The 72,089-nt window shown below is 44.1% G+C and overlaps 1 pseudogene; it reads left to right on the top strand.

The window, feature by feature from the left end:
- The first annotated feature begins 25,200 nt into the window (after positions 1-25,200).
- LOC124790402 lies at positions 25,201-25,318 on the top strand (annotated as a pseudogene).
- The last annotated feature ends 46,771 nt before the right edge of the window (positions 25,319-72,089 follow it).

The raw sequence follows: 72,089 nt of genomic DNA on the forward strand, positions 1-72,089 counted from the left end.
CTATCCATACAAAGAGAAATGCATGGACTAATTGCAACAATTACTACCATACTTTTATACATAGAAACAGAATTATCAGGAGGGCTTTGGTAAATTAAGCTTAAACGATGTAAAGGAAAATGAAAGAAATCAATAAAAACGTTTAATTTACTATATTCAGAAAATGCTGACAGACTTAAAACAGACTTTTCATTATTCCACAATGCCTATACTCAACAAATACGTTTCTGGCCACAACAAAGATAAGAATATCACTCCGACTGTATGCATACATAATGTGACAAAATCCCTCCAGTGCGCAAGGAACCAACACCTACGTGCAGCGAAAAAGCAAATTACCAAAAAATCCCCAACTGATACCCTAAGTCTCCTCGGGCGATATTAACGCGATCACGACAGGCTGCGACCTCACGTCGCGGCTTCTCTCCACCGCATCCTGCGTACGATGACTTACGACCCCCCGAGAACCGCTCGCTCGCTACTACTCGCGATAATGATATCCTCACTCGGAGTTTGTGTATGATGGACGTCCAACTTTTACGTTTCACAAAAGTTGTTACGTGAATTCTTGTCACCACAGGTACACTTGAAAGAGTGACGTATACAGTCGATATTTGATTATTTATGAACGTTTACTTATCTAATGGTGCCAGGCGCATTTTCTCTCTCTCTCTCTCTCTCTCTCTCTCTCTATACATATACATATATATATATATATATATATATATATATATATATATATATATATATATATATTTGGAGGCAGCCTAAACACGCACTGCTCATCGCGCCTTCCATGCGACACACAGCGCCGATGGAAAACGTTCGTTTCTTTCTCGTTACAAACGAAATGGTTTTCAAAGTAGAATTTTACTTGCCCAATCGACACAGCTGTCTCAAATTAGTGTAGCGCAATATTCTTTTCGCCGATCTGTATTAACAAGAACAGTGAAACACGGAGAATTACCAGTACCCCAGCAGCGACGGCACCGCGCTGGCCTGCGCTGACTGCTTCCGCCCTGCAGAAGCGCCACTCAGTTGCTGCTAGAGTACTGGCCATTCTTCATGTTCTACTGCTCGCATTAACACATATCGATAAAACGAATAACGCGCTGGACTAATTTGATACCACTCTTTTAAACTGGCACGTAAAATTCGCCGCAGAGCAGGATTTGTTTGGGCTTACTCCAGCTATACGATGCAAAAACGAAATCGTAAATATTTGCCAAACACCAGAGACAATTCAACCGAGGACCCATAGGAGAGATACTTGGTATATCCATTGGCTGCAGGAACAGAATACATAACAGTTATTCCTCTTTTAACAATTGCTGTTCTGCTATACTGCTGCGTATATGATTCCTTCAACACTGAGCACAAGTATATGATCTTTTCTCTGTGTAATAAGCTGTAGTCATCAGATGTGGGCGAGCAAGCTGCGAACGTGTAGACTGTTATCGCTGCCGGGCAATGCAGCGGGTTTGCCAACCTATCACAGCTGTTGTGTATTTAAACGCGCAACTGTGGTTCAGAGAACAGTCTTGTCCTACTTATGTGACACGAATCGCTCCATAGGACAAACAGCCTTGATACTTTTACTAATTCTTCTCATTCAGGATTCCCAACAACCAGATATAATTTCCTATTAATTTTCATATAAAAAGTTGCTGAATGCCGTACTTTGTCATAAGGTAAAAAACTATACTGGAGAAACCAACGTTTCATCCACAATTACAGGATCCTCTTCTGGATCGCCAATAGACCCAGAAGGAGGTCACTGTAACCGTGACTAAGACGTCGGTTTCTCCACGACAGCTTTTTAAGTAATGGCGCGGTACGATGCTGAGAAAAACTTTATGTCGATTGACTCTCGCCGCGGCAGCCTAAGAAATTATTCTCTTCATTTTGTCTGTATACGTTTCCAGTGCGTTCAGTCACGTTTCCACAAATTGTTGGCTTCTGTTGGCACATTCTCTCTTTTCACAGACCCCAGACAAATAAAAGAGGCTATGGAAGATCTGTTAATCTAGAGGCTTAATTTCTGGTACCATCTCTTTTTCCCAGCGTATGATGTCAGTGCGTTGTAATAAATCCATACTACTTTATTTCCTCCGCAGCCATCATGCTGGAAAACTGGTCAAGCAATAACAGTAACTTTTATGGAATTATTATGGAACATTAATAGTGCTCAATTCAGTTACTAAATTAAAATAAATAATTCAGACTCCAGAAACTTTGCCTATATTTGTGCATCTGAAATGTTCAGAGAAACAAGAGAGATCAACAAATTTGTTCCTCAGTTTCACACATCACTTTATGAAGAACACCGTTGTTCAACATTATAGGACCTACCCGATTTTTGCAGACTCCAAAACGAGTCTTGTTTTTAATCTCATCATGACTGCTGAAGTCTTATGCACGTCTGAATAGTTTTCTACACGGTAAAAAATTTCGATTTATTTCTTCTTAGTTACAAAATGAAAGAAAACCGGAACAGTTGTTCAACCAATGATATTTTATTGCTTACGAGCGTTTTCGGAATAATATAGTTCCACCTCCTGGCATACAATGTAGCTAATGATCGCGCCTTACTAACATAGAACGTAAAAGAACTAAGGTTATCTTTCATCCTATGTAGTATGTGGAATCGAAAATTCCGTGTCCCACTTTGTAAAGTTGGGAACATAATAAAGATAGAAAACCAAAAAATGCGTTAGAAAAAACGGCCAGTTGAGCAAGATGTTGAATTCTGTCGGGATTTTAGGTACGTGTCTTTCACGCAGTGTGTGGTACTTTCCCTCTTTTTAATATTTCTTAGGTGTTTCGTGATTCTGCTTCCCCTACAAATCCAGTTACCCTTCCAGTCTCCTCGGACTGGTAGTTTGTTGGCTCATGTTTGAGTCTATGGTAAATCACTTCTTAGTGACCTTGTCTTACGGCCCAATTCCAGTTACAATTAGTATAATGGTAACGCAAATGCTATTTCATTATGGTTATGTTTTCCGATCCCAAAATGTGTGCGATGGAATTGTAACGTCAAGAGTTGTAAAAGTTGTGCTCGAGAGTCAAGACGACCATAACCACGCAGAAATATCTGGTGACCAAATTCAGACGCAGGAAACAGTTTGTGATCTGAAGAGGAAAGCTACACGCGTTGTGAGTGAAACACCATCAAAACTAACGTACAAACAACTGAAAGGAGAACACACGGAATAACTAACCATTATAGATATATGATGACCTTGCAGCTCTCTAAGAACGAAATTACAGTGAATTCCAGACCTTTAGCTGCTTTAGCTGTGCCTTGATCGGGACACGAACCCGGGATCTCCAGCTTACATGGCAGACGCTCTATCAGACTGATCCGTCGAGGACATAGAGGATAGTGCGACTACAGGGACTTATCTCTGGCACGCTCCCCGTGAGACTCACATTTCTAACTTATTGTCCATACACTACATTTGGAGTGCCGCTGTCCACTATACTCATTACTCGCGGCAGTCAATCTACGGAATCATGTAAGAGTTTGAGGAATGTGAGTGCATCCGCACTACAGATTATCATTGGTTAGGGAGCGTGCCAGAGACAAGTCCCTGCAGTCGCAATGGTACAGACATGCGTATTCAAATACAGAGATGTGTAAATTGGCAGAATACAGCCCTGCGGTCGGCAACGCCTCTATAAGACATCAAGTGTCTGGCGCAGTTGTTAGATTGATTACTGCTGCTACAAAGGCAGGAAATGGCTAGAAATACGTTGCATGGTCGGACGAGTCTCGTTTCAAATTGTATCTAGCGGATGAAAGTGTGTGGGTATGGAGACAACCTTATGAGTCCAAGGACCCTGCATGTCAGCAGGGTACTGTTCAAGCTGGTAGAGGCTCTGTAATGGTGTGGGGCGTGTGCAGTTGGAGTGATGTCTAGATACGACACTGACACGTGACACGTACGTAAGCATCCTGTCTGTTCACCTGTATCCATTCATATCATTGTCTTTTCCGATGGACGTGAGCAATTCCAACAGGACAATGCGATACCTCACACGTCCAGAATTGCTACAGAGTGGCTCCAGGAACACACTTCTGAGTTTAAACACCTCCGATGGCAACAAAACTGCCCAGACATGATCATTTTTGAGCAAATCTGGGATGCCTTACAACGTACTGCTCAGAAGAGGTCTCCAACCCCCTCATACTGCTACGTATTTATGGACAGCCCTGCAGGATTCGTGGTTTCAGTTCCCCCCAGTACCACTTCAGAAGTTAGTAGAGTCCATGCAACGACGCCGGCCAGGGTGGCCGAGCGGTTCTAGCCGCTACAGTCTGGAACCGTGCGACAGCTACGGTCGGAGGTTCGACTCCTGCCTCGGGCATGGATGTGTGTGATGTCCTTAGGTTAGTTAGGTTTAAGTAATTCTAAGGTTCTAGGGGACTGATGACCTCAGAAGTTAAGTCCTATAGTGCTCAGAGCCATTTGCAACGACGTTTTGCGGAACTTATGAGGCTCGCGGGGGCCCTACACGATATTATTTAGGTGTACCAGTTTCTTTGTCTCTTCGGTGTGGAACTCAGTAATTTGAGAACGAAACGAGAAATCGTTCTGCTCTCAATTTTTAATAAAGTTTCGATATCTCATTTTCATTTCATTCACTGCAATGTATGGGCTACAATCAACCATGCGCAAACGTTATAGAATGCGTTTCTATTCCTGCAAACTCTTTAAAATTGTGTGCAGTGTTTTACTTAGTACGAAGCAGCGCAGATAGTATAACGGATAACGCAGAGAAACTGAGTTCTTTATCTACTGCAGATGTCAGACTGTAAGATGCTCAACAATTACTTTTTTTCACCTAATAGTTTTAGATAGATCGGATGACGAGTATTTCGCACCGGCCGGAATACCGTCCCTCAGCAAGAGGAACAGCATTTGGAGAGCTGTACAGCCATAAAACAAAAGCCGCGTTCAGCATGGAATGCAGAGAACACGTTTGTAAGAAGCGAAAAGCTTAATGACATTTAAAATAAACGGTTTCCCACGGTCTGCAGCCCGTGGCTGTCGATCTTAGTTCAAGTACCAAGTCCCCTATAGAGATTTGTTGCCACCTGGAGCGGCTGAGCTGCACTGGGCGGGTCAGAGTAGGGGACTCGGGGCGTGAGGCGTCGCTGCGGCACCTGTTCCCCGCCCGGCCTGGCGCGGCAGGACAGGGTGTGGTGTGGTGTGGCGTGGGCGGGATTAGCGTGCTGCTTCCATTAGCTGTTAGCCACAGGAAGCGCGGCCAGTCTTGAGAGCTGGCCGAGTGCCGCTGCCGCCGCCGCCGCCGCCGCTACCGCCGCAGTCCGCCGGGACGGGACGGCGCAGGGTGAGGGCCGGCTGCTTCGAGGTGCGACGGGGCTGCCAGGCTCTCACTGGCCAGCTTCAAAGGACACCGCTCCCGCGGGCCATTCACCTCCTACGTAACGTCTCGATTACTGGTGACTGGAAAAATGGAGCGCTGGTTTGTGGCACTCTCAACGCCTTCCTGGATAGGACACGTCAAGCCAATCTCCAACAGTATTCAGCCATATAACGTCATGGAAGCGGTCGGGAGAAGGGTACTGGATGGAACCAAAGGAAGAATTGGCACCAGGTTACGATGAGGATTGGGTGGTCTGGAGATCACTAAACAGGCTACGCACCAACACTGCACGGTCAAGAGATAACCTTCTGAAATGGGGATATTCTACTACATCTAATCTCTGCGACTGTGGAGAGGTGCAGACGACCCAGCACATGTATAACTGCCCTGAATGTCCTTCACGCTGCACTTTAGAGGATCTGATGTTGGCAACCCCAAATGCTGTCGACGTAGCCCGCTTATGGGCCAAATGCCTATAACATTTTGTTTCTGTGCACACATATTCGTATATATAATTATATATATATTCATATGCCTGTAGTTAATTTTTTTTCTGTGTGCTATTCATTTTTTTTATATTCCTGTATACATGGTGCTTCTGACACGAATAAAAAAATCACTCTTCTTTAAGGTACGGATCTGGCGATCAAACAAAACAAGTCGCTACCTTTGTGAGGCGATACATTTAGCATATTCTTTTCGATTTATATTTGTATCAGGTCATTATTTACTATGCACAATTGGGTTATTAATCATTTCATTGCTGATACAACTAGCACCACGTGCTAACAATTTCTGTAATACTGCATGTCTGGGAGTCAGACCTGACATTGACAAAAAGGGTTACATAGGCTGTGCGAGGAGCTGGGAAGAGACTTGTATTTTGCAGGGGTGGACAATTACTGCGCTGAAAGAGAGTAGTGCGAGGAGTCGATGGTTTACAGTGCTGGTGGAACAAATACGCAGAGTCACAAATAATGGTCGCGAGATGACCTCCGAGGAATCCTTTGACAGGAAGCGATGGAGCTCACTTGCCACCGAAAAGCAGAGGCGCGTATTTGACTGGCAGAGTACTAAGGATGTAGAAGGGGAAATGGAACTTCCCAGGATATTTTCTGAAAGGAGTATGAGTTTTAGGTGATAGGCTGGCAGGTTCGTAACCCGTGTAATGGGAGGTAACGTTTTTTTGTAAGGGCCGCTGGGATTCGTCGCCTGCGCTTAAACGTAGACCCACGTGTCCAGGAGAGAGCAGTTCATGGCGTGGGGAGGCACTTCCGTGCGGGGATCGTTGGAAGGCACTTCCCTGCACAGATCGACCTAGAGACGTGGCTGGCGAGGGCCACAGTGGAAAATCTGGCGGTTTAGATTTTGAGAAGTGTTGCTTGTGACGCAAGCACCGTATGAATTTGTTTCTCTGTGAACAGAGCTCTTGTTCTGTTAACACAACTACACTACTGGACATTAAAATTGCTACACCACGAAGATGACGTGTTACAGACGCGAAATTTAACCGACAGTAAGAAGATGCTGTGATATATAAATGATTAGCTTTTCAGAGCATTCACACAAGGTTGGCGCCGGTGGCGACATCTACAACGTGCTGACATTTTTTTCGGATGAATCCAGGTTCTATTTACAGCATCCGTGTTTGGCGACACCGCGGTGAACGTACATTGGAAGCGTGTATTCGTCATCGCCATACTGGCGAATCTCCCGGCATGATGGTATGGGGTGCCATTGGTTGCACGTCTCGGTCACCTCGCATTGACAGCACATTGAAAAGTGGTCGTTACATTTCAGATGTGTTTCGACCCGTCACTCTACCCTTCATTCGATCCCTGCGAAGCCCTACATTTCAGCAGGATAATGCACGACCGCATGTTGCACGTCCTGTACGGACCTTTCTGGATACAGAAAATGTTCGACTGCTGCCCTGGCAAGCACATTCTCCAGATCTCTCAGCAATTCAAAACGTCTTGCCAATGGTGGCCGAGCAACTGGCTACTGGCTACTCTTGATGAACTGTGGTATCGTGCTGAAGATGCATGGGCAGCTGTACCTGTACACGCCATCCAAGCTCTGTTTGACTCAATGCCCAGGCGTATCAAGGCCGTTATTACGGATAGAGGTGGTTGTTCTGGGTACTAATTTCTCAGAATCTATGCACCCAAATTGCGTAAAAATGTAATCACATGTCAGTTCTAGTATAATATATTTGTCCAATGAATACCCGTTTATCATCTGCATTTCTTCTTGGTGTAGCAATTTTAATGGCCATTAGTGTATTTTGCATCGTATATATATACTCAAATATTTTTGTGCAGTGTGGAGCAGACAACACGCTGTCGATCAAAACATCTATGTAACGAAAAATATTAACCAACGTAAGATGGGCATGGTAGCCCGAAACCGGTTGTGGCAGTAAAATAATACACTTAAAAAGTATTTGTGGCTGGTTTCATCATTCACCAACAATCATCAACAGCCGCGGAGTTCAGTTTATCTAACATGGATAAAATAACATTGCTTATTTGTGACGATTATGCGAGGTCTAAATAATTACATGTCTACATCTTCATGGTTACTCTGCAATTCACACTTAAGTGCCTGGCAGAGGGTTCATCGAAAGATTTATAAATTTTAATGAGAAGCTATGAAAGGAAGTTAGTTTAATATAGGCAAAATGAAGTAGGAGTTAGATTCGACGTTAACTTCTTCGCCTGTATTCAGTCGTGGCTACTGAGATGATGAGTACTCAGGATATCCAAAAGAAGTAAGATCAGGACAAAGGCACACACTGCCCTTGTTATTGTAATAGTCGAAGACTGATGGTGCACGAGATCGCTGACGCTGTGACTACATTAACGTATTAACTACGTTTTACTCGAAGTGCTTGGTAGAAAAAAGCTTTTCGCTTTATCGGAATTGCTTTCTGACAGTCATTCAGAAACTCATTCGAATAAACTTATCAACAGTTGCCATACATTTTAAATGCAATTTCAGAAAGTTTCTGCTGCATTTCATAACAGTAGCTGAATCATAGATACAAAATATCACGTGCTGTCAAAGGGCCAGTCGATATTCCAGATGACGAAAGGACAAAGTTCACCAAAGATACTGCTACCATTCCCTTCGCTTCTCACTGTGCCGTGCACAAAGACTACGTCCTCAATGACAGCACCACCATCCTGTATTATTGCTCCATACTAATGATGAAATTGAAGGACACATAAATGCTAAATTTTCACTTCCTGCAAAGACGTAAGCCCTCCACTTTGACTGCAACACGTCCCCATGAACGCCTTAGCTCCCTGATACAAAATTGCATGATCTCCCATTTCAAGAACTTGTACGCTTACATTATCCGCCAAATTTGTCGGAAGTCACTCCCAGTGCCTCCTTTATTGTACTTCAAACCTGAAAGAAAGGTTGGATTCATCACGATGTGTAACAAATAATGAGGTTATATCTAAGATACAAGCTTACGTTTTTTCTTTCTTTTTTTTTTTAATCGGACAATCCCCGCTTTATAAAATATTTAAAAAGCCTGACGTGTCAGTAAAATGGTTCAAATGGCTCTGAGCACTATGGGACTTAACAACTGAGGTCATCAGTCCCCCTAGAACTTAGAACTACTTAAACCTAACTCACCAACTCACCTAAGGACATCACACACATCCATGCCCGAGGCAGGATTCGAACCGGCGACCGTAGCGGTGGCGCGGTTCCAGACTGAAACGCCTAGAACCACTCGGTCACACCGGCCGGCTGGAATGGTAGTACACTGAATGAATTGAATTACTAGGCGATTATGTCGGAAATAAAATGAGTACGTACTATCATAGTTTAAATCAAGCATTTTCTTTATTACGACGGGTAATTATCGAACTGTCCTTGTAAATGAATCAACTAGGCGTTCAGAAAGTCTATCATCGTAATTTTAAGCACATTTCATAAGCGAACGCACAATTTTCTCGATGTTAACTGATGTCCATTACTCTTGGCACTTAATTTGTGATGTCTTTGGTGTGGACGACCAGCTACTACATACAGTAAATTAATGAGAAAAGGATTTGCTCAGCATCATATAACAGAGGAAAATCAAATTACACAGACATTTAATTCACTGTGATAGCTTGGTATGAAAATAGTCGAGACAATGATTTCAAGTAAAATAGGCATAATAAACATACGTAATGTCATAACGCTGGGCGTTATCTGTACTACTGCACACAGGGTGTCCTAGGAGGAACGACCATTCAACGCAAAAAAGTACAGTAGACACGGGCTTTAAAATGCATATCTTAAGATCTATGAGCACTTTTTCAGTAGAATAGACGTATTTCACAAATGTGAAGATGAACAGGTGATCATAACTAGCCGGCCGGAGTGGCCAGGCGGGTCTAGGCGCTAAGTCTGGAACTGCGCGACCGCTACGGTCGCAGGTTTGAATCCTGCCTCGGTCATGAATGTGTGTGATGTCCTTAGGTTAGTTAGGTTTAAGTAGTTCTAAGTTCTAGGGGACTGATGACCTCAGAAGTTAAGTCCCATAGTGCTCAGAGCCATTTGAACCATTTTTGCTCATAACTCTTAAGGTATCCACTTCAGAGTCCGTGTTTACTGTTTACTGGACGTTTTTACATACTAGCATCCCTCAGACTACGGAAAGCAAAAAGCCTACAGAAGAACAGATTCGTTTCGTAGCATCTAAAATGAAGAATTGCTCATAGCTGTTAAGGTATGCATTTTACAGCCCATGTTTACTACACTCTCTGCTTCGAATAATAGTTCCTGCGGTGTCGCTGAATACTGACGGTTCGTCTTGAAACACCCTTTATATTTATTATCTTTGTTTGATTTTGTTTTTCTCAATATACAATAAACAACCCAATGTTCCACAACAACAAACATTCATATTATTTACCGTAATACCGACTCCAGAGTATTTTTTTATGGTGAACTCTTCATGATTTGTGTACTTTAGCTATAATTAACGAATTGCGTGTATTTAATTATTTATGCCTATTGAACTTACTGTTGCTATATTCATGTACATTACTTACTGCAAATTTTCTGATAGGCACGTACTTTGGTACTGTTTTGTCTTTATCATCTTTGTACATTTTTGGCCGAAATAAAGTGTTCAGCCTTGCTTATTATTTCGCAGAATATGTAGTGCCACGTTGGATTTAGTGGTGTAATGGATTTTTGGTGAAGGATCACTAGGGAGATCAGTTTTTTTCTCAGTTGTTTATGATGTTTCAGCTCATCATTAGGTCTAATTAGAGTGAAACAATCATTAATTTACATTTCGGTCTTCCTGTAGGAAACTACCACCTGAAGAAGCTTTCTCGACAACGAAACACATACGATGTCTTGTTCGCAGCATGATTTAAAGGAAAAAGTAATCGAGAGCAGTAGTCTGATGAGAAACCTGCCGGTCGGAAATGGATCGCTGTGCCATTTGTTTTTAATAAATAGCGTTATGAGTAGCGCCTGTCTGCTAATTCTTTTCCGTCAGAATTAACCTGTGTCTTTCCACAGCAAAAGCCTCATCGTATCACTTTTCGACAAAATAGCATACTGGTGGATGCTTTCGTGGACATAGCACATCTGCAGTTTCTGGTCATACAAGAGAAGCCGTTCCTCCACCTTTATGTGCGCTTTCTTTGTCGAATCTAAACAACTGATACACTGCTCTACATAGCTCCACGTTTAGATTGATATGGCATAGTCCTTTATAAAGTTCTGAGCTTCATAAAGGTTGATGAATTCAGTTTCGGAAAGAGACATTGTCTTTCACGCTATATTATCTTTTTGTAATAAGGCTGATCTGTTATTGCTATAAAGAACAAAATTTTCTGTAATCTCTATTAAAAAAAAAAAACTAAAAAGCCATGTTACTGACAGCAACATCAGGAAGCTTACTTTTCCAAGGTGGAAGGGACGGAGGGCAGCGCTGTGGGGAGTCTGGTGACTGCTGCAGCAGCCCGCGCCTTCGGTGTGTTTCCCGCTAATGAGGGCTGCCTCCAGCTTTCATCCCCTACCCCACTACCCCCCAAATACCACGTCCCGAACAAACTTGAGTGTGTTAGGCGAACTACCATCTGGCGTGTGGGCTGCGCACGTAATTAAGGGCAGTTCTGGCTCCGTGGCGTCATTCGTGCAGGGGTTCCCACAAGTAATGTATGGACACACATTCTGAAGAACGCCGTGCAGTAATTACCATGGGATCTCGGAAACAAAATTTCTACTGATATCTTTTAAATCTAACACTATTTAGTTTCGGAAAAGCTTTGAATAGACACTTTAAGACAAGAAAAGACGCAACATAAGGGAATTATCCGAATGGGACGGAAATAGGCAGATATCACGTACACGTACAAACAGACAAATGAGTAGAATTCCGAAAAAAATTGCATGATTTATTCAAAAGAGGGAGCTTCACAAATTGAACAAGTCAGTAACGCGTTGGTCAGCATGTGGCCCTTGTGCAAACAATTATTCGACTTGACATTAATTGATATGGTTATCGGATGTTCTTCTGAGGGATATCGTACCAAATTCTGTGTAACTGGAGAGTTAGATCGTGAAAATCGTGAGCTGGTTGGAGGAACCTGCTCAAAATGCTCCAAACGTGCTCAGTTTTGGAAGATTTGGTGAACTTGGGGGACAAGATAAGATTTGGCAAACACGAAGTCAAGCAGTAGAAATTCTCGCCATGTCCGGGCGGACGTTATCTCGCTTGCCATGAAGGGCTTCAAAGCGAAACGTGGATCATACCGCCGTACTGTAAGCTTGCCGCGAATGACAACCAAAGGGGTCCTGCTATGAAATGAAATGGCTCCCCAGATCATCACTCCCGGATTTCGAGCCATATGGCGGGCGAGTCAGGTTCGTATCCCATCGTTGTCCAGGCCGTCCACACACACGTCTTTTCTGGTTACAGAGGCTTCGCTCTAAGCAGGTCATATCACCGAAGACAATTCTACTCCATTCTATGAGGGTCCAGGCCGAATGTGCCTGACACCGCACCAGACGGGTTTGTTGGTGTACAAAGGCCAATAGTGGTCTAGGATGCCATTTTATTTCGTAGGACGGCGCCTTGTTTCTCATCCGTGGCACTCTTACATACAAGCGAACGTCCATGATATTCTACGCCTCGTCTTGTTGTCCTTCATGGCAAGCCGTCCCGAGTTTACATTTCAGCAACATAATGCACGCCCGCACACGGAGAGAGTTTCTGCTGCTTGTCTTCGTGATTGGCTAGCTTGACCAGCAAGTTCGACTGATCTCTCCTGAATTGGGAACGTTTGGAGCATTATGGGCAGGGCCTCGTATCAGATCACGATTTTGACGATCTAATGTGCTAATTGGGCAGAATTTGGCACGATATCCCCTAGGAAAACAGCCGACAACTCTATGAATCAACGCCAAGCCAAATAACTGCTTGCATAAGGGCCAGTGGGTGACCAACGCATTACTGACATGCTAAATTTATGAAGTTCTTTCTCCTGAATAAAGAATGCAATTTTTCTGAAATTGTTATCATTTGTTTGTCTTGCGTGTCTGTAGAAGTACGTCACATCTACCGACCTCCGTTCTATTCGGATGGTCCCTTCATGGTGCGTCGTTTGTCCTTTCTTTGTTTCCTTTTTTGCGTTTATTTGTTTATATTTATAAGAATATATGTTCTTGTCGCCTCGTCAAAAACTACCTCCATTTTTTCAGACTGTGTTTTTCTTAACCGAGTAAATCACAATCACATTATTACTATGTAACGAGCCAACGGGAGCACGTGTTCCTTATACCGAAATAGTTCATATTCGTGAACCACCTACCAAATTTTGTCGGTGTAATTGGGGTTTACTGTGTATAGATGGTGGAAGATTATGAACGGTGGATTTTGCAGTAATAAACTCTTAATCATAAATAGACATTTAGTTTCTTATTGACATAAAGAACTGACACACCACTGATCCCAGCAGTTGTTTTAAGTGATAACCGCAACTTCGTTTCAAACGTTGCAGTGGAGCTGAGTATTGAACTGCACGTCCAAAGTAATTTACCTACATTGCGCACTTTGTTTGTAACAGGGTTGTAAATGTTGCTCCATTTATATTCTCCACACGTATTCTGCGAAGTATGCTTTTCACAGGAAAGTTCGCGATTTGGCTTTATCCCACACTAGCTCCTCAAATTCCACTGTGCGAACAGTTCACTATAGGAAACTTTAGATACGTCTTTGCGGCAGTAAGCAACCCAATGTTTAATTTCAACAAACGGTCACAATATTTACCAGCATATCTATTCTCATAATTTTTCTTGTGGTGAACTCTTTAAGACTTGCTTACGTTATCTATTATTAATGATCGCTCAGTTTACACTGAGGTGAAAACAATAATGGGGTACCTCTTAATAATGTGTCGTACCTCCTCCTGCGCGGCGTAGTGCAGCAGCACGACGTGCCATGGACTCAAGTCGTTGGAAGCCCCGAGCAAAATTGTTGAGCCTTGTAGCCTCTACAGCCCCACAATCGCCAGTGGTGGATTTCGTGCACGAACTAACCTCTCGATTATGTCCCATAAATGGTCGATGGGCCTCATATCGAGAGATCTGAGTGGCCAAACCATTCGCTCGAATTGTTCAGTATGTTCTCCAAACTAATCTCGAACAATTGTGGCCCGGCGGCATGGCGCAAGAAATTCCGACACTGTTTGGGAACATGAGGTCCGTGAATGGCTGTAAATGGTCTCCAAGGAGCCACCGAATATAACCGTTTCCAGTCAATGATTGGTTCAGGAGGACCAGAGAACCTAGTCCATTCCATGTAAACACAGTTGCCGGCCGGAGTGGCCGTGCGGCTCTAGGCGCTACAGTCTGGAGCCGAGCGACCGCTACGGTCGCAGGTTCGAATCCTGCCTCGGGCATGGATGTGGGTGGCGTCCTTAGGTTAGTTAGGTTTAATTAGTTCTAAGTTCTAGGCGACTAATGACCTCAGAAGTTAAGTCGCACAGTGTTCAAAGCCATTTGAACCAGCCATTAAACACAGTTCATACCATTATAGAGCTACCACTAATTTGGACAGTGCTTTGCTGACCACTTCGATCCACTGCTTCGTGGCGTCTGCGCCACACTCGAACCCCGCCACCAGCTATTAATGACTGAAATCGAGACTCAACTGACCAGGCGACGGTTCTCCGGTCATCTAAGGTCCGACCGCTATTGCCAGGGACCCAAGACAGGCGCTACAGGCGATGTCGTGCTGTTAGAAAAGGCACTCGCTTCAGCATTCTGCTGCCATAGCCCATTAACGCCAGATTTCGTCGTACTGTCCTAACGGATATGTTCGTAGTATGTGTTGCTTGTCTGTTAGCACTGACAACTCTACGCAAACCCCGCAGCTCTCGGTCGTTATGTGAAGTCTGTCTGCCACCGCTTTGTTCATGAGAGGTAATGCCTGAAATTTGGTATTCTTGGCACGGTCCTGATACTGTAATCTCGGAATATTGTATTCCCTAGCGATTTCCGAAATGGAATGTCCCATGCATCTAGCTACAACTACCATTCCGCAGTCAGAGTCTATGAATTCCTGTCGGGCGGCTATAAGCACGTCGGAAACCTTTTCACGTGAATTACCTGAGTACAAATGACAGCTCCACCAATGCACTGCCCTTCTATACCTTGTGTACGCGATGTTACCGTCACCTGTTTTACTTGCACATCGCTATCTCATGACTCTTGTAACCTGACAATAAGTTGTGTGCTATCCAGTATTGTGTGGCCTGGGAGTGACGAATTTGTTTGTCTGCCGTGCTCATTTGGTCTGCTAGCGGAAAGGGACTCGAAGACATCGCCGATCTTTCCTCGCGCATGTACTGGGCCCCACGTAACCTCGGCCGCTGCAGTTTCCCTGTTTACTGTCTTCCGCGGCGCTACGACGCCCGCGCGACCCCGTCGGCTCAAAACGCTCCTAAATAAGTGAGCAGGTCGGATCAGGCGGGCCGGACACCCGCCATTTCCCAGCGGACTGCCCTCCACGTGGCAGGAGATGCTTCGCGGGGGCCAAGCCAGGTATACACCGTGCCACACGGCAAGTGGCTTGCATGGATCAGATGCCAAGCTGTGCAAATTGGCCTTAGCCGCATGTGTACCTACACGTAATCCAGAGAAGAGTACCTAGAAAGAGCACTGAGTTTCGTTAAGGTTCATTCAACAAGCGCGAAGGTGCCGCGGATATGCTCAGCCAAGTGGCAGAGGCTGAAAGAGAGGCGTTCTGGATCATGTCACGATTTACTGTTAAAAGTTCCGAGAGCGTACGTTCCTATTAGAGTTAACCAATGCAGTGTGCTGCAAAATCAGTACAGTTTAAGGCTTTGTAGCATTTATTACATTCAGCTGTCAATGATAAATAACACGTCAAATGAAAGAGCAACTCGAACCGTTTATCTTACTAGTTCAATGTGACCACTATTCGTCATACATACCTTGAGTAGTTTGTCTGGAATAACTGTTGCAACAATGCTTCTTATGTAGTGGGTAGATCAGCTGGTAGTGGAGGCACATACACATGATACTTTACGAACCCCCAAAGGTAAAAATCGCAGGGCGTCAGATCGTATGTTAACGTGGAGGTCATACAAAACAAGCTTGTCATCCGGCCTCTTGTGGTCAAGCCAGCGGTCAGGTGCAACGTTATTTAACCAATGGCGTACTGAGTTATGCCAGTGTGGCGGCGCACCATCTTGCAGCCAAATAAAGCTCTGTGCTTCAGTTTCTTCCAATTCAGGAAAGAGCCATAGTTCTAGTGTATCAAGATACACACCAGTTATAGATGCTTCTCCGAAAAAGAAAGGCCCACAAACTTTTCGCCGGGTTATGGCGCAAAAAATATTCAATTTAGCGTGGACTCGTTGCAACTGCACCATCTCCTAGGGATTTTTCTGACCCCCAGATGCGCGCATTATGTGTGTTCAATTTCCACGTAGTTGAAATGTCGATTCATCACTGATGATGACACTATTCAGAATATCTTCGTCGTGCAGCAACGTTTCAATTGCAAAGTTGCACATAAACCGTGTTCTACAGGGTTTAAAGCTTGTAGCAACTGCATAAGATAAGAACGTAGTTGTAAGCGTCTCCTGAAAAGTCTTTACAGAGACGTCATTGGAAAGCTAACGACTAGTCTTCCGCACTGATTTCTTGCGGCTGCGCGTGAAAGACTCACTCGTTCCACACGTTCGTTAGTCACTCTTGGTCGTTCCACACCGTTACCTTTGCGCAGCGGTATGAAAACAAAACTGTTCCAGTTGCTCTTTCATTTGACATTTTATTTATATTTGTCGAATGTTATAAATGCTACAAAGCCTTAAAACCGTTATATTCATTTACAGATACGATGTATATTGCTTCCTTCTACGTGTATCTTGCGAAAAGACCGCACGGAGGTTACCAACAATCGTTCTTCCCAAGAGCAGTTCGCAGCTGGAATATGAAGGGGGGAAGAAGACGGTGGTACACAAAGTACCCTCGTCCACACGCCCTTAGGTAACTTGTGGAGTACAGATTTAGATCTAGAAACTCATGGAGAGTGCATCATAGCTACATGGGTATTCAGGTAACTTGTACTTCTAAGATACAGTAAGAACAGTAAGCCGCACGGAAAATATTTGGAAGTAGTTAAATATGGAGGTACACTCAAGAAGTTTACAGTTTTACATATTCTTCGAAAGTTCTCATGAAGGTATTAAATGCTTGACAGATAGGCCGTAACATAAGATGTCTCTCTTTGTAAGCAGGAAACGATACACTCTCATTAATACAAGTATTAGTCTTTTAAACAAAGCTTGCAAAGCATATTAATTGATACGAGAACTATGTTTAATTTGTTGTCTCTGAAAAACAAAAGTAATTAATTTCTTGTTTGTTTGCAGGTATTTGTGTACACTCCTTGTACACAACAGAATCCTCATGCCGCATTGCCACGGCACTTGTGGTATATAACTTCGGCCAAGAAAAGGCAAACAGACCAAAATTAATTGTATTGTGTTATATTTTCGAGGTGATAGTTAAAACTTTGCAGTTAACCATCGTAAGACGTACGGGCTTCTGACATCACTACACAGATATCTTGATGGAGGAAGAAGCAAATTTGTAAAAAGGGTGAACCCGTACTGACACTGGAAGGAACAAATTCTAAAGGAAATTCACACTGTGAATCTTTGCGGAGAATTCAGTGGGTAAGTGGAGGAAATTCAGAAGAGAAAAAGTATGGTGAGCAGTGCATGTACCAGCAGGCTTACGGGAATAAAATCAACACTGAAAAGGAAAGCACTCTTAAATCATCAACCTTTATCTTCTACTGGAACATTCCTGAATAACGTTTAAAACAGATGTCTCAACTCAAATCACACACCCACACCCACCCACACCAAAGTGGTGAAAGTCATGAAAGGCGTTCTACCTTCATTCCATCTCTGTCAGGGATCGTTATTTCACCGTTAGCATGTTATTTACTTATTACATTCCATCACCAAATCCACAAAAGTACAGATAAACCAAACAGCCATACTACTGTATAGTGAAAAAATTATGTGGGTCAGATACTACTGACTTTTATTTCGTGAAACCATCTATATTCGTGACTTGTGAAAGTAATTGGAATTATTTTTTGTATAACAATGCGTCATTAAACGGAGGGGGACTTCTCATCAGCCTTTACAAGTGTCTTTATGTTTTGAATTGTTTAAATGTAGTATTGCGAAACTAACAACCATTCAGCCATTACGGATAACCGGATACCGGTTTCGGTAAACTATGTTACCATAATCAGATCTTCGTATGATGGTAACATAGTTTACCGAAACCGGTTATTCACAATACAGTGTTGTATTGCGATCTTGGCTAAGAAGTATTTCTCCTCCTGAGAAAGCACATATAGATCGCTCCTTCATACTCTGTATGAGTAAACCAAAACGTCACAGATATGGAGGTGCTGATGTTTTTTAGAGAAGTTTAGAGTGAGATAGCGAGCCGTGAACAGTCACAACGCCTTTCGCAGACTGTCTGAAGTGCTCAGAGGGATGAATACAGCTGAAAGCTGGAACGATAGCATGATCTGATGGCACTAAGGTGCACGTAAACGAACACAGAAAATCAGACTGTAAAAATGAGAGGCTCTTCTTTACTTCCTCTGTCTTCGTTAACTGGTATACTAAACTTTATATAAGCGGTGATTATAAATAAAATTTCGCAACCTGTGACGACCCCAGTTAAAACCCGGCGATTTGTAGGGCAATGAAACTTTGTGGAGATATTTGCAAGAACGTGTGGATGAGAAGTAACGAATAAACCACTGACAGAAACACACTTTAATTTCGTCTTGAAAGGGTAACATTACATATGTTAATTGCATAACATTAAAATATTTATGGTACAGGCTACAAACGTTTCTCACTGTGAGGATCATCTGCATCCGCAACAGCCTGGAACCACATTAGAGATTGCTCTAATGCTGCTCGAAATAACTCAGGTGGAATGTGCATAACATCAGTTCTTCATTAGTATGCCATTTGGAGTCTTCCTGAAATCTATTTTAAGAAATCCCTCCCGTCATCAGTTTAGGAAATAGAAGGTCGCGAAAACTAAGTGCAAACACGTATTAATGATAGAATTAAGCTACCTGAAGGCTAGCACTATTTTAATTCACATTAGTATTAACTTAAAATAATGTCGGCTTTGCGTATTAAATTTGTTTGAACGTAGCAACAATACTTGCGTCTGCTATTGTTTGCACAGCTCTGTCTGCTATCTTAGCAATTTGAAACGACAGAGAAATAATGCGTAAACTGTCTCATCTTAAAGGAGTTTTCGTGCTGATTCCAAAACTAGTCTTAGATTTGCCGATTCTGTAACATTTCCGAATTTATGAGAATTTATAGTACAATGCATATTTTAGTAATGTTAATTCACCTGACGCGTTTGGGCTACATCTCACTGCGTGAAACATGAACTTCTGTCCTGCCTCATTAGCTGAAAGTTTTCAAAACGGTCTTTTAAATGAATTTTAATATTAAACAACAGCTTCCTCCGTTAATATGCGACACATATTTTGAACTCGCCGAATGAAATGGTCCCCCATGAAATCTATGATCCTATAACAATCTCCAGTTGTTGTAAATCTCAGTTCATGGTAGCAAAATGTAGGGTAGAGAATTATGTTGGAGTCAACTTTCTAAATATGGAACTAATACAGAAGTCTCAAAATACAATTTCGGAAGAACTGTATGGTATCAAATCAGCGAACAAACAACAATACCATTCTGTTGTCATATGTCTTACTTACGAGCAGAAATAGAATTCACTTGATATAAATTTACGTTATGTCAAAGAGTTTGTTGATACGTGTAGCGATCGACAGTGCTTCGATAATCAACTAGGAAGTTACATCAAAAGATGCACTACTAGGATCACAAATGGTCTCTACAGCCCGTACAAACGGATAACGGAAATGCTCTAATAGCTGAGTGGGAATCCTTAGTAGAAAGGCGGAATAGATCATGAAATCCTATTAAACAAATTTAGGGAACCTCTTTTCGAAGAATTCTGTGAGGCCATTATGCTGACATCTTTACATCGCGTAGGGGTCACGAGAATAGGATAAAAGAGAGATTAGGGCACATATAAGGTATGCTCAATTGGAAAGGAGACATTCTTTGTAGCGGCGCTATACGTAATCCTAAAGGATGAATGTGTTTGCCGAGAGATGATGGTATTCACGGCTGTACAAAGCTAGTTAATGGCTTCGAAGCAATTTTCATTTGCGGAGAGTCGTTTTTGTAGTTCCTTGCATTCTGGATTCCTCCCGACCAACACAAAGAACGATTATCCAGTTTCTCCACACAGAAGAGGAATATGCTTCACAAAGTTATCGGAGGTTGAAGAGCGATGTACGGAGAGCGATGTGTCGCACAGTGCACAATATTCTGTTGGATTCCGCATTATGAGGCAGTACGCGTAAGCATCAAGGATATGCTAAGCTCTGGGCCGGCGCACGTTGTTACCTTCCGTATGGAGCGGCACATACGGACGGATCGTCTGTTCCCCATCGTGATACCGCTGTTGCACTCTCGATAAGCAAAGAAACCATGAATCACTTGATCACGAGAAGGTTCTTTGTAACAAAGTTAGTTACAGAACCAGTAGACGGCGAGAATGGATGGTTGCCCGACACATCTGTTGAAGAAATGAGGAGCAAGGAACGCTTTTCATTGTTCAGATTGCGGCCTGTGACGGAATTTGTTTCACCACTTGGACCCTGCCTCCAAAAAGATTAGTATGGAGTGGCGGCATCCCGGCTCCCCTCGTCCATCAAGAGCGCACTCTGCACCTAATGTCGGAAAAGTGCTGCTCAGTTTCTTTTTCGATAAAGGAGAACCTCTACTGAATGACTGGTCACCAAGCGGTACAGCAGTTAACGCTGAACATGTTGCAATACGGTGCTAAGGCTCAAACAGTCCATCAAAATAAGTTCTCGAATGAGGCACTGCTTCCCCAGGACAATGCTAGGCCACATGTGACTAAGACAACCCTCGAGTTCCATATATTTCGATGGATGTCCCGTAATATCATCCTTACAGGCCTGAGTCTTTCCACGATGCTCGCATATCATCGGCCCCTCAAAAGAATCTGTGAAAGGTGAGAGATTCACCTGAGTCAAGGAAGTAGAAGGCACCACGATAATGGATTCGTCAGAAACCCAGGAGTTTCTACACTGAAGCCACCCCGTCCCTTTTCTGCGCGCTGGGATATGTGTATCAATGTCAATGGCAATACTGTTTCACATTAACAGTAATTATCATGCCGTTATTAAAATATCTTTACTGAAATCTGTAGTCTGCTCTTCATTTGCGCGCACTTTATACGAAGACATATGGACAGTCACTTTGTCCTCGCTCAACACGCGAAGGTAGTTGGACAGAGAATCGATAATACTGTTATGATGTACCCCTCGCCAAGCACTTTACAGTGTCAGAGTGTCAGTTGTCAGTTGTCCTTGATATGTTGCATACTGGCTCTGGTGTAGGGTTGAGGTACGAGGTGGTCCCACACATGTTCTATTGGGGATAGATCTGGAAATACTGCTGGCCACAGGAGTACCTCAACAGCACGCAGACAATTCATAGAGAAGTGTGTGATGAGTGGACGAGCACTGTCCTCTTGAAAAATGACAACATGATACTGTCGAATGAGGAGTAACACGTGAGGACCCAGGATGTCCATGACGTAATGTTGTGCCGTCGTAGTACTCCAGTCACTATCAGCTGTGACCAGAAACCATACCCGATAGCTTCCGACACAATGACCCCAAGAGTATAGTCTCCGACCAGTGGTGATGTTTGCCACAGAATGTTGCAGGGAGTCAGTTACTAGAACTCGGATGACAGGCACATATGTGAAGTGGTTACCATGTGGTTGGTGCACAATACGGCTGTCCTCTCTCATGGTGGCCAGACGTTTTCGAGCAGAAATTTGACAACGAGTATGCAAACCCTCAAGTTTTCATGCAGGCCATTGGGCCACTCTCACATCTGAATGCTCAACAAATCTGCGTATTGCCCGATTTTACCAGCCGGCCAAATGGACACCTACAAACATGACGCACACAAACTGTGTTAGGTGCTGATAACACTGTCTCGTCCGCCTCCTTAGCTGAGTGGTCACCGTTCTGACTTCCATACATCAGGCCCGCGTTCCATTCTCGACCGAATCGGAGAATTTCTCCACTCGGGGACTGGTTGTTTTATGGTCCTCGTCATCATCTCATCATCACTGACACACGAGACGCAAGTCGCCCGACATGGCGTTTCCTGGCCATCAATGCCATACGACCATTTCATTTCATTTCATTTCATTTCATTTCACTTCAATGCTGTCTTACACGACTACGCAGTTTCTCCGTGGCCTTCAAAGTGATTCAACTCTGACGCTGATTACGCTCACTGTATGATGTATCAGGCCTGGTAAGAAGACTAAGCCGGCCGGAGTGGCCGAGCGGTTCTAGGCGCTACAGTCTGGAGCTGCACGACCGCTACGGTCGCAGGTTCGATTCCTGCCTCGAGCATGGAAGTGTGTGATGTCCTTAGGTTAGTTAGGTTTAAGTAGTTCTAAGTACTAGGGGACTGATGACCTCAGTAGTTGAGTCCCATAGTGTTCAAAGCCATTTTTGAACAAGACTAAACACAAACAACACTAATGCATTCTGCCGGCCGTTCTACCTATCACAAAGGACTGCGGCTCTACATATTTGCCTGCCGACAGTGCGTCCGTGTAGGAAGTTACATTGACATCCGATCACAAGTCTTCTGGGTGCTTCGCCTTTCGTCAGACGGTGTATATCACGCGAAATGGTAGCCGAAATTCGTCTGCCCCTCCAAGACATTCACTTCGACGCGTGAAGTGGACTAGTTTAGCCTGTCCGTCTGCCTCACGCGAGATCCAATCCTCCGAATGGGGAGTCGGGCCGCCGGTTTATTTCGTCCCGCGCGCCGCAGTGTCGGGGATTCCCGGTAGAGCGCCACGACGTGCCGGCCAGGGTCCGCAGCAAATCAACTTAGCGGCGCGATGGATGCCCGCCGCCGCGCTGCCTGACGGGAAGGGACTCCCCCCGGGGACTTCCCCGACCGGGACAGGGCGCGCCAAGAGGCGACAGCGGACGCGGCTAGGGACGCGCTGCGCTGCACTGCCGCGTTTTATCTGCGTCGCGACGCCGGCCACGGCACGGCGCCCGCCTCCTTATTGTTTATGGCGGACAGTCTCCGCTTATCTGCGGCCTGTCTCGTCGTAACAGAGCCGCTTCCGCCAACTACCCCTAGACGGCTGCTACCGGCACTCGCCCCTCCCTCCTCCAGCGGCTCTGGGGAGACAGGGGCCTGCGAGCAGTGGACAATGTGCGCAATCGGAAACCCTCAGAGCAATCTCCTTAGATTTCACGACGAGGCGCACTCCTGCCTGACCACCGACAGCGAGAGAACCTATTTGCGAGAGCAGATATGCTCTGGGAGAATGGAACCTTTTACGGCTGCTCTGTAAACATTCGATTGGTCCGTGCGCATGCTGCCCAATAGCCGTATCCGTAGAGTGGATCGCTTCTCGTTTACATTCTGATGTGACTGCAGGTTCGTATTAGAAAACATCGCATCTAGCACGGTTTTCTTTCCGAATCCGACAACAAGTAAGAAACAAATACAAATTGTGTCTCGCGCAAGTGCAGTGTAACGCGCGTGATTTGTTTGTACAGATGGCCACTATAGAAACTAACAGTGCGAGGTGCGAAGTCCATAAAGTGAGAAATTACGAGCCGAGAACACTAGATAAGAGTCTTGTATACAATTTCACTCTGTGTGTGGCATCACAACTGCTCGTTACTACACAGTTGTTACCGGCTACTGGACTGAAGGCTTTGTATAGTGTTAAGCTACAAGGAATACTTTCTTCACAAATTGCTGCTAGCGACATTTTGACAAAAGATGTTCACAGTAATATGTATGAGATTCTCAAAAATGTTTCCAAATAAAATGCAAACTGGTCACATGGTCTCAGAGTAGTGTCGGTGCTGGATCGCTGTAAACCGTCACGTGGTAAAAAAAACGGTGTAAAAGAGCACTCATCGCACGATTTCACGTGTTTCAGTTAGATATCAATAGTGTGCACTTCTTCCTACACTGAAGCCATCCGTTTTCGTCCATCTGACTGGTAGAAGGTTTCCAAGTAATCGCGCCGCCATAAGTGTACTTTTTATGTTAGCTCTGTATTGTCTAGATGTACAGGCATATTAAGCTCAGCCCTAACTTTACCGAGCGAGGTGGCGTAGTGGTTAAACACTGGACTCGCATTCGGGAGGACGACGGTTCAATCCCGCGTCCGGCCATCCTGATTTAGGTTTTCCGTGATTTCCCTAAATCGCTCCAGGCAAATGCCGGGATGGTTCCTTTGAAAGGGCACGGCCGACTTCCTTCCCAGTCCTTCCCTAATCCGATGAGACCGATGACCTCGCTGTCTGGTCTCCTTCCCAAACAACCCAACCCCTCAGCCCTAACTTTGGATTCCTTCATTAGGGACTACACCGTTAAGTAACTCCCTACGGGAAGCAATAATTTTTTTTATACTACTGATACGTCACGCGGCCGGTACCACTACCCCTTTCTCGCAGAGTCATCTTTGCCATCGATTTTTCTTTGGCCGACCGCGAGTTGGTTGTTCACCGCGGGTTCGGCTATTTAAGTCTGCAGTGTCGAGGCAGCACCAGCTCTCTGTGTGGTATGTCGGTTGCGGTTACAACACTGTCGGAAAATTGGCGCATGCTCACTGCGCGTGGTATTACTGGAGTGCTGCGGCCGGAGACGGCGGAAAGGGTTTGGGTTCCGGCACGAGAAGTGGTGTTTTGGCCTTTCTCGCCACGCAGTGCATGTTGAGAAGAACAGCTTGCCGGAGCGTCGCCTGGCATTAACCGTTCCCCTGGGCATATGGTGTGTGTTCTATTTCAACAGGTGCAACTGTGTGCTTATATGTTTGTTTGTGGTTAACTAATGTTGTCTTCAGTAACGACTTTGACTGTCAAAGTCGTGTCACTCGTGACGTGATAACGGGGCTTGGGCTTTCCATCTTAGTTTCTTACCACTTGATGACGGATCTGCTGCTAGACGTAAGGAAACCCTGTGAGTTCCTCATTATTAAGTGACGGTACTTATAAAATTGTGGTAACCTTGGTGATTAAGGACCAAAATTTGCATCTTAATTAACGAGTAAGGCAACGGCCTTGCCACAGTGGATACACCGGTTCCCGTGAGATCACCGAAGTTAAGCGCTGTCGGGCGCTGCCGGCACTTGGATGGGTGACCATCCAGGTCGGCATGCGCTGTTGCCATTTTTCGGGGTGCACTCAACCTCGTCATGCCAATTGAGGAGCTACTCGACCGAATGGTAGCGTCTCCGGTCAACGAAAACCGTCATAACGACCGGGAGAGCGGTGTGCTGACCACAAGCCCCTCCTACCCGCATCCTCAACTGAGGACGACACGGCCGTCGGATGGTCCTGATGGGCCACTTGTGGTCTGAAGACGGAGTGCTTAATTAACGATTAACGAGATACTATTCTATGAAAGTGTAGTTCTGGTGGGCTCTTGCCCGTTTAAGTTAATACTCAGTTGTGGCTATTGCGTTTCAATCTTATTTACGCGTGTATTGCAATACTTAAATGAATTTTTAAGGATTGAATTTAAACAAAAAACTGACGAGCCTTCGTTTCTCAATGTTATATTCTACTCTTTTATGTAATTTGAATGTGCAATCGCAAATGTGCTGTTGTAGTTGATTTATGTTCTAGTTGGGCGGAGCGCAGTGTATTTCCTCCGGTACGGTGGGACGTGGCACTTGGGCTTGCGGACTTGGCCGTTGCCAGTGGAACTGTGTTCCGTTAGACCGGGCTCCGTGTTCCTGGCCTTCTGTCTCAATCTTGTTCTTGAGTTGAGTATTGCTGTTCTCTCTGTCAGGTCGTTAAGCTTTGTAGCTCGTTCCTCCGCCGCCTTGGCGGATGCACCTTTCGTTCGAAATATGAATTTAAATCTGTAAAACTGGGTCACTCTGTAATTAGTGCACGATCAGACTGCTGGAGACTGAGCCTTATTAATTCTGTATTCCCTTATCAGGCATTTGTATCATATTTGTACCTTGTATACTGACCGTGAAGTTTAATTTTATAAAGGAGGGTTTCATGTGCGTATGTCCTCAGTGAATGTTTGGATGCCGAGGCGCTGTTTTTTTATTAATTGTTTGTTATTTAATTAACGCCTACCTGTACTGGCATCAACTGGATTATTCCTTAGTCAGAAGTTCGTGTGCCCGGTGTCTTCATTGCCGAGCGTTCAAGTTTTAGAAGTTGCCTTATTGTTACTTGTGTGCATTGTGTTATGTGTGTATGTTATACCTTGGTATGAATTTATATTGCAAAAGAGGAGTCATTGTACAGGATAGTGTTGCGGGTTCAGAGTTTTGCTGTATTAAGTATTTACATCAACTGAAATTTTCTTAATGTTTTATGCATTTGTTACGCAGATTTCAACAGGCCAGAACGTGGCTGTACCTTCAGTCATATGATACAGGTACATCGCGTTATGGCTAGATCTGCGGGTCCAGAGACAAACAAGGGTAGAACTGCCAAAGCTGCAACCGCTTCCCCCCCCCCCCCCCCATCCCCATTACCGCCTGTGAACTTACCTTGTGGTAGTTTTTTATAAGCAGATTCAGCAAATTTTGTACGTAGATTTAGTAAAAAGGAGGAATCCTGAAACCGACTGTCTGGTGAGATATGCAATAACTACATGGATTAAAAGTTTAACATAGCGATTAGCAAAAAAACTTACGATGATTTAATTTGTTTCAGAGATTCATTCGCGCTAGACTAGCCACAAAATACCTAATACATAAATAATGCCTACTTCTGCGCTCTTGCAACGCCAAGTCCTAGGCCAATGAAACCAAAGGCATAGATTACATTTGTTTGCAACACCGTCTATAAACTCCCGTAGTGTTATTATTATTGCGCTATAGAAAACTTACTCTCGAATTCGTTTTTAGTGTTCCGTTCGTCGATCAGTAAGAGCGGAACGCTTATACGGGGTGTTACAATTCATGTTACACACTTCCAGAGGGGACTGAATCGATGAAGTTTTGTGTAGGAACCCGTGTCCCGAAATGTCATCCAAAGCGTCAAAGTTTTAGGCGGCGACGCCTGTACATGTATGAGTATGTTTTCAAGGATGAGGATCCGTGGTTCGAAAACGAACGAGTCAACCACTAGAAAAAAAAAAAGTTCAAATGGCTCTAAACACTATGGAACTGAAAACCTGAAACCTGAGGTTATCAATCCCCTAAACTGCCCGAGGCAGGATTCTAACCTGCAACAATTATCAGCGAAAACCGTTCTGAGACCTCTGGCCGTGGAATACATGTACTGGAAAGAACACACAGAAAATATTGTAGTGAAGGTGAACAGAAGACTGCGTTTTATTGGCAGAGCACTTATAAGACTGACTACACTACGCTAGCCCGTTCCTTTTTGGATTGCAACTACGCGATGTGGGATTCATACCATATAGGATTAACGAAGTATATCGAGAAAGTTCAAAGAAGGGCATTACGATTTTTTATGTTTTTTCGAGGAATACAGAAGAAAGTGTCACGTACCTGATACAGGATTTGTGGTGGAAATCGTGAAAACAAAAGGGTTTCTCGTTCTTCACGAAATTTCAATCACCAGCTTTCACCTCCGAATGCGAAAATATTTTGTTGACGCCGACCCATACAGCGAGAAACGATCATCATAATAAAATAGTGGAAATCAGAGCTCTCACAGAAAGATGTAGGTGTTCGTTTTTTTTACGCGCGCTTTTTGATGGTGGAATGATAGTGAATTGGTGTGAAGGTGGTTCGATGAACAGTCTGCCAGGCCCTTAAATGCGATTCGTAGAGTAGCCATATAGATGTAGATGTTGATGTACATGTAGCGGCAAGTGACAGACGTCAACTGTCAAGTAATTTTAATCGGACTACATAGTATGGTATGTGGTAAGCAAAGTGTCAGAACAACGCTCTGCGCGTAGTTCCATTCTGCGCTCGTGTGACGGGACTGACGCCCTGCTCCGCTCTGCGGCGCCTTGACTTGAGGCGGAACGATGTGGAAGCCAGCCAGTGCCCGCCGCCGCGTCGCGGGAGGCCACGCCTGTCTGCCGCCTGAGCGGCTTTGTCACACCACGCCGGGCCAGCCGCCTGCCTGCCTACCTGCCTGCCTGCCAAGTTTAAAAGTTCCGGCCGCCCACCGACCAATTCCATTAGCGGAGACGTGGCGCGGCGCTCCCTGGCGGTCCCAACAACAAGTGTTTACTCGCATGAAGTAACTTTCCCAGCAGACCTACTTGCTTTCCACTTCGCGAGTATTTGCTTACGTATGCTTCGCGGGAATGTACCTCACGGGGTGACCTAGTTACGTGCGCTCCGCCTGATATCGATTGCTCCTGTACTTCCCGCTGCGATAGATTGCTCGAAAGTGACACAGTAAAAAATTCAAGAAACAAATCCAGGTTACAGTTAGCTATATATTGCTGGTGCATCTAATACAGCGAGAAACTGGGAATCCTAACTGACTCCGAGGGAATAAAATAATGTCTCATCAGTCAGAAATTCTACAAGTTTTCTGAATATCTAGATTCAATATTCATGGCAGGCAGTTTTCTAAACAAGATTTTTGATGTCAAAATAAAGATAATTATTTTCTTTGGAAATCTTGGCTAATCAAGATATCTGTATGGTTCAAAAGAGGCAACTGGCTCTAAATAATGAAAAGTGTTAAGTCATCTACATGGGCACCAAAACGAATTCGCTAAATTGCACACAAATTTAAAGACTGTAAACTCAACAAAATACTTAGGAATACAGTTACGAATAACTTAAACTGGAACTGTCAAATACATAACGTTGTGGAGAAAGTAAACCAGAGACTGTGATTTATTGGCTGAACACTTAAGAAATGTAACAGGCCTGCTAAAGAGACTGTTGACACTACGCTTTTTCGCCCTCTTCAGGAGAGTTGCTGAGCAGTGTGGGATCCGGATTAGACAGGATGACGGAGGACATCAAAAAAGTTCAAAGAAGGGCAGCTCGCTTTGTATTACCGCGAAAGAGGGGACTGAGTGCAACGGATATGATACTCGAACTGGAATGCCAGTCATTAAAACAAAGCCGTTTCTTGTTGCAGCAGGACTTTCTCATGAAATTTCAATCACCAAAATTCTCCTCAGAATGTGAAAATAGTTTGTTGGTCCCAACTACTTAGGGAGACATGATTGTCATAATAAAATAAGAGAAAGCAGAACTCGCACGGAAAAATGAAAATGTTCGTTTTTCCCGTGCGCTGTTCGAGAGTGCATAGGTCGATAAGTAGCTTAAAGGTGCCTCGATGAACTCTCTGTGAGGAAGATAATTGTGAATTACTGAGTAATCATGTCGATGTAAATACAGATGTAGATGTTGGACTTAGGTAGCACCACAAAGAAAAACAAAAAGCAGGATTGTCATATTTTCGGTAACTCCAGTGTACGCATTAAGTTTTTAGGTCTTGCTTACGTTTTGTTAGTGTGTACCCTGTCTCGGTCCAAATCGCCGAAGTTTCTCCTTTTTGAGCAGAATATCGACACACAGCACTGTCTCTATATACGTGGGCATGCTAAAAAATAATGCCTCGGAAATTTTATGTGAAAACTAGTAAAGCTTTTTAAACAAAACACTCGTTTTTAACATTGTGCATCTTTATTCTTCATGTTTACATATTTGTAGCCCTCTTGGATAGTTATGAAGCGGCGCAAGCAGAGGTGAGGTTGTAGCTCCGCAAAGAAAACATTCTAGGGTGACTACGTTGGCAAGTAACTTTGTAGACATAGCATAGAGATGAAGAATGTCTATAACGTTAGGTTACTTTTAAAAAGCTTTAAGAGTTTTCACACAAGATATTCGGAGATACTGCGTTTTCAGCACGCCTTCGCACATATGAGCTCCACCTTATTTCCCAGTACCCACGTGGAAACAGATGTGAAAGGAACGCCAAGCTGAGTTTGCAAATTCAAGAAAATTTTGCACTACTTAGTGACACATTTCACTCTAATGCCACAGGGCACCTGACTTATTTTAAAATGGTTTAATATAGTTGCTTGAAAATTCCGAGAGATAACGTATATCAAAACGCTGGATTCGTCGCATTATTTGATTTATTTATTTGTGTCAGCAGCATTTCATGACTCAAAACGAATCCCGTTAGGGGGGTTTGGTTGTCTCTCGAATACAGATTCAGGATCTTCTTCGGATGAAAGGGGATTTGCAGATATCGACCGGCTACACGCCAACGAACAGCGAAGAGACCAACAGTGCGTTGTAACAATCGTGTGCCATTTCAAAGCCTCCTGTGAGTAGAGAAACTATGTAATAAAGATCATACTATGCATGCAGTGCAAAAAAATTGTAACAAACATTGCATAACTTTTTTAACTATCAAGAAGAAGGGAATAAGATTCTTATCATTCTCATCATCATCAACACGTTTCATTCCAATTACAGAATATCGGTTCTGTTATTGAATTGATTGTAAATTCCCGTTTACAACAGTAGCAGGTTTATGAACAACAGTTCGTGTTACCTGTGTTTCAGCAGCGCCTGCCGGCTTTGGTATGGCCGTGGAAATTACACTTTGACAGTACGTTACGTCACACATAAATTTTCTGTTAGAAGAATCCACGTGAGAAAGACTGCGGCGAAGAGTGTTTCTCGAGTCTTCAAGATGATCGGAAGCGACTTCACATAGAAGTCGGCAGTGAACTGGAATAACTGCTTCAAGATGACCTAAATTTCTTTCGAAGGCTGTCACTGGTGACGAATATTGAGTTTATGGCTACAACTCTGAATCAAAGCAGCAATCATTCGGTGGAAGTGTCATTCTCCACCTGCACCGCGGATTTTCAACGGCCCATATCAGAACAGATATTGGTTTCCGGACTTAATTACGGGCTTTTCTTCTAGTTGTGACCATTATTACCTCCTGTAGGAACATAGCCCTTAAAAAAATAATATCTCACCTGGTCAGATGGTCAATAAAGAGTTGTATAGCGATGTTCTAAGACGTTTCCAATGCACGCCCTACATTATTTAGCAACTATAGACTAAGAATAAAGTGAGAGCTGTTCCTTACTGTCACTCTCAATACTCAACAGACTTAGATCCCTGAAACCTCTTACTCCTCCCCATGATAAAAATCTAGTTGAAGAAGGAAGTATTGACACTAAGGAGGACACTCGAGCAGTGTTGCAAGAGGTGCTAAACACTCTGCCGGAGACATGCTTCCAGAATACATTTCAAAAACGGCAGGAACACTTAGATGGGTTTATATCCTCCCAAGGTGACTACCTCGAATGGGTACAGAATATGATCCAGGTAAAACACAGTAATGTTGACATATTTCGGAATTTTTTGGATACCACATCCTATTAGGAGTGTCTCTTGAGACTTCGTACACATGATCCTGTTAGGCACTGGAGGGGCATGTTATCAACATGTCGATTCCTCGTGTACTATAGTATATGACAGGATTTATAGGATATACAGGATGTCTATAGACTGGTATCCACAAATGAATGGATGTGTCTCTGAGACCAAAACGTTACAAAAAGTCAGTACGAACATGATCCAAATATCCTTCGTTAGCGAGTTACAATAGGAATTCCCTGTAGTGACCCCTGATTGTGTAACGCTCTTCGGACATACATTTACCTACACTCTTATTTACAAATGGTCTTGGCATTTGTTTTTAGACTGTGTGATAGTCTTGATCTTATGATCCCCATTTCTTCCCACAATCTCTTACTGGACCAAAGTAGGCACATACGGTTTCTCAGAAACGATAAGGGACGTCTGGACATTATCTAAAGAATGAGTTTTTTGCATGACAGTGCTCCCCACGCATTAAACGTCCAGCAGTATCTCGATAACCAGTTTCCAGATCGATGGATTGGTCGAAGGGGAATACATTGCACGAACTGACTGGTCACCCGTTTTAAACCAATGGATTTTTATTTCTTGGTATACTTAAAATACTTGATATATTCAATTCCTGTTCCTATTGTCAATTTTGTAAGGAAGCGTATCCCAAACCGATTTCGTCAAATACTACGCACTCCAGGAATTTGCAACGGAGTACGTAAAAGCGTGGAACGCAGGCTCAGGACTTCATCGAAACAGAAGGAGGTCTCTTCGAGCAATTTTTATAAATGTTCATCGTTACAAGTATCACATGTAGCACTACCAATAAACCCACGTAACTACCAAAAGAGGGATTTTTGAAGCCAGGTACACATGGACTTTTTGTAATAAGGAAGAGACTGTGCAGATTTCCTACGGTACACAAAACCGGCCAGAACACTGAAGCAGAAGCAACGAAAAAAAGTATGCCACATTTAAAAGAACTCTAAATCTCCAATACTGGGAAGTTCTACAGAAGCCAGAAATTCAGCGCGATCTTCAATGCGAGATACTTTCAAGAGTTTCCACAACGAAAGTCAGTCTACAAAACTGGTAGAAAACCCAAAGAGATTCTGGTCATATGTTAAGTACACTACTGGTAAGACGCTGTCAATACTCTGCGCGATAGCAATGGCAGTGTTACGCAATGACAGTGCCACTAAAGCAGAGTTACTAAAAACTGCCTCCATGAGTAACTTAGACGTAGATACCCTTGGTGTAGCGAAGCCACTTAAATAAAGACAAGCTCTCCCGTCCAGATTGAATATCAGTCAGCTTCCTTTCAGAGTACGTTAATACTATAGCCCCATACTTAGCAATCATACACACCCGCTCGCTAGTCGAAAGACCCGTACCTACAGACTAGAAGTGACATAAGTCACAACAGTACTCATGAAAGGAAATAGGAGTAATCCACTGAATTACAGACCCATATCACTAACGTCGATTTGCAGTAGGACATTATGAATTACCTCGAAGAAAACGATTTATTAACAAATAGCCAACACTTATTCAGAAGATATCGTTTTTGTGAAACATAAATAGCTCTTTATTCTCACGAAGTAATGAGTACTATCGACAAGGGATGTCAAATTGATTCCATGTTTTTAGATTTCCAAGATTCCTCACAAGCGACTTCTAATTAAATTGCCTGACTACGGATTATCGTCTCAGTAGTGCGACTAGGTTCATTACAGCCTGTCATAAAGATCTAAATTCATAGTAATTGACGACGGAATTAATGTCTGGCTTTCCCCAAAGCAGTGTTACAGCCCCCCCCCCCCCCCCCCTGTTCCTGATCTACATCAACGATTTAGGAGACAATCTGAGATTGCTCGCGGAGTATGCTGTCATTAATCGTCTTGCAAAGTCATCAAATGATCAAAACGATTTGTAAGATTATATCTGCATGATGCGAAAAGTGGCAACTGATTCTAAATAATGAAACGTGTGAAGTCATGAATATGAGTCCTAAAAAGAACACGGGAAACTTCGGTTACACTATCGATAAATCACACAAGGTAACGGTTGTAAATTCAACTAAATACTTAGGAATTACAATTACGAATAACTTAAATTGGAACGACCAAACAGATAAAGCTGTGAGGAAAGCAAACCAAAGACTGCGATTTGTTAGCAATACACTCAGAAAATGCAACAGACCGCATACAGTACTCTTGTCCGTCCTCTTCTGAGTATTGCTGCGCGGCGTGGGATCCGCAACAGATAGGACTGACGGAGGGCATCGAAAAAGTTTAAAGAAGAGTGGCACGTTTTGTATTATCAAGAAATAGGGGAGAGAGTGCCAAGGACATGATACAGGTTTTGGTTTGGACATCATTAAAAACAAAGTCGTTTCTCGTCGCGGTGGGATCCTCTTAACGAAATTTCAATCACCAACTTTCTCCTTCGAACGCGAAAATATTTCGATGATGCCGACCTACATAGAGAGAAACGATCATCGTAATAAAATCATCGTGAAATAGGGGAGAGACTACCAGCAATATGGTAATCGAACTGGCGTAGCAGTCATTTTCGTTGCGGCAGGACCTCCTCGTGGAATTTCAAGCACCAATTTTCTCCTCTCATTGCGAAAATATTTTGTTGCCGCCCACTTATATTGGGAGAAATGATCGTCATAATAAAATAAATCACAGCTCGCCCGGAAAGATCATGTATCCGCTTTTCCTACTCTCTGTCCGAAAGAGGAACGCTAGAGAAATAGCTTTAAGGTGATTAGATGAACCCTCTGACAGGCACTTAAGGTTACAAGGTACTTATAAATGGTGGAAAAATAGAATTTTTTCAATGACTTTATTAAATTCTATAGTTTTTCCTGATTAGATTGATATACACATTATAGGGTTTCAAATGAAAAAATTACCTATATATACCAAATTTTAAAGTTATGGTCATGTATGCCGCCACGGCCCCTTTATTTCTGTTACAGAAACCAGTGTTATTTCGAAAAGAACTGTGAACTTTCTGTTTCCGGTGATTATACGTATGATACATTGTATATGTTGGTAACAGAGTAGGTTTCTAACGTCTGTTAATGATTATTTTGCTAGTATTTACATTTGTTTCGCTGAAGCAGTTTGTTCACGTGTTACTGAATGTTTACTGCCCAAGTGCTACATATATTTGTGGAAGTACATATCCTTTAGTGTGCAATAAATACAAACTATTCCACCAATCAAGAAATTCAGTAAAAGGTAATTCCGTAGTAACCACTTCACAAACAAAGCAAGCCACAATGTTTAAAGTTACCTATGTATCAGTTCTTCAGGGAAGAAACTCCAACATGGCACGCCTCCTGGTGATTCAAATTTTGGTGTTAAAAATGACGCTGTTTGTAGTGGATTTGTTGTTGTTGATGGGTGCATCTTGTCTGCTTTGATAAAGGAAGTGGCGAAATGTAAACAATGTGACGGTGTAGGCTGTCTGGAAACAACTGAACAACAAAGTAGCAGGAAGGGTTTAGTGTCAAAATCAGTTGTTCTGCGTAGATCCTGCAATAAATCTACCTCGAAAACGACTTCCAACATTGTGCGTAATTCGTATGATGTGAATTTGTAGTTAGTGTATGCAGTGTGTGCAATAGGAAAAGGAAAAAAGGCTGCTCAAACGTTTTGTGGTTTGATGGACCTTCCTCCTCCTCCCAGTAGATTCAGTAAGTACCTAAAAATACTTTTAGGTGCCTTGACGGTTGTGTCTAAAGCATTTATGAAACGATCAGTAGGAGAAACTATAAATATTTGTGGAACCAGGGACATTGCTGTTGCACTTGATGTGACATGGCAAAGTCGAGGACATCGTTCCTTGAATGGTGTTGTAAGTGCACTTCTCTGGAGAATGCAAAAGTTGTTGATGTTGAGTGCTTATTTAAGTACTGCCACACCTGCCATGGTAACACTGGAGGACATATTGAACATCAGTGTTCTAATAATTATGATGGTTACAGTGGAGGTATGGAGTAGTGTAATGGAGCTCTAAAATTATTTCAGAGGTCGGTGCCCGTTTATAACGTTAGATATACAAAGTACCTAGGCGATGGGAACTCTAAAGCTTTCATCAAAATTAATGGGTTCAATGTTTATAGTAATATCTTGGTAACCAAACTGGAGTGTTGTTGACATATGAAAAAGAGAATGGGTGCTAGATTGAGGAAGCTACGAAGAGAAACGAAAGGAAAGTTGAAATCTGATGGAAAATCTTTGTCTGGCCGAGGAAGATTAACAGAAACTGAAATAGACCTTCTTCAGAATTATTATGGACTGGTCATTAGACGAACTGCACCTCTAAATGATGTTACAGCAATGAGAAAAGCTATATGGTCCACCTACTTTCATAAGTTGTCCACAGATTACCACCCTGTTCGAGGACTTTGCCCTAAGGGAGCAGATTCTTGGTGTGGTTACCAAAAAGCAAAGGAAAGTGGTCAAATATACCATCATAAGCATACTTTTCCTGAGCCTGTTATGAATGAAATAAAACCAATTTTTAGAGGTCTGAGTGACCCTGTTTTGCTTAGTAAATGTCTTCATGGGGGAACTCAGAATACATTGCATATGGGAAAGATTACCCAAGATTTGTAGGACTAAATACATTAAAAGTTAGTGTACTAGATGCAGTGGTACGTTTCAATGATGGAGTGATAGAAAGGGGTGTACTAGATGCAGTGATATGTTTCAGTGATGGAGTGATAGGACGGTTGTAAGTGCTGAGAAACTGAAGTATAAAATGTGACTAATATGGGAGATCAAGTGCTTGCGTGTGACATATAACGGGTGCATGAAGCTGAAAGATTCGCTCTTCTAGTTACCAAAGAAGCAAGAAGTGCTAAAAGTAATGCCAAGAGGAAGTCTGAAGATGAAGAAATCCTGCAGGATGAAGACTATGCTTCAGGAATGTTCTGAGGCATAGTTTAATTGGACTCATATCTTCATTCGCAATTTCCCGCAAGTTGTATTTTTCAGAATTCAGGTACAAATATTTCCTAATGTTTATAGAGCATTGCTCTACTTGCAATAGTCCATACTTATGTAGTAGACATAAACTGTATTGCAGAATCAACTAAATTATAGAAAAATATCATTTTTATTAGGAAAAAAATTATAAAAATGAAAATGTAGGATGTGTTTTTTTTGTCCTTGTAACACACATAATAGGTGGAATTAAATAGGCTTAGTACCTCAGCCATCATGTCACGCATATCTGGTAAAAATTTGGTTTCCTTCGAATTTATAACATTGGATTAAATGGTACCTCAATTTGACGAAGCATTTTGGAAAAAAACTTGTAATTTTTTTAATAACCCTAAGCAGGTTCAAAAATATTCGAAATACTTCTAATTTGTTTAGAAACTGTGCTGCATTACCCGTTATCAACAAAAAATCTGTAAAACATATACATTATAAATAGTGCCTGAAAGAAATAGGTGTTGATTTTTAAATAATATTGAGCCTGGAAAGTACCCTGTATCCTTAATTGTAGAGTGCAGGGTAATCATCGAGATGTAGCAACACATTCCTGCACTTATGAATACCAGTTTAAAAACATGTTGTGTATGACTGAATTGCGACATCCACAAGAAGACACAGTGTCTCCGAGTGCTATGCCGCATTCATTGCAGTCAATAACCAGCTTGGTAAACAGGAGAAAACAGCGGTCGCAAGTGTCGCAAGGTGGGAGGGTTGAGGGGGGGGGTTCGCGACGGCAGCCACTTTGCGGAGCGCTGCGGCGCTCCTCGCCACGCCATCCGGCAGCCAGGCAGCGACTTTAAAAGTTTCGGAAGCAATTCCATTAGCAGCGCCGGCCTGACAGGCGGCGTCGCGACGCGCCGCGCCACGGAGTCGCGCTCTCTGCCGCGTGAGGCGGCCCGCGCCCGCAGGGCTGCCAACTGCTGCTCTGCTGTGCCAACACGGCAACACCTGCTCTGTTTGTGGTGCGCAGATTAGGTGATATGACACCAAAATACACTTACCAGGAATGGAACTGTAGACACCTCCGTGCTAGCATGAAAGGAGCACTTTTACGGTGGCGTTCCTTCGTGGCGAAAACTACAATACTGGCCATTAAAATTGCTGCACCACGAAGATGACGGGCTACAGACGCGAAATTTAACCGACAGGAAGAAGATGCTGTGATATGCAAATGATTAGCATTTCAGGGCATTCACACAAGGTGGGCGCCGGTGGCGACACCTACAACGTGCTGACATGAGGGAAGTTTTCAACCGATTTCTCATACACAAACAGCAGCTGACGGCCGTTGCCTGGTGAAACGTTGTTGTGATGCCTCGTGTAAGGAGGAGAAATGCGTACCATCACGTTTCCGACTTTGATAAAGGTCGGATTGTAGCCCATCGCGATTGCGGTTTATCGTATCGCGACATTGCTGCTCGCGTTGGTCGAGATCCATTAACTGTTAGCAGAATATGGAATCGGTGGGTTCAGGAGGGCAATACGGAACGCCGTGCTGGATCCCAACGGCCTCGTATCACTAGCAGTCGAGATGACAGGCATCTTATCCGCATAGCTGTAACGGATCGTGCAGCCACGTTTCGATCTCTGAGTCAACAGATGGGGACGTTTGCAAGACAACAACCATCTGCACGAACAGTTCGACGACGTTTGCAGCAGCATGGACTATCAGCTCGGAGACCATGGCTGCGATTACCCTTGACGCTGCATCACAGACAGGAGCGCCTGCGATAGTGTACTCAACGACGAACCTGGGTGCACGAATGGCAAAACGTCATTTTTTCGGATGCATCCAGGTTCTGTTTACAGCATCATGATGGTAGCATCCGAATTGGTGACATCGCGGTGAACGCACATTGGAAGCGTGTATTCGTCATCGCCATACTGGCGTATCACTCGGCGTGATGGTATGGGGTGCTATTGGTTACACGTCTCGGTCGCCTCTTGTTTGCATTGACGGCACTTTGAACAGTGGACGCTATATTTCAGATGTGTTATGACCCGTGGCTCTACCCTTCATTCGATCCCTGCGAAACCCTACATTTCAGCAGGATAATGCACGACCGCATGTTGCAGGTCCTGTACGGGGCTTTCTGGGTACAGAAAATGTTCGACTGCTGCCCTGGCCAGCACATTCTCCAGATCAATTACCAATTGAAAACGTCTAGTCAATGGTGGCCGAGCAACTGTCTCGTCACAATACGCCAGTCACTACTCTTGATGAACTATGGTAACGTGTTGAATATGCATGGGCAGCTGTACCTGTACACGCCATCCAAGCTCTGTTTGACTCAATGCCCAGACGTATCAAGGCCGTTATTACGGCCAGAGGTGGTTGTTCCGGGTACTAGTCAATGGTGGCCGAGCAACTGTCTCGTCACAATACGCCAGTCACTACTCTTGATGAACTATGGTAACGTGTTGAATATGCATGGGCAGCTGTACCTGTACACGCCATCCAAGCTCTGTTTGACTCAATGCCCAGACGTATCAAGGCCGTTATTACGGCCAGAGGTGGTTGTTCCGGGTACTGATTTCTCAGGATCTATGCACCCAAATTGCGTGAAAATGTAATCACATGTCAGTTCTAGTATAATATATTTGTCCAATGAATACCCGTTTATCATCTGCATTTCTTCTTGGTGTAGCAATTGTAATGGCCAGTAGTGTATGCAAGGCGTCGGAGCGATTCATAATCGCTCAGCTCTCACTTGTTACTCAAAGAGGTCCGTTGGAAAAGCCGTTTTACGGTGTGTGATGGAGACTACGTAGTGTGCCGGAAGCATCTCCAACACGTCATTTCAGATTAAATGAGTTCGCAATTGCAAATAAGGACTACTATCAGCTGTAGAACGGAATGACGACAATGAAAATTTGTGGCGGACCGGGGATCGAACCCGGATTTCCCGCTTATAGCGAGCAGTCGCCTTACCATTTGGCTATCCGTACACGACTTACGGCCAGACCCGAACTTCCATACGTCCTCAACCATGTGTCTATGACCTGAACTCGTACATTCATTATGTATATTCCCGTATAGGTTAGACGTTGTACTAGAGAGTTGCTTGCCTGATAAATACGATATTGCATGCATGTCCAAAGGAACTTTGCATCATAGTCAGAATAATATAGGCACTGCAATACCGTATTTATCTCCCGATACCGGGCAAGCGATTTTCAAGTACAACGTCCAACCTGTAAGGGAATATACGTAATGGATGTACGAGTTCAGGTCATAGACGACTTGGAAGTTTCATCGTCGTCATTCCTTTCTATAGCTGATGGTAGTACCTATTCACAGTTGCGAATTCATTTGACGTGTTTCGTAACGGCTGTAGTCACCACAGTGCCTGTTCTTTTGGACATGGGTGCTTGTCCAAAGGAACTTTGCATCGTAATCAGAATAATACATGCACTTCAATATCGTATCGACGTCATTTCAGCGTCGCACATGCCAAGTATTTTTCGTATCATAGTGTATAAAACTGAATTTTTCCTGTTCTTCTAACATTATGTGGCTGAACTATGATTTGGAGTGATGAATCACGCTATATGTTGTAACAGTCCGAAGGAAGGGTTTGAGTTTCGAGAATACCTGGAGAACGTTACCTGCTATCATGTGTAGTGCCAACAGTGAAGTAAGGGAAAGGTGTAGCTATGATATGAGATGGTTTTCGTGATTAGGTTGTGGCCTCCTCATTGTTCATAAGAAAACGCTAAATGCACACTTTGCGCCGTTGCATACTGCGTACACTAGAGGAATGGTTTCGAGACGATGACTGTTTCAGCTCAACAATGCACCATGCCACAATGCAGCACCTGTGAGGCGCCGCGACTGTCAACGAGAGCTGATCGCTATTGTGAATGACAGTGACGGTTTCTCGTTGTCGGTGGGACAGTCTTGAGAAAATGGGCCGGGTTCTCCTAATCCGGCTGACGGGTGCTGCCTTGGCCCGGCTGCGTGGTCTACCAAGGCGAGTGTTACCACAAAATAGCTGGCGTTTCCAGGTAGGCTTTAGGAAACAAACCCCTAAAAGTGTCAGCAGGCAGCAGCACTTTGCAGTAGTATGACGATTGTTAGCAGGAAATGGTCAATAGTAGTGACAATTTTCTGCTCTGGAGGCTGACTGGACGAAATATGTGCAAGTGAAAAAGAATGTAATGGAGACGTGAGCAGCTCGCGATGTCAGTGGCACTGGTAGAGTGCAGGAGGTGAACTTGAGTCCTCTGGGACGAAGGTGCTGTGGAGGGGTATTTCGGAAGTTTGTAGTCAGGGATCAGTAAAGATTTTCCACGTGTGGAAAGTTCTGAAAGTGTTGTGTAGTACGTTACTTTGAGCAGGCATGTGATACGTGTTAGTCAATTGTCTGTTTTCGAGCGGGTTGTTGATGTTTAGCGAGAATACATGGACTGTTCAGAAAGAGCACTTGTACCATCAGCTGTTTTAATAACCTATGTATCATCTACTGGATTCGGTCATAGACCATCGCCGGCCGGGGTAGCCGAGCGGTTCTAGGCGCTACAGTCTGGAACCGCGCTGCTGCTACGGTCGCAGGTTCGAATCCTGCCTCGGGCATGGATGTGTGTGATGTCCTTAGGTTAGTTAGGTTTAAGGAGTTGTAAGTTCTAGGGGACTGATGACCTCAGAAGTTAAGTCGCATAGTGCTCAGAGCCATTTGAACCATAGACTGTCAACATCGAAAATGAAAAAAGCGAAAAGAAATACAGTATACACGAAATTGACACAACAAAAATATGGATGCAAATTACGGGTGTTTACCTTGTAAGTATACATACGTATTTTACACCCATATTGTTGAGGTATGTTATTTCCGCGTGCACTGTATTTTTGTCAATTTTTTTCAGTTTCGATTTTGACAATTATCCAATGCTGACGGTCTGTGACGATGATATACAGGTTAAATACACGGAAGAGCCAAAGGAACTCGTACACCTGCCTAACATCGAGTAGCGCCCCCGCGAGCACTCAGAAATGCAGCAACACGATGTGGCATACACTCGACTTATGTCTGACGTAGTACTGGTGGGAAATGAAACCATGAATCCTGCAGGGCTGTCCATAAATACGAGAGGGTGGAGACCTCTTCTGAACAGCACGTTGCAAGGCATCCCAGATACGCTCAATAATGTTCATGTCTGGGGAGTTTGGTGACCAGTGGAAGTGTTTAAACTCAGAAGAGTGTTCCTGGAGCCACTCTGTAGCAATTCCGGACGTGTGAGGTGTCGCATTGCCTTCCTGGAATTTTCGAAGTCCGTCAGAACGCACAATGGACATGAGTCGAAGCAGGTGAAGAGACAGGATGCTTAGCACGTGTTACCTGGCACAGTCGTATCTAGACGTATCAGGGGTCCCATATCACTCCTCCTGTACGCGCTCTACACCATTACAGAGTGTCCACCAGCTTGAACGTCCCCTGCTGACATCCAGGGCCTATGGATTTATGAGGTTGTCTCCATACCCGTACACGTCCATCCGCTCGATACTATTTGAAACGAGACTCGTCCGACCAGGCAACATGTTTCCAGTCATCAACAGTCGAACGTCGATGTTGACGGGGCCCAGGTGAGGCGTAAAGCTTTGTGTCATACGGTCATCAAGGTTACACGAGTGGGTCTTCGGCCCCGAAAGCCCATATCGATGATGTTTCGTTGAATGGTTCGCTCGCTGACACTTGATGACCCAGCTTTGAAATCTGCAGCAATTATCGGAAGGGTTGACTTTCGTCACGTTGAACGATTTTGTTCAGTCGTCGTTGGTCCCGATCTTGCAGGATCTTTTTCCGTCCGCAGTGTCGCCGGAGTTTTGATGTTTTACCGGATTCCTAGTATTCGTGGTACACACGTGAAATGGTCGTACGGGAAAATTAGCACTTCATCGCTACCTCGGAGATGCTGAGTCCCATCAGTCGTGCGCCAACTAGAACACCAAGTTCAAACTCACTTAGATATTGGCAACATGCGATTGTAGCAGCAGTAACCGATCTAACGACTGCGCCAGACAATTTTGCCGATCGTGGTGCCGTATTCTGCCTGTTTACATATCCCTGTATTTGAATACACGTGCGTATACTAGTTCTTTTGGCGCTTCAGTGTAAAACAGCTGGCGTTAAAAATTCATTTTCTAAAATATTTTACGGCTGTTGGTTCGCACCTGATGAAAACATTAAATGCTTAGGCTAAAAAAAAAAAAATGTTTAGGAAGAGACCGTCTAGTAGAGCGTGGAGCAACTGGCTAGCTAGAAGAGTTGTGTGACGAACGAAGCGGGTTTGGCGAGGGCTGTAGAAGAAGTATGCCCCTATCTTTTTTAACTTCAGACTGTGATGCAGTGTGATACTATACATGATGCTGCAAAAAAGGAAGTAGGTAACGGGTTGGTGACGGTGCAGAGACTGAGTGTGATACTATGCAATACTAAAGAGGAGACGGTAGAAATCGTTTGGTGATTGTGCAAAGACTGACTGCAGTGTTCGCTGTCAAACCCAGTGGTCAGGTTTGGGAGTCTTGTGAGAGCAGTCAGACTGCTACAGGGCATGACGTAGTGGTACACAGGAAGTGACTAATTTAACGGTGTCTCGCGGGTCCAAACGAGGCCTGTGATCCTTATTTAGCTGTATAACATATGTGTAGCAGTGCCTAGAAATTATCAAGGTCCTCCAACAAACGTTTCAGAGGGAGTAAGGTGCAATAGGACGCCATATTTGTCTCGCGTTCTGCATGACTCCAAGAGCTCGTGATCACTGGCAGCGACTGAGAGGGGACTTCACCAGGGGTTACAGAAGCTCCGAGCCAAGAGTAGAGGTGTAACGTTTCATGGTTTGTGGACAAAAACATTGCTGAAATCAACTAACCCGCCCAGAGTCCCGATTCGACCCCAACGAACCCAGTGCAGTTATAGTTTCGAATTCACTTCAGACTATAGCGTCCAACATCACTAACCTCACTGGTTTCGGCACTGGAGGAAGAATGGACTACAATTCCTCCTCACACATTCGGACAGCTCACTGGAAGTTTTCCCAGCAGAGTTCAAGTAGTCATTAAAGCGAAGGGTGGGCAAACTCCTTATTAATGTCCACTAAGCTGTGTGCGGACAGTTATGATAAACTAGTGTATTTAACAACGAATCTTCTCCTACACGAATCAACGCAAACCACGCTCTGACAAACATTTTTAGAATTGAATGATACCTGTTGGGAAACTTGTCTCTGTATATAGGTTCGGCCTTTTTGGGCCATAATTTCTGCTACAGTATATGTTAAATACATGACTACAAATCGCTATATAGAATGTAAATATTAATTAGCAAATACTGAATCATAATTTTTTATAAAATTAATATTTCTTGTTATTAATTACTGGTCATATAAAAATAATTAAAATTTGAAACAAACGTGACAAATTTCTTATTGCTTAATGAGAAAAAACTGTATGTATCGATAACACTGTTCATTGTCTGTAAACACAGAAGTGCTTTATTTTCTATCTAATGTTCAGCATTTTTGTAGAAAACTGTAAGTTATAATGAATACTGTTATATTAATACGATTACTAAGGAAGGAGAGGCACACAGGAATCAGTTGCAATCCCTTTAGTTTTAGTTATTCTTACAAAATCTGGATTTCGGCTATAAATAGTCATTTTCATGCATTTGAGTTACAATCCTACAAACTCGCGGCAGTACATGTCGTAAGTAGGTTGTTTAGGTTTTTATGTTGGTAACGCTATGTAGCGCTCTGCATGAAAATCAGTGACTGTGCTGTGTGCAGTCTGTGGCTGGTTTGCATTGTTGGAATATTTGCTATAGTAGTGTTGGGCAGTTGGACATTAACAGCGCGTAGCGGTGCGCAGTTGGAGGTGAGCCGCCAGCAGTGGGGGATGTGGGGAGAGAGATGGCAGAATTTTGAGAGCGGACGATCTGGACCTGTGTCCATCAGAAGGAGTAAATTTGTAATATTGGATATCATGAACTGATATATATATGATGACTTTTGAACATTATTAAAGTAAATACATTGTTTGTTCTCTTTCAAAATCTTTCATTTGCTAACTATGCCTATCAGTAGTTAGTGCCTTCAGTAGTTAGAATCTTTTATTCAGCTTCCCACGCCCGGGTTCCCGGGTTCGATTCCCGGCGGGGTCAGGGATTTTCTCTGCCTCGTGATGACTGGGTGTTGTGTGCTGTCCCTAGGTTAGTTAGGTTTAAGTAGTTCTACGTTCTAGGGGACTGATGACCATAGATGCTAAATCCCATGGTGCTCAGAGCCATTTGAACCATTTTTTTATTCAGCTGGCATTAGTGGCGCACGCTATATTGCAGTAGTTCGAGTAACGAAGATTTTTGTGAGGTAAGTGATTCATGAAAGGTATAGGTTATTGTTAGTCAGGGCCATTCCTTTGTAGGGATTTTTCAAAGTCAGATTGTTTTGCGCTAAAAATATTGTGTGTCAGTTTAGTGTTGATCAGAATAAGTAAAGAGAGTAATGTCTGAGTACATTCAGTTTTGCTCAGCTGTTTGAAAATCAAATAACGTACAGGTTTATCAGCTCAGTAACTCATTAATTTTTCAAAGGTGATGTTTCAATGTCACTGTACGATCTTACTGCTTATACACCAGTAAGATCACATGGTGACATGTACTGCCGCAAGTTTATTGGATAGTAACTCAAAGACACTGAAGATGGCTAGTTATAGCCGAAATCTGGATAAGCAAGAGTAATAAAAACTAAAGAGATTGCGACTGATTGCTGTGTGCCTCTCCTTGCTTACAGTCTATTGCCACTGTGCACAACAATTCCTTATAGAATCAAAGTTGAATAATACTACTACTCATAAAAGGAAACACGCCATATTTATTAAAGATTATGATTCAATATTAGCACTTCCACTAATAAAATATAAAATCTTAACCCTAGCGAGATTCGAGACACCGACTTCATAGCTTCAAGAATTTTACCCTATGCGGCTTTTATCTAGGTTCGTTCCTAATATTTAAAAGTGTTTGACTGCGATTATTTCATCATGCACTCTTAATAAAACTTCAGTCCTCTGAGTGTTCATTTTCAGGAGCCACATTTTGTTACAGTTAAATTTGTAAACCACAAGCTGATATTACTCCTAAATTGATTTTCTAAATAATTTTTATTTCGTGATGACATAAGCAAATAAAATAAATTTTGAATGATTTGTCATGTTGTGTTCGCGAGTCATTCCGGGATTTCTTACAAATTAATTAGGCAAACTATAGAATACTTAAGTTGGGATGCCTGGACAGGAGTTTAAGCACATCAGCTTCCATTTAAGCACAGTACTAATTTCGTCAATCTTATGTTCGGTGCTGTAAGAGGTCACATAAGTCAGGAAATTATAAAAGTCAACAGGAAACCTGTGCGGTAACAACATGGTCGATTTACCACAGCCGGGCACACTGCAAATACAGAAATGACTCCTGCTTAATTTCAACATATCATCTTGCTAGTCCGGAATGGGAATAAAAACGCCAAAAAGAGTATTGTATTACCCATTTCAGTTTCGTTCTCAGTGTAGCGTCTTTACTGTTTACTGTATTTCCTCTTTTCTGGTTCGATATTCTTAAAGAATGTCTAGAAAGCAAAAGCTGGGCAGAATTCGAGATATGAAACTAATAAATCTGAAATCCACACACTAACCAACGCCCTTCCAATCGGTCTACCCGCAATTCAGACAGGTAACAGCTAATCTGAGCATTCTGTGATACAACATTACTGGAAATTTCGGCTTTTAACAATGATAAGAGACGTATAGGTTGTTTTGTGAAACTGCGCAATAAAAGTTCCAGTAAGCTCTGATTATGAATATATTTGAAGTATCATACAACGTGATTTTTTAATTCAGATAAACAGCTGTTTTTACATCTACAGTAACAACATATTTTTCAAAATGGCAAATTCAACCGAAATCTTGTTCTTAAATAGTTCATCATTGTTTAGTTGCAAACTGAGTTCAACAACACGTGTCAGCACTGACTTACCACCATTTCTGTGGTGGGCGAGCTAATAATGCTTTACTGCAAAATGTCTCAAAAATACAAGTTGAAACGGTTCGTATTATTTCTGCTTTTTATATTAATGTTTTTTGTAATTTTTTCAACAATAAAATACAATAGCTTCAAAGATTAATCTAGGACGACATAAAGTTAATTTCAGCAAGAACTTCGGAAGCGCATTTGCTTTCACGAATTTATTACGGATATTTATCTGAGTAGTAGTTCTCCATCTCATCCTCAGATTCATGCAAATCCTCTCTGAGAAGCATCTTCGTGGCACGAACACCGCATGCTTTACTGTCATCTGGTCACGTTTTTAGCACTTACCACTGTTTACATGCATACATCCTGAAAGAGTTGCCATCAGCGAGGATCTGAAGTTTGAGATAGAGCTACAATATGTCGATTACCGTGGGATTATCAGCTAATACGAATAAAGCATATCATTTTCCATGTTTTACATGGAATAGCTGTTTCTTATCGGCTGTACCTTACCACTGTCCACAGCCGAGATCTTGAGTTCACGTACAGACCACCCATTAAAATTACGTGTCAGGTTCCAATGCACGACCAATTCAGTATTACACGACAACTGTAGAACTGACTTCAGTCATCTACTATTTTCATTCAGTCGGTACCCGTATATGTCGCATAGGGATCATGACAGTATGATATGAGATTACGGTACGCACAGAGGCTTGTAGAGAATCATTTCTCCTTAGTTCAGCGCGCAAATAGAACATGGCAGATAATCGCTAGTATTGGAAGGGTGTAATGGGGGTTGTACAAAGACATTGTATATGTACATGCAAGATAAGTCATATGTATTGTATAAGGGATACCTGTCAGTCGAAAATGGGCTGAAACGAGTCGCATTTGCCTCTACCTTTTCAGATATATCCCGGAAACCATTAACCATGGCGAAGAGTACTCTTGCTTTCTGCTAGAAACGGCTATGTTGATGTTCTATAAGAGGCAGTCAAATGAAAAAGAGAAATATTGAAGAATGTAAGTAAATTATTATTTTAAAACTAATCGCCATTACTGTTAACACAGTTATCCGACAGTGAGACAAGAAAAATGTTTGCGGAATAATGTATCCAGGCGTGCGCATCTTCTTCCGAAACATATCAACGGCCACACATGTCCTTCTTCAGGCTTCCACAAATATGACAAATTCTGGGGAGAGATCAGGGCTGTGTGGAGGATTTGTAACAGCTTTCCAGCAAAACTTCCGCAGCGTAGTCGAAACGACCTTAGACAAACGTGGGACGGCGTTATCCAGCAACAGAATGTGCCATCTGTCAATAATCCAGGGTGTTTGGAACCGATCGCGCGCTTCACTGTTTGCAAAATGAGTTAACTGTGGCACCGTGTTCCGGAAAGTCAACGAGCAGCAGTCCCTTGCAGTCAAATAAAAAGGTCACCATTACTTCCCCGGAGCAGGTGTGCCGACTGTTCCGACTACACTGCAGAAGTTCCACTGGGAAGCCCTTACACATCCTCCACACAGTCCCACTCTCACCACACGTCATTTCCAAATTTTTGAAGCCCTGAAAAAAAAACGTTTGTGGACAATTTGCTTCGGACAAAGAAGTGCACGCCTAGTTACAGTCACGGATTCCATACATAACCGGAAACATTTATCAATTAAGGCACTGATCGTCTTGTCTCACGGCATGATAAATATACTAAAAGATATGGCGACTACTTTTGAAATAATAAACAGTTTGTGTTCGATTCTTAAAAATTCTTTTTTTCAGGTACGGTTAGACGTATCAAGGTAATACTTAGTTTGCATACTAAAGTCTATAGTCCCTTGGCGGTATAACAAAGGTAAACTTCTAAGTCAATGCAATCAAAAGATAAGGCCATTTATCTCACATATTTTGATTGCGGCAAACTAAATCATAAAAACTTACAGGGTACTTCGCGGTGACCTAGAATCATAATATTACGCAAGAAGCAAGGTTTCGCTTTAAAAGTAAACGAAAAAATCCGAAAAGAATTAATTTATAATTGTATGACATTTCGCCATCAGCTGACCGTCTTCGAACTAAAACATTCTCGAAAGTCCTCGAATTCCGAAGACCCATATTTTGCCTGTATCAGTGTCAATAACAGACCATCAGAGCTTGAGTCCTACTCGCACCTCTACAAATTTTTTTCCATCTGTCTCGTTTTCATTTGACTGACCCTTGCAGAAATGATTTTTACAAAACAGCACTCGGAAAGCCTCTGACCTGCCAACGGCATTTCTTAGAAGCTTTTTTTTTTTTGAGATTTGCGTCGTATTGTCCTAAGAAAATGATGTTCGGTCTCTGAGCCTCCAACTGTACACTAAGGTGGCAAAAATCATGGGATAGTGAAGTGCACATACAGTATACAGAAGGTGGTAGTATCGCGTACGCTAGGTGTAAAGGGGCAATGCATTGTCGGAGCGGTCACTTGTACTCAGGTGACTCATGTGAAAAGGTTTCCGACGTGCCTACAGCCGCATGTCAGTAATTAACAAACTTCGAACGCAGAATGGTAATTGGTGGCTCTGAGCACTATGGGACTCAACATCTGTGGTCATAAGTCCCCTAGAACTTAGAACTACTTAAACCTAACTAACCTAAAGACATCACACACATCCATGCCCGAGGCAGGATTCGAACCTGCGACCGTAGCGGTCACGCGGTTCCAGACTGAAGCGCCTTTAACCGCACGGCCACACCGGCCGGCGGTAATTGGTGGAGCTAGACACATGGGACATCTCATTTCGGAAATCGTTAGGGAATTCAGTACTCCGAGATCTACAATGTCAAGAGTGTGTCTATTTCAGAAGTTACGAGCAACGCAGTTGCGGACGGCTTTCACATTACGACTGAGAGCAGCGGTGTTGGCGTATAGTTGTCAGTGCTAATAGACAAGCAGAGCTGCGTGAAATAACCGCAGAGATCAACGTGGGACATACGAAGAACGTATCTGTTAGGACAGTGCGGCGAAATTTGGCGTTTTGGGCTGTGGCAGTAGACTACCGACTCGAGTGCCTTTGCTAACAGCACGAAATCGCATGCAGCGCCTCTCCTGGACTCGTGACCATATCGGTTGGACCCTAGACGACTGGAAAACCGTGGCTTTGTTAGATGAGCAACAATTTAAGCTGGTAAGAGCTGGTGTTAAGGTTGGAGTGTGGCGCAGGCTCCACGAAGACCTGGACAGAAGTTGTTGACAAGGCACTGTGCAATCTGGTGGTGGCTCCGTAATTGTGTGGGCTGTGTTTGGAATGAATTGAGTTCTCTGGATCAACTGAACTATTTGGAGACCAACTGCAGCCGTTCATGGACTTCATCTTCTGAAACAACGAAGGAATTATTATGGATGACAATGTCACTAGGCCACAACTGTTAGCTATTGCTTTGAAGAACATTGTGGACAGTTCGGCTGAATGATTTGGCATCCCAGATCGCCCTGCATGAATCCCATCGAACATTTACGAGACATAATGAAGAGATCAGTTCGTGCACAAACTCTTGCACCGGCAACACTTTCGTAGTTACCGACAGCTATGGAGGCAGCATGGCTCAATATATCTGCAGTGGACTTCCAACGACTTGATGAGTAGATGTCACGTCGAGTTGCTGCACTACGCCGGGCAAAAGGGAATCCGACACTACATTGGTAGGTACCCCAAGACTTACGTCAGCTCAGTATATAAATATGAACGAAATGTAAGAAGACCTGTACGCACGGTTCCACAGTTGGAACCAATGTACGTCATTACCTGTGTGAGGGAAGCACACCAGAGACACATCCCGTGTGGGCAGGCAGAGACCGAAAAGAAAACCGGAATGCAGCGCGCTGGCGGAGAGAGCGGCTGGCACTGGTGCGAGGCCGAGTTTCCGGGCAGCGCGGCCACGTGGCGGCGGCGGAGGCGGCGCAGCGGTGACTGAGCGACGCCTCGCTTCTCCTCGCCTCTCGCGGCGTCGCCAGCGCCGGGGGCGGCACCGCCGCACGTCCGCCGCCTCCTTGACCATTACCCAAATTGAAACGGAACGCAATCAAGCAAATGGCTGCGGCCCGGCGGACAGAGAGGGAAGTAGTAATCCCGCTAACAGGATTCCTTTCCCTGGCGCGGCGCGGCGCTCGCGACAGCCGCCTCCTGCTGCCCGGCCGCCGCGGGATCGCCGCCTCCACCGCCTCCTCCGCCGCTACCCCCCCCCTCCCCCCCCTGTGAGCACGTCGCTCATGTCGCGGCGGACACCGGCCATTTAGTGGATTGCGCTGCGCCCGAGTGCCACAAACAAGCGAGCGGCGCGTGCTCGCCTTGCCGCGCCGGCGGCGGCGGCGCGGGTGTCAGGCGCTGGTGGTGGCGGAGAAAAGGGGTGGGGGGAGGGGGGCGCAGAGGCGGACGCTGCGGAGGATGACGCCTCAAGTCGGAGGCTAGCGAATCAACGAACGAATAATTACTAATTGCCCACTTTTGATGTAATTTCTTAGTCAACTGTCGATAAAAAACAAAGTCGTATGGCTAAGGCCTCCCGTCGGGTAGTCTGTTCGCCTGGTGAAAATCTTTCGATTTGACGCCACTTCGGCGACTTGCGCGTCGATGGGGATGAAATGATGATGATTAGGACAACACAACACCCAGTCCCTGAGCGGAGAAAATCTCCGACCCAGCCGGGAACCGAACCCGGGCCCTTAGGATTGACATTCTGTCGCGCTGACCACTCAGCTACCGGGGGCGGACGACTGTCGATTATTATCCATCAAAACAACAAGGGTGGAGGGTGTGCTTTATGCCAACATTTTGAAAATACTATTCTAGCCAGTTACTTCATATTTTAAAATTGTGAAAAAGTATTTATTGTTTTTAATGAACTCTTCTACTGGATTCCATATATTTTTTAAAATTTTCAGTTAAATTTTAACTCAAAAATTTAACTCTCAGTGGCAGATGTCACTTTCCCAAATGAATGCCTTATCCAATATTAACAGGTTCAGGGCCCTACTTAGACATCAGTATCGCTTTAAAACGTATTTTGAGAGTAAAGAGTCAACATAAATGAACGAAATCTGCGTTTCTAAGCCGGCCGTTGTGGCCGAGCGGTTCTAGGCGCTACAGTGTGGAACCGCGCGACCGCAACGGTCGCAGGTTCGAATCCTGCCTCGGGCATGGATGTGTGTGATGTCCTTAGGTTAGTTAGGTTTAAGTAGTTCTAAGTTCTAGGGGACTGATGACCACAGATGTTAAGTCCCATAGTGCTCAGAACCAACCACGCCTCCAGTAGCTCTGGACCACGTACGACCTCTGCCGCCGCAGTATAGACGGCAGGGGGCAGTCGCTCAGCCCACTCGTTCTTGGAGCCGCTACACTGCGACGCGGTCGTTCGTTCTTCTTTTTTGCGGCACTGATACCTTGACTCCCTTTCTTGTTTCGTCATTTGTAATGAGTCTTCGTCATTTGGAGAAATATAACTTAAGTAGAACTTCTGCTTGCTGTGTTACCTTTCCACTAATCATTTCTGTTCTCGTCCAGCTTTCCTACGACGACAGCTGCCTCACCTCTCTGTAGCCCCCTCTGTTTACCATTGTGTATAAAGTCGTACACAACACACTGGTATTGCCAACCTTGTGCTGAAGCTATTTTCGGATTCTGGAACCTACTTACCGATAGGTACCTCTTTAAGAAGTATGTTGTTAGCATAATTCAACAGCAATTAAAGAATTTGGTTTTCTTTTTTAATGTTTTTTTTTCCAGTGGGCATAAAGTGCTTCTCACCCCACTGGTAACGCGCATTTCGGAAAATGCCTTGGTATTGTTAGTGTAAAGTCAATCATTGTAACTTGAAAACTCTTCCGTTGGTTCGTGTCTGCGTAAAACAATATGGGATTAATAAAAGAAAACCACCACCCCACTAATGTCGAAACTGAGTTACACGTCCTGAAACGCAACGGCTAACAGCGCAAATTAACGTTCGAGGATAATTACTAGTTGCAAGCGGCCTACGGCAGGTTTGAGCGCTCTTGTCCAGGCGACGAAATGATGCCTTTTCTGGCTGTACCTCTGTAACAGTGGTACCCGAATTACCAGAGATTAAAATTTCTAAAAAGATTTTTCTCCGATTTGTATTTCTTTAATGTTATTTGAAACATTTGTCAATGATTAAAAGTTTTGATTAATACGTGTTTACGTGTTTTCTAAACTCAAATATATTACTTAAAGGATGATTTATGTTTATCTCGCAAGGTTACCTGTGGACGTTTGTTGACGATAAACATTTTGTATCAACAGCTTGAAGTTCTGGCGTTAGTTTCATACTGACAGAGGTCCCATTAAAGTTGTTAGGTGTTAAGATGTCTTACGAGGTTTGACGTAAGAGGAGTTACACGAAATTTACCTTTTTGTTAACAAAAGAGGAAAGGGTAGCCCTAGGCTAATACTTTTTCTTTGATTATTTTACTGCCTTTTACATTGTTGTTGATATTACTGGCATTTGGCCAAGCGCGTTTCATTTAAATGAATGTTGTTATTGAGCTGATATTTTACTAACGTGTATCGTAAATACCAAGGAATCAAAGGTTTATTATTGTAATAAAGGTTGAGCTAATACATGTAGTATCTTAAGAGAAGTTTCAGCAACATTCACCGAAGGAACCCTGTTTTTTAACCAACCAGCTCAAGTGGCCTAATAGTCTTAATGGAGAGCCTGTTTCGCAATGGATGCAGGTGAACATACAGATCCCGTGTTCCTGAGCCTGTCGATGGTGAGGATGGAAAAAGGTGACAAGTGTCCGATCTCCAAAAACGTGATGTTCCTGAAACCGCAGGACCCCTCAGATCATTCTTCGAGTTGGTGATTGGTTTACTCAGCGAGAGTGCACCCCCGAAATGCTTCACTTATAGATGATCGATGTCTCTGTGACGAAGCTCTTAATAGGTAGCAGATCAATTGTTGTGAGTACACCGGAAGATAAAGATCCTAGTAGCCAGGCGGCTGCCTCCCGCAGCGTCAGACGCCAGTGGAGAGGCTGCTGGACCGCCCCAGTGTGTGATGTCCGCCGCGGCTGACGGATGGCGACCGATGCACGGTGTCAGTTGAGTTTCCGACGCCGGTCCCGGGCTGCGCCCGTGCGGCGCCGCCAATAACGGTAAGAGCCGGTGGCCCACGGCCGAGATTTATCAGGGCCGGCGCGGTGTCTCGGTAGGAGGCGGCCCAGCAATCAGCCAGAGTGTGCCCCACTCGGCGCAGCAGCCAGTGCCGCCTCAGGAGGCCCGGCCACCCGCCTCTGATTCACTACAAACGTCCGAAAAGCTTTAACTCTCTCATTCGAGGGTGTCCACACTCGTATATAAGCTGGTGTGCAAAACTTAACGACGAAAGATAGGTTACAGTTGGTTTCTCTTACAAAACAGACAATTTTACGTCGTGCTCGGTGGAAATAGGAGTCGATGGAGAAACCAAAGAAATGGACTGGCCCAGGGAAGCGTTCTGGTCCCCTCCCTCTTTAACCTGTACGCTAACGACCAGCCAAAGCCTAATTATACTAAGGTACGTCTCTCGGCTCGAATTGGAATTTGTAGTTAAAAATTTGTACAAGGGCCCACCTAACATTCCTTACCAAGGTAACGACAGTGTGTGATAGTGCTGCTGCTGGTTTCTACACAACAGCGCCTGCAGTCATGGAAAAAAGGCGTGGTGTCAACACGTTAGTCAGTCAGTTACTTCAGCAAGTAGCTGACGTGTTGAGTATACGTGTGTCCATACTGTCATAAGCAAAACAGTAAAAATGAATGAAACCATTAATGTTTCGAACGTTTCAAATATTGTAGCATCAAAGTTAAGGCGTTATCCAACGGAACGCGGTACAGGACAGGATGATGACACTTTCGCGATGTTTTCGGTGGATCTGACCGTTCACAAACATGAATATTCATTTGACAGTTCAACTGAAGTTACCATGGATAGGATAATGGATAAAGAAAACGACTTTATAGACGATAAAGTGATTAATAATGTTCAAGATTGTTGTGCTAGATGCAGTGGCGGAAACGATGTTTCTCAAATAGAAGATAACAGTTCTGGTGACTGTGAACCTTCAACAGAAAAGATCTCAAACACTGTTAGTATTTTAACGAAACTCTCGGAAGTACATCTTGAACGTATTTTTGATGATTATCACACATCATGTAAAGTTGCGACCTACAACTCATTATTGAACAGGCATCCATTTACAAAAAGAGAAAAAATATCCATTTCGAGGAAACAAGGCAATCAAATAACTGGACATTAAAAAAACCTCATTCTATCCCCGTTTGACGTAGCAAGGAATGAAGGGAAATGAGTCCATTACTACTACCCAAAATTTTGGGCAATACAAAAAGCAAGGGAAACTGGGGACACAAAATTTAAATATTCTGCAGCTTTCATAGCACGTCTCAAGAAAGAATACAGAATGTGCCGTAGACACATCATTTCTTTCACGACACTCAAAGATGTACAGGAATACCCAGATATTGGCCAGTTGGGGCTGGTATTCTCTAAAAAGTAAGCTAGAAAACTACAAGCTTCCAGATATTTAAAACTCAAATTAAAGTGTTTTTAATTATGAACTAACTTCTGGTGCAACAGTATCTTAAAAAAAGGGGGAAAATCAATATTTGCCTTGGTCCAGTCTGCACTCAGTGGACTTTACCGGTGAGTGTAAAGATTTAGAGTTCAGCGTACCCATGCAAGGTTATCCCTCTCCACACTATAACACCTGGACCTCAAAAACTATCGCGTTCGACAGTGTTTCTGGCTGCATTACCTCCCGCCATGTGAGAGAACGTAATTTTCCTCAGGAACATCGCCGAACGTGACGATTTCGTGGTCCACGTATTATGTTGTGGAGAGGCGTAACGTTGCTTGAGCGTACTAACCTCCAGATGTTTGGACCCGGTACACTCACCGTTCGACATTATTGTAATTGGATACTCCTTCTCCATGGGCGTAGTTTCATGGGTGTATTCGACCCTGCCTTCACTTTTACGAATTACAATGCGCCATTACGTAGAACTCTGGAGCTCTAACAATGAGACGATATTCCGTGAGTGGATTGGTATATCCGTTCCCCCGACTTCGGTCTCTTAGAGAACATGTGGGATGCGTTGGGGTGATGTATTCTAGAGCGTTCAGATACGCCATCGGCCATCTAGCATTTGTAACTGCGCTGGCGTAGGAACCGAACAACCTATCACACGAATTCTGAACCTAGGGCCCAATATAAGAGCATGTCGAAAGGACCACCGCGAATCGCTGTCACATCATTATAATTATTGTTTTCAATAAAAGTGTAATGTCCTTTTGTCTCACTGCGTATTCTTCCAGTTATTTTCTGTGTTATACTGGAACAGTTCTTACTGTGTTTGGTCCAAGTCTCATCGAGGTATGTTACTTGACTATGACACATCGTACGAAAATTACTTTCGCCCTAAGTTTTTCACGCCAGTAGTCCACAAATGGAGACCCTTCCGCCATTCGTGGATAAATGGGGACCCCCCAGCTTTACTCGCCCAGTTTTCGCAGTTGTCACAGTTGTTGCCGACCGCAAGTGTGCATCCAGTCCCAGTTGCCGCAGTTATAACAAGCAGCTCTCAATGAGTCATTAACGGAGAGTCGACGTCGAGTGTCAGAGAGATATCACTATTCGAGCTACAACACCATTATATACGGACTAATTATTAGATTAGTTAGCAACCTCTCACTGAGTTGGATCAGATTAGTGTTCCTATTACTGTAATACCGCGGCTTACATCAAACAAGAGATGAGTATTTACTGAATTATTTAATAAATGATTGTAATTTGTTAGCTATGGTGTTTCAATGCATTGTATTTTAGTTTACCATCGCCCTGTGACACGACTACTTGCAAGCGTGCAAGCAGGTCATCTCCATACAGCAATCACTTTCCTGTGGTAGTTACGCCCATATGTTGTTTATACGTTGAACTCCAAACTTATTTGGTGAATGCAACACGCGTAACGCTCTGATTAATCCTCAGGGAGACGCCGGTCTATCTACCGAAGTGATAAGCTGTGGGATGGGTGGCGACGACAGGGCGACGCCGTGGCAAGCGTGTGACGGCAGGTGTCAGGCCGTCAGCGCGTCGCGTCGCCATAGTGGCGACGCCTATCGCAGCCGCTTTTGTTTGGCCGCCGTCTGAATGCGCCGCGTCCGTCCTGGGGCAGTCGTCGGTCCTGCGCCGCTGTGAATACGCCGGGAACGGAGTGAGCGGAGGCGCGCGACTATAAATAATTCGCTATCGCCCGTGAATCAGACGAGCAGCCGCTGGCCAGCCGGCGAGGTATAACCAGCCCAATCTGGCGTAATCCATTGGGGGGGAGGGGGAGGAGGGAGTGCGGCACCTGTCCGGTGAGCACCGCAGCGGCGGCGACGTTATTTCGCCGCCTACTCCCCCCTCCCCCCTTCCCCCAAACCTAACCCTTTCTGCTTCGCGCTGTGTTTACCACTCCTTCGTCTCGCCGCCGCAGCCGATGAGCGAGTCTCCGCCGGTCGGTGCTGCCTCCTCTGTTGGCGCGGCTGCCTTCCGTGATAAGATCACATTATGATGTATATCGACGGCATTAGTGTATTATGGCTATTGGAAAACCGATTCAATTATTGGGAACTGCACCGCAGGGGGAATAACCGCCGTTATATATGGTCGGCGAAGGGTGGAGGGCCGGCGCTAGGGCGGAGGCGCGGCAGGCAAGCTGGTACAGGGAGGTCGCACAGAACTCAGCGACGCCGGGGCAGGTCACTGTTCCCGAAGGAGGAGCTGTCAGACGCACTCGAGTGGCGCCGATGTTGATGGCCGAGCACCTGCCAGCACTATACTCCCTACTGTCTATCAAACATATTGTTTAATGAACACTGCTCAACAGAATTGAAGGAAAGCTCTTTTGAAACCCCGTAATTCCCGCCCGTTGCAAAAGTAAAGTCTGAAACTTGGCTCAAAGGCGCGTATAGCCTTCCTCTGTAATGGTTCAAAAATGTACCGCCCTGCGACATCACCCTCAGGCACGACGACGCTTCGGATAGCAACGTGTCGACACATGCGAAAAAAAGGCACAGTTGGGAAGTTCATGTGACGTCTAAGGTGGGTTGGTTATGTCACATTGGCACCAGATTCCACCACAATTAAGCCCAATGCCACCGTGGACCTGTTACACAAGTGGAAGGACGTCACATCACCTCTTACCCTCACTTCACCTCTCCTTACGTCTCTGGGATGGCAGTCAGAACCGCGACGCCTGACTTTGAAATCACGCCGTTTTCTTATGACTGGCTGAGGAAAATATTCCAGACACACCACCGCTCAGAATCAGTACGAAAAGGCCACTGGAGATCGGACAAATGGAGTCAGGGAAATCACCCCTTTTCCTGTAAAGTAGAGTCCCTCATATTTCGGGGTTCAAAACGATAGTTCACAGTGTGACAAGTAACAGGAAGAAGTTCTTCACAACCTTTTACACTGCTTCAACCCTTCTCTAAGGACACTGTCGGGCTGCATCCCCGTTGAATATGATAGCATCCATTTGAAGCGCAGCGCGGCCATAACATTTGCTTTTGTGTACAAGTTGGAACCACCTGCGACATTAAAAATCATTCGAAGAAATTTGAACATGATCTGAAGCAGCAAATGATGCATATGCTTTTCCATCGCTCATACTTTGTACTCTCCTGTGGCGTGAACACAGTGGAGTGCGACAGTGACACATGAGTGAATAAAACAGCAAATGGTCCCTCTAACACTCCCTAATTCGGTAAAACCCTTGAAACGTCCCCTTAGAAAAATTAATGAATTATTGTGTTGATAAATCTCTTACGTTATTTGCTTTTCAAACAGCTGAGCAAAATTAAACGTTCTCAGACATTACTCTCTTTACTTATTCTGATCAACACTAAACTGACACACAATATTTTTAGCGCAACGCAATCTGACTTTCAATATTCCCTACAAAAGAATGGCCCTGACTAACATTAACCTATACCTTTTACAAATCACTTACCTCACAAAAATCTTCGTTACTCAAACTACTGCAATACGGCGAGCGCCACTACTGTCAGCTAAATAAAATATTCCAATTACTGAAGGCACTAACTACTGATAGGCATAGTTAGCAAATGAGAGATTTTGATAGAGAACAAACAATGTATTTACCTTAATAGTGTTAAAAAGTCATAATATATATAGCAGTTCATGACATCCGGTCTTACAAATGTACTGTTTCTGATGGACACACGTCCAGATCATCCGCTCTCAAAAATCCGCCATCTCACTTCCCCACATCCACCACTGCTGGCAGCTCACCTCCAACTGCGCAACGCTACGCGCTGTTAACAGCCAACTGCCCAACGCTACAATGGCGAACAACAATGCAAAGCAGCCACAGACTGCACACAGCACAGTTAGTGCTTTTCATACAGAGCGCTACGTGGCGGTGGCGTTACCAATATAAGAACCTGAACAGCCTACTTACACCCTTAGTGGCACCCACCCATATTTTTTGATTGTTTTAAAAATTTGCCTTTGCAGACAGAACTCGTGACGAGAGTCCCAGGCATCGCTGTTGCCCTTTCGTCGCCAGGCTACTGCTCTTGCGTCTGATAGTAGGCCTTCCGGAAAGAAGAGTGTGTCGAAGAGATTGCCGGCCTGCAGGCACCTACGACTTAGTCACGTATTCTGTCAGTCGCAGAGTGCCACACTTTTGCACCGTAACAGACGAACGTTGTAGGCACTTTTGAACCAAATTTAAAACTTAAGCGTCGCAATGGATAGAAATTAAGGGTTTTCCAAAAAGTTATCCTTTAATTCTGTTGCATAGTGTAGTTTCTGCAGGCGGTGCCTCACGCGTCTTAAATGAGGGGATATCTACTCTAAATGATTCATCTGTTTTTAAATTTCTGTGTTGTTCAAGGTACTACATCCACAAATATGACTGATGTGTAAACAGAACCGTAAAATCAACAAGTTTTCATTCTGCGCTCTACTAATTTAATGTACTCCAAAGGCAAAATTCACAAGGCGTTAGGTCAGGCAACAGAGCCAATACGACCAATCCAGTGATTTGGAAGTTCGTCGTTTACGTAGTGACGGACATCGACGTTCCAACGAGGGAGTGACCCGTCTTGTTAGAAAATGAAATTCTCGGAATGAGCAGTTAGTAGGAGACGAGGTACTGGCAGAAGTAAAGCTGCGAGGACGGGGCGTGAGTCGTGCTTGGGTAGTTCAGTTGATAGAGCACTTGCCCGCGAAAGGCATAGGTCCCAAGTTCGAGTTTCGGTCCGGCACACAGTTTTAATCTGCCAGGAAGTTTCGAGCAGTTAGCTGAGGAAACAACAAAACTGGAACACATCAAGGTAAGAAGTGCCCCACACCGTCTTCTCAGAGAGAAAAGTGGGCCATACAGCTTCGTCTGTGACACAGCACAGAAAACAACGTTCGGTGAATCTCGTCCATGCGACACAATTTCCTGAGGATTTTCAGTGTCCCACACTCTCACTTTGAATTTATTAACCTTTCCAGATAAGCCCGCCCGGTTGGCAGTGCGGTCTAACGCACGGCTTTCCGGGCGGGAAGGAGCGCCTGGTCCCCGGCACAAGCCCGCCCGGCGGATTTGTGTTTGTGGTCCGGTGAACCGACCAGTCTGTGGATGGTTTTTAGGCTGTTTTCCATCTGCTTCGGCGAATGCGGGCTGGTTCCTCTTATTCCGCCTCAGTTACACTATGTCGGCGATTGCTGCGCAAACAAGTTCTCCACGTACGCGTACACCACCATCACTCTACCACGCAAACATAGGGGTTACACTCATCTGGTGTGAGACGTTCCCTGGGGGGGTCCACCGGGGGCCGAACCGCACAATAACCCTGGGTTCGGTGTGGGGCGGCGGAGGGGTGAAGTGGACTGCGGTAGTCGTCGTGGGGTTGCGGACCACTGCGGCTGCGGCGGGGACGGAGCCTCTCCATCGTTTCTAGGTCCCCGGTTAACATACAGTACAATACAATACAACCTTTCCAGATAAAAGGAAGGTTGCTTCGTCGGTAAATATCAGCTTGGAGGCGCAAGTTTTCAGTCTCAAGTGCTTCTCTATCGTGTTGCACGATTGCGACGGTACGGTCTAAAATGCACCTGCTGGCGCTAGAATATTTCAAGCTGGTGCCTTGCGTAGGCCGTTGATTTTTTCGGCTTATGAAACTTTCCTTCAGCCTCTCCAGCATCTGCTACACTCGGTTGGCCGGTTATTTTCTGTTTACAGGGACGGTCAGTCTCCATAAACAGTCGACACCAACGCACAATGGTCTGTTTACATGAAGATTCTTTTCCATAACTCCTAAATGTACGCCGCACTGTTGTAACAGATAAAAATCTCGCGTAAGCCAACACCCAAAAATTATTTTCTCGCTTTGTCGCCATTTTTTCAAGGCACTGCACCACAACGTCAACTGGAATGCGTAATTCAAACTCAGTTTGTTTACGATTCTATTCATGCATCAGTTGTATTTCTGCATATAATACTTGGGAAAGTACAGAACTTAGAAAGAAAACGAATGAATCATTTATAGTAGTCCCGCATTTGGGTCACATCCATTGGAGTGCACAGGGCAGACGGGTTGCACAGTCAAAGACAAATTTAAGAACATCGCATGGACAGAGCAACAAATCTATTTTTGTAAAGTATTTAGGTGACAACGGATACCAATTTAGAAAAACTAGCTCAGCTTTGAACATCCTACATGTACTTACTAAGAGCAAGCAGAAGGATATAGGGGGAGGAACTGAAACACATAATCATCTGCATAGACATCCGGAAGTGGTCTTCAAGACTGAACGGCGAAATGAAAGTTTTGTGGATAATTTTCCGCAAATCGTAGCGTATTAAGTATTTAGTCTCCTTCCTCTTTTTTGGTTTATTCCGGAACCCCTCGCACATTCCCCGGTTATTCTTTAGAGTATTTGTTATGACGTCCTTATGTTATCCAGTAATTTCACGCGATCAGCATGTTAATCTGGATTCGGTAGTGTTGGTAGCAGAGGGTGACCGGATGGGATACCTTTATTGTCCCCTCCCCCCTCTCCCTTCCCGCCGGGACGGAATTCTTGTACCATATCTGTCTGCGTCTAGTGTTATATCATGCAAAGGTTTAAGCAAGTTTCTGAAGTGTTTGCAAATCGCGTGACCGAAGCGGGACGCGGGCACCATTTCGATATTCACCATGACGCAGAAAATTGCCTAAAAGCCACGGCCAGGCTGACCGTCATATTAGCCCATGTCGTTAATCCACAACGCTGATTCGGTCTGGGGCCGACGCGCCACCCTGAATCACGTAAGCGGCGTGCCAACACGAGCGGCTATCCGGAGTGGTAGCCTTTTAGAGGATAGTATAACAAAATGCTCGTGGCAATTAGGTTCCAATACTTCATACGCTGTACTAGAAATATAGCTGTATAAGTTTAAAAACGATTACAATACGACGTTCTGTTTAATATATCTTCCTCGTTTGCATGGTGGTTTAAAATGAGCTTTTGCTACTTGAGCCAGTGAGTACCCAACCTCATAGCAATGACGTTCAGGTCGCGTGGTGCAGGATTTGCGTTGATACTGGTGTTTGTGTCAAGACTTGCCGTTAGGCGCCGGTACTGGTGCGGCGGCTTAGGGTTCAAACACAAGCAGCAGTGTGCATTACAGCTGCAGACAGACCACAAGGGTCTGCACAAAGTGAACAGGGCTTTACTCGTGAAGCTGTTTCATCAAAACAATAGCAACAGCGCTGCTGCTCTTCGCGAAAGCCGGTTGGAGTGACCGAGCGGTTCTAGGCACTTCAGTCTGGAACCGCGCGACCGCTACGGTCGCAGGTTCGAATCCTGCCTCGGGCATGGATGTGTGTGATGTCCTTAGGTTAGTTAGGTTTAAGTAGTTTTAAGTTCTAGGGGACTGATGACCTTTGAAGTTAAGTCCCATAGTGCTCAGAGCCATTTGAACCATTTTTTTTTTCTAACCTGGACCGTAAACATGCTACACAATTAACATGTGACACCTTCTCATGTGGAAATTAAAATCTGTTTCTTTCAGCGATCTTTTCGTCATTTCTCTTCCACATGACCTCACAAATTTTCCCACAATTGTCCTACAATCAGTCGTCTTTCATGGGTGCCCTCTTAAGTAGCACAAGTTTATTTACAACCACCCCGTGTGTGGATTACATTTCCTATCATGTCATTCAATAAAATAATGAAAGTCCTGTTTCCTATTCGTAATCCTGTGACGATTAGTGACGTTTGTTAACCAAATATCATTTCACCAATAACACAACGGAATACGTTGTAGGACGCATGGGGACCGGCGAAGTCTTGTTAGTTCGAAGCACAACAAAGTGAAAGTTTCTAGACAAGAGACATTGATCGCCTGCACGCGACAACAGTTACGCCTGCGAGCGTGGTTACTTAAAATGTCAAAGGCACCTAAACCCACCAGGGAAAAATACTGGCCATAGGCACCAGGTTAGCGACGATCAGTATAGCGATAACGCTATAAGGTGTAAAAACAAGAGTGACACAATTGTAGACATGTAGCGAATAGTGCTAGATGACGATCAGTTTGGTTTTAGAAGAGGTAAAGGCGCCAAAGAGGCAATTCTGACGTTATAGTTGATAATGGAAGCAAGATTAAAGAAATGACCAGACAAGTTCATAGGATTTGTCGACTTGGAAAAAATTTCGCCAATGTAAAATGGTGTAAGATGTTTGAAATTCTGAGAAAGATAGAGGTAAGCCATAGGGAGAGACGGGTAATATATAAAATGTACAAGAGCCAGAGGGGAATAATAAGAGTGGACGACCAAGAACGAAGCGCTCGGAACTGAAAAAGGTTTAAGACGGGGATGTAGTCCTTCTACCTCCCCCTCCTCCCCCCCCCCCCCCCGCCCACCCTCCTGTTCAATCTGTACATCGAAGAAGCAATGATGTAAATAAAAGAAACGTTCAGGAGTTGAATTAAAATTCGAGGTGAAAGGATATCAATGATGCGATTCGCTGATGACATTGCTAGCCTGAGTGAAGGTGAAGAACAATTACATTATATGCATAATGGAATTGACAATCTAATGAGTAGAGAATATGGACGAATATTCACTTGGAGCCGGCCGTGGTGGCCAAGCGGTTCTAGGCGCTTCAGTCTGGACCCGCTCGACCGCTACGGTCGTAGGTTCGAATCCTGCATCGGGCATGGATGTGTGTGATGTTCTTAGGTTCGTTAGGTTTAAGTAGCTCTAAGTTCTAGGGGCTGATGACCTCAGATGTTAAGTCCCATAGTGCTTGGAGCCATTTGAAACATTTTTTTTTTATTATTATTATTCGCTTGGAGTAAATCGAAGAAAGGCGAAAGTAATGGGAAGTAGCAGAATCAGAACAGCGAGAAACTTAGCATCAGGACTGATGATCAAGGAGTACACGAAGTTAGGGAATTCTGCTACCTAGGCAGCAAAATAACCAATGACGGACGGAGCAAGAGGGACATCAAAAGCCGACTAGCCCTTCAAAAAGGGCATTTCTGGCCAAGAGAAGTCTGCTAGTATCAAACATAGATCTTAATTTGAGGAAGAAATTTCCGAGAATGTACTTCTGGAGCATAACATTGCATGGTAGTGAAACATGGACTATGGGAAAACCGAAATAGAAGAGAATCGAAGCATGTGAGATGTGTTGCCACAGGCGAATGTAGAAAATTAGGTGGACTAATAAGGTAAGGAATGAGGAGGTTATGCGGAGAATCGATGGGAAAGGAATATGTGGGAAACACTGACAAGGAGAAGCGAAAGGATGATAGGACATCTTTTAAGACATCAACGAATAACTTCCATGGTACTACAGGCAGCTGTAGAAGATAAAAACTGTAGAGGAAGATAGAGATTTGGATACATCCAGCAAATACGAGGATTGGAACTTAAATAGTGGCAACTACACCACTGGCCATTAAAATTGCTACACCAAGAACAAATGTAGATGATAAACGGGTATTCATTAAGAAAATATATTATACTATAATTGGCATGTGATTACATTTTCACGCAATTTTGGTGAATAGATCTTGAGAAATCAGTACCCATAACAACCACCTCTGGCCGTAATAACGGCCTTGATACGCCTGGGCATTCAGTCAAACACAGCTTGTATGGCGTGTACAAGTACAGCTGCCCATGCAGCTTCAACACGATACCACAGTTCATCAAGAGTAGTGACTGGCGTATTGTGACGAGCCAGTTGCTCGGCCACCACTGACCAGACGTTTTCAGTTCGTGAGAGATCTGGAGAATGTGCTGGCCAGGGCAGCAGTCGAACATCTTTTGTATTCAGAAAGGCCCGAACAGGACCTGCAACATGCGGTCGTTCATTATCCTGCTGAAATGTAGGGTTTCGCAGGGATCGAATAAAGGATAGAGCCACGGGTCGTAAGACATCTGAAATGTAACGTCCACTGTTCAAAGTGCCGTCAATACGAACAAGAGGTGGCCGAGACGTGTAACCAGTGGCACCCCATACCATCACGCCTGGTGATACGTCTGTGTGGCAATGACGAATACACGCTTCCAATGTGCGTTCACCGCGATGTCGCCAAACACGGATGCGACCATCATGATGCTGTAAACAGAACCTGGATTCATCCGAAAAAATGACGTTTTGCCATTCGTACACCTAGGTTCGTCGTTGAGTACACCATTGCAGGAACCCCTGTCTGTGATGCAGCGTCAAGGGTAACCGCAGCCATGGTCTCCGACCTGATAGTCCATGCTGCTGCAAACGTCGTCCAACTGTTCATACAGATGGTGTTGTCTTGCAAACGTCCCCATCTGTTGACTCAGGGATCGAGACGTGGCTGCACGATCCGTTACAGCCATGCGGATAAGATGCCTGTCATCTCGACTGCTAGTGATACGAGGCCGTTGGGATCCAGCACGGCGTTCCGTATTACCTTCCTGAACCCACCGATTCCATATTCTGCTAACAGTCATTGGATCTCGACCAACACGAGCAGCAATGTAGTGATAGTGTAAACCGCAATCGCGGTAGGCTACGATCCGATCTTTATCAAAGTCGGAAACGTGATGGTACGCATTTCTCCTCCTTGTACGAGGCATCAGAAGAACGTTTCACCAGGCAACGCCAGTCAACTGCTGTTTGTGTTATGAGAAATCGGTTGGAAACTTTCCTCATGTCAGCACGTTGTAGGTGTCGCCACCGGCGCCAACCTTGTGTGAATGCTCTGAAAAGCTAATCATTTGCATATCACAGCATCGTCTTCCTGTCGGTTAAATTTCGTGTCTGTAGCACGTCATCTTCGTGATGTAGCAATTGTAATGGCCAGTAGTGTATTTATTCACAACCGATACAAAAGAGTTACCTGTTTGCACCTGTTACTGTCGATCAAAATAGTCACCAGCATCGTGTAGAATGCGTCATATGATGAGCAATGAATTCATTTCTTGCCTGATGTTTGAGTTTCACCATTGCGATCCAGTCAGCCTGACTGGAGAACTGCTGATTATCATTATTATTATTATATAATAATGGTCGCCTGCCCCTTGCGTGTCTTTATGTCATATTTGTATTACTGAAGTTGGAACATAATAAATGAGAAACAAGCGGGATTTATGGAGAACCGTTCGACTATTGACCAGATTTCACATTGAAAGAAGCCATATCCAAATACTGGGAGTACAACAAAGCAGTGGCAATACTATTTGTTGATTATAAGAAAGCCAATGACAGAATATCCAGAGATAACTTGTGGGAGAAAAAGCAAAAGATTCGGAATACCGAAGAAGATTATAAATCCTGTTAAAGTGACACTGTAAGGCTCGGAAGGGGTATTGAAAGTGGATGGAGAATATTCCAAGACGTCTGACATCAATACAGGAGTCACGCGAGGTTATGGGATATCATTCCTCTTGTTTAACACTGTAATACAGGAAACGCTGGACGTAGCAAGTGAAGCAGAAGAGGGAATTAAAATAGGAGCAAAAATAAATGTACAGGCCTTTGCAGACGACATAGCACTAATCGCTGAAAATCCGGATGACCTTAAAATACTGGCAGAAAGACTCTTTCAAAATGCAAAGGAAGTTGAATTAGAAGTAAATGATGAGAAAATAAAATTCACGAGAATAGAAAGAATTTACAGAAGAAAAAAACGGGAAATTCTGCAGACTGACAACCACATGTTTGAAGAAGTAGATGAGCTTAAATATCTATGGGTTGTAGTAAACAACAGAAACGATGAGAAGTAAGAAATAGAGGAGAGGATCAGAGCTGTATCCAGAGCATCATACTCACTCAACAAACTACTGTCATGTACAATTTTTTCAAGAGGAACCAAAGTAATATATATAAAAACATAATCAGACCAGAATTACTATATGCGGCAGAAATATGGAGAATCGCTAATTACAGGGAGAGAAAGATAAAAGTTTTGAAAATAAAATCCTGGGAAAGATATTTGGACCAGCAGAGATCTTTACTGAAAGAAGTCTCACAGAATAAACCGGAACGACGAAGACCTTAAGGCAGGCCGAAAATGAGATGGAAAGACCAAGTTACTAAGGATCTCCAGGTACTGGGAGCTGGGAAAGAAGATGCCGAAAACAGAATACTGAGGAAGAGGCTACCTGACGAGGCCAAAAACCGACTGCGGTTTGTGGAGCCAGGAGAGCAAGAGTAAGAGTAAGAGTAAGAGTAAGGAATCTTGGATTTCCCAGGTATGATATCTTGCCAGTATCATTGTCGATAACTGTCAAAAATAGTAGAGATTCTCGATTCCCGGAATGGATGAACTGCCTACATACACAATTATGATCGTACGGAACTCTCAGCGCTCGTGTCTTACTCGCTCCTGCGAGTTTTATTGATAATGGCTTCTGATGCGGTTCCATAAATTACGTTGTGTACATTGACACAATGATTTAGGCTTGGTGTCCTTGGAATGAAAACCTTTCCGAAATTGCAGCGTATTTTAGACCATCGTGTCTCGCGGTCTTGTACGTGTTAAATGCCTACCGCAGTCTGTGTCTTGTGGAGAGTCCCCTCCCCGTGACTAAACTCGTAGGTAAAGCACTGCAACGGCAACCACTCTTGGCAGCAGCGCCTAACGCGATTTGTTTAACCGCTTAATGTTGTGCGAGACGCCCGGCTGGGAGAAGGTCTTGGGGCAGAGGCGGCTGAACGGAGCTGAGATGCCGGCGCCGCTAAATGAAGTAAGAATGGTGGCGGCGCCGGGGGGCAGGTTGCGTGGGTGAGGCGGAATGGCGAGGGGTGGAGAGGGGGCAGGAGGGGGCGACGTCTTGCAGATCCAGGAGGCAGGGCGGAGCGGAGGGTATAAAGCTCGGCCCGGCCGGGAGAGGATAAAAAGATCGCGGCGCGGATTAGGCGGGCAGCAGTTTGCGGGCCCGCTGCTCATTACGGCGCAAAGTGAAACACTCGCCACGCGTAAAGAGGCGAGAAATACGGCGCCGGGCCTCTCCCGGCGTCGGTACACCTCTGGGCATACTGAGCTATGTTCCAGCGCGGCAACCACTTCTACCCTTGGCACCGCTTCCCACGTTTTACGCAAGACCTTTAAAACCAAAAACAAGTTAATGATGTGCGTAATCATTTTTACCACGAAGACAATCAACAACAGTAACGAAGAATGGTAGACCATACAATTTACAAATTGCTCTTGCGGCATTCCACGACAACAATAGGACAGATTAAGCTTACCCTTTACGAAAACAGCAACTGTTTATTCAATGTAAATACAGGAAACTGCAACCAGTCACTTTTTTGAAATAGTTATTTATTCCATGAACCGGTTTTCGAACCTTTTCAGCCTCATCTTCGGATGATTTCAGAAGGTTACATAACATTGAAATAGCTATGCAACCTCCTGTACACCATATGAAGATGAGCCTGAAAAAGTTTAAAAACTGGTTCCTGGGATGAATAATTATTTCAAAAGAGTGATTAGTTGCAGTTTTCTGTATTTACAAACAATAGGACATTCAGATAGTAATTCCTAATATTATCAGTACTGTCTGGTGTATCTCTTTTATGATGAAGCCTAAGCGTACGTAAAATGTTTCGTAACCACTCACAATGTTATTGTCTTATTTTACGTTTATAAGTGACGTTTCGGCAGTCACTAGTGCTCGTTTTCATCATATCGAAACCACTTACAGAGCTGTCATGTGATTTACCTTCTTAAAGCTAGAAGATGAGTATCAGTTCATCTAAGCCTCTCGCTAACAAATAATAATAAAATTCTCGGACGGTACCACGTAGGGTGTCGGGCGAGAGGTGTACAAAAACATTTGTTTTTCAGTGCATAATAAGATTTATAACTTTTTGTCCAACACTGTACACAGTACTTCAAACATTTTTGTGCGTGTTGGTAAAGTCGAGTGTGGGCACCGTTTGTAGCTCGACAGATATCGAAACGGTACCCCACTTCTCGCCAAACATTCATAGGTATGACTGGGGTTATGACCTCTACTGCGGCGGAGATCTGGTGTCTCAAACTAACCAGATCTCGAATCCTTTTCCCCTTTTCCTGTAAACAACGTTTCTGATAAACCGGCCGTCCGTTGTGGCCGAGCGGTTCTAGGCGCTTCAGTTCAGAACCGCGCTGCTGCTGCGGTCGCAGGTTCGAATCCTGCCTCGGGCATGGATGTATGTGATGTCCTTAGGTTAGTTAGGTTTAAGTAGTTCTAAGTCTAGGGGACTGATGACCTCCGATGTTAAGCCCCATAGTGCTCAGAGCCATTTGAACCATTTTGGTAAACCCCACGCACTGAAATCTAGCGGAATCAGGTAGGGAAACCGAGGTCGCTAGGCAATGGGACAGCACCCTCTTTCCGATCCAACACACTGAAGTTTCGAGAAGAAGTGTGATGACATCCCGATGATAGTGGGGTGGGGCACCATCCTGCTAGGAAATTAATCGGGAGACATCGATGGAACTGCATCGTTCGCCAACACTCCGAGATAGCTGTGCCCTGTCACTGGTAACCAAGCGCCATGAGACTCAACGCTTATCACGAAATAGTGAGAATCACATCTTAGAGAGTTTCTCTATCGATAGCGTGTTTCCCCGATAACATAAAATGTTCGTACATCCATAGTTGAAATGGAGGACAGTGGGACGTCAGCTGGTACAAATTTTTATTAAAAATGAAGAAATTCCTCCAGCTGTATTTGAGGTGTCGATTTTATTTTGGCAACTAGTTTCAACGTTGTAACAACGTCAACAAGTGTACGGGCATGAAAATGACGTTTTTACAACGTTGAAAGTAGTTGTCAAACTAAAATCGACACCTCAAATACAGCTGGAGGAATTTCTTCATTTTTAATATAAACATAAAATGTCGTGTTCTTTCATTATAAGGACTTGTTTAAGTATACCTCTAGCCCGGACACCCTGTATTTCATTATTTAAGATGGCAGGTAGCACAGTAATTAACATCAGGAGGAAGTTGTACAAACATTCCAAGACTTCTTTGTGTGTTTACACTGTTCAGCAGATGAATCAAAAGCACAATATTAGGTGCGGTATACAAAGTCATGTGTGGTGTGAAGAAAGGGTAAGCACTCGAAGGTAATCACGCCTTGGGTCCCTTGAAAATGGCCTTGAAGCGTCGACGATTGTTGTCGGAGGAGGATGAGCAGCAGGCAGATACGTACTTCTACATGCAACTGGTCACGATGTTATACTAAACCGTTTCTTCAACCTGGTACGCCGTGGGATGATTATCTCAGCGGTCACAGCGATTTTGCCTAGTTGGCATACCGTTTCTCGGCTGTACGGCCTTCGAACAGGAACTTTCTGTATCGCCCATTATACCAGATGATTATGGCAACAGAATGACGTTATATCTGTGTAAGCAGCAGTTATCTCGATTACTTTGTGACTCGGTGGCCTGTTCCAGGCCCTACATCATATATTACCGTGCTTTGCAAATGTGATTACCATATCAGACTTTCTTAATTTTGCTTTCCGAATTGTTCTTTGTTACCGTGCATTACTCGCGATTGTCTGAATGTAGCTCAAGAGTGGTTAGGACGTAATTTCTAGTAATGTAAATGGGTGATCATACTGGATTTTGGCTTAAAGCTCACTTCTGGTGACATTCAGATTTCTTTGTTCACATGTTGGCTCGGCATTCGGGATCTCCTCGTAAGTGTGGAATAGTAACCTTCCCACACCCCGCAGAGTGACATGTCAGTCAAGCCTCGTTTTTCCTAGTACCTGGGTTCCCGAGAGGACAGCTGTTTGGCGAACGGCAGCCCGGAGATTATCCGATGGCCGCATCTGGTCAATGGGAGACGCACCCGAAGGCGCTCAGAGAGATTTGCGAACAATAGCATCTGCTACGTCACAAGTGGTCAGACTGAGACACGGTCCTCGTTAGAAGCCAACGACGAATGGTTGTGGCCGTGCACAGCGAAACCGCCTGCTACGTTTGCCCTCTTGAAGCTGTTTTGCTGAGCCAGAATTATTGTCACATGTCCCTTTCGAAAACCTCCCCAGCAGTCCTTCAGTGGGAACTAGGCTGGTAGCCTTCGTAAAATTTGCAGAATTTCCGATCGTGGAGAAACGGCCGGGGTAATCTTCTCCCGGTCCCTGACTGCCAGTGAAACTACAGTTTTCATTGGCTGGTGCATGTTAAATTATATGGTAGGAGACAGGGAACCTATTTACAGGTCTGGAACTGGTGGTTCTCCATCACCTTTTTGCTGATTGGTGGCGCAAGGTTTTCTGCAAGTGCTGTTCCGAGGTGTCGAGGAAGATCTTACAAGCCAGAGAGATGGGAGACAAGTTGGTGCCTACTTGAGTGAAGGAGATGATTGGGCTTCGACCTTTGGCCGAGTCATTCCGGAGTTATAATTTAACTTTTCACGCTTTTGAGATATTTCAACAGGGTCCCCACGAATATGACGATGTTTTTCATGTACTCATCTCGTTGCAACCACTGGTATTCTCCATTAGCAGCTTTCATGCCTTAAATGTAGCCACCTATTTGGCTACATTTCCGGGGCCACAGTAAGACAGCGTAATGCAATGCACACCTTCAATTTCAGATTATGCGGCAGAGTGAGAAGAGACGTTTAACCTCGCTTTACAGCTCAGTTCGTGTTTCTGAGACAGCGCTCGATTTACTTGAAGGTATGCATTTATTTTTTTTAACAAGGCTACTTTTTTGGGGTTTTCAGTCGCTACCATTCGTGAGTTGTCCCGCGGCTACTATAAAGATTTTGTAGCTCTTCGATTCCAAATTTAATTTCAGTTATGTCCTCTGTTGAGGTCATTCTGATTTCATTCTTTTCCAACCACGGTTGAAATTATTATTTGTGTGTCCGTAAATTGTTTTGCGGCCACCACTGGAAATGATTTGTCCAATGTAATGCTGGTGACGACACTTTGTAATTAATTACACATGTGGTTCAAGAAAAGCTTGTTTTTATATCTCTCTTGTGTTTTCAGTCTATTAATTAAGTT

The sequence above is a fragment of the Schistocerca piceifrons genome, chromosome 3 (genome assembly GCF_021461385.2).
Source record: "Schistocerca piceifrons isolate TAMUIC-IGC-003096 chromosome 3, iqSchPice1.1, whole genome shotgun sequence".
Lineage (NCBI taxonomy): Eukaryota > Metazoa > Arthropoda > Insecta > Orthoptera > Acrididae > Schistocerca > Schistocerca piceifrons.